General features: G+C 32.7%; 5 protein-coding genes and 1 pseudogene across 15 annotated transcripts in view; 4 read left to right on the top strand and 2 right to left on the bottom strand.

The window, feature by feature from the left end:
* Positions 1-13299, top strand: part of LOC18107040 (mitochondrial uncoupling protein 5) — a 26818-nt gene extending 13519 nt beyond the window's left edge. The window contains exons 1-2 of one of the 6 annotated variants that reach the window (XM_052448691.1): positions 5006-5228; positions 12260-13299. In XM_052448691.1, coding sequence (XP_052304651.1) covers positions 5129-5228; positions 12260-13128 — 969 coding nt within the window. In that variant the 5' untranslated portion in view covers positions 5006-5128 and the 3' untranslated portion in view covers positions 13129-13299. Of the gene's footprint in view, positions 1-847; positions 1286-5005; positions 5229-5914; positions 6378-12184 lie in introns of those variants that run through there. The other 5 variants (XM_052448692.1, XM_052448689.1, XM_052448688.1 and 2 more) reach the window with 5 other exon arrangements.
* A 1180-nt stretch (positions 13300-14479) lies between these two features.
* On the bottom strand, positions 14480-16279 carry LOC7461097 (protein PELPK1). Its single transcript, XM_002323689.3, has 4 exons — positions 15961-16279; positions 15397-15492; positions 15226-15309; positions 14480-14811 (listed from the first exon to the last, which is right to left on the bottom strand). Exons 1-4 carry the CDS (start codon positions 16277-16279, stop codon positions 14480-14482), a joined length of 831 nt encoding a protein of 276 aa, XP_002323725.3.
* A 1010-nt stretch (positions 16280-17289) lies between these two features.
* LOC7472540 (beta carbonic anhydrase 5, chloroplastic) lies at positions 17290-21190 on the bottom strand. Of its 2 annotated transcripts, XM_024589302.2 has the most exons (10): positions 20771-20852; positions 20603-20670; positions 19932-19977; positions 19646-19807; positions 19511-19559; positions 19256-19369; positions 19046-19099; positions 18628-18710; positions 18395-18500; positions 17290-17740 (listed from the first exon to the last, which is right to left on the bottom strand). In XM_024589302.2, exons 3-10 carry the CDS (start codon positions 19952-19954, stop codon positions 17537-17539), a joined length of 795 nt encoding a protein of 264 aa, XP_024445070.1. In that variant the 5' UTR covers positions 19955-19977; positions 20603-20670; positions 20771-20852; the 3' UTR covers positions 17290-17536. The 2 variants fall into 2 exon arrangements, with proteins under 2 accessions (XP_024445070.1, XP_002323724.2); XM_002323688.4 differs by lacking the exon at positions 19932-19977 and having other exon boundaries at positions 20771-21190.
* A 10203-nt stretch (positions 21191-31393) lies between these two features.
* On the top strand, positions 31394-36887 carry LOC18107038 (uncharacterized). Of its 5 annotated transcripts, none has more exons than XM_024589054.2 (2): positions 31394-33383; positions 35065-36887. In XM_024589054.2, exon 1 carries the CDS (start codon positions 31535-31537, stop codon positions 33377-33379), a length of 1845 nt encoding a protein of 614 aa, XP_024444822.1. In that variant the 5' UTR covers positions 31394-31534; the 3' UTR covers positions 33380-33383; positions 35065-36887. The 5 variants fall into 5 exon arrangements, with proteins under 5 accessions (XP_024444822.1, XP_024444823.1, XP_024444824.1 ...); XM_024589055.2 differs by having other exon boundaries at positions 35034-36887; XM_024589056.2 differs by lacking the exon at positions 35065-36887 and adding an exon at positions 34502-34777.
* Positions 36888-46323: 9436 nt separating this feature from the next.
* Positions 46324-56536, top strand: LOC18107036 (MADS-box protein JOINTLESS). The gene is made up of 9 exons (XM_006372955.3): positions 46324-46473; positions 47367-47576; positions 54916-54994; positions 55318-55379; positions 55468-55567; positions 55690-55731; positions 55874-55915; positions 55997-56133; positions 56255-56536. Exons 2-9 carry the CDS (start codon positions 47395-47397, stop codon positions 56271-56273), a joined length of 663 nt encoding a protein of 220 aa, XP_006373017.2. The 5' UTR covers positions 46324-46473; positions 47367-47394; the 3' UTR covers positions 56274-56536.
* A 3116-nt stretch (positions 56537-59652) lies between these two features.
* On the top strand, positions 59653-63654 carry LOC18107035 (guanosine nucleotide diphosphate dissociation inhibitor At5g09550-like; annotated as a pseudogene).
* Positions 63655-71666: the final 8012 nt, after the last annotated feature.

The raw sequence follows: 71666 nt of genomic DNA, 5'->3' as shown, positions 1-71666 counted from the left end.
TTGATCATCAGCTTTTGAAAGTCCCATTAGAAACTACATCATGGGTTTGAAAGGTTTTGCTGAAGGTGGTGTTGCCTCCATCATTGCCGGTGCTTCCACTCATCCTTTGGATTTAATCAAGGTCCGTATGCAACTTCAAGGTGAATCCCACATCCCAAATCTATCCTCCGTGCAATCCTATCGCCCTGCTTTTACATTGAGCTCTACGGCCAACATCTCCTTACCACCCACCTTAGAACTCCCTCCTCCACCCCGTGTAGGACCCCTTTCCATTGGTGTCCGTATCATCCAATCCGAGGGTGCTGCCGCCCTTTTCTCTGGTGTCTCCGCTACCATCCTCCGCCAAACCTTATACTCCACCACCCGTATGGGCCTTTATGATGTCCTCAAACATAAATGGACGGATCCAGATACTAATCCATGCCACTTGTACGTAAGATCGTGGCTGGACTAATCTCCGGTGCTGTCGGGGCTGCTGTTGGTAACCCTGCTGATGTAGCGATGGTCCGTATGCAGGCCGATGGACGTCTCCCAATTGAACAGCGTAGAAACTACAAGAGTGTTGTTGATGCCTTAAGTCAAATGTCAAAGCAGGAGGGTGTCGCTAGCCTGTGGCGGGGTTCGCGTCTTACAGTCAACCGTGCAATGATTGTGACGGCATCACAGCTTGCATCATATGATCAAGCCAAGGAGATGATCTTGGAGAAGGGTTTGATGAGTGATGGGATCGGCACCCATGTTGCAGCAAGTTTTCTGGCTGGTTTTGTGGCTTCCGTTGCTTCAAACCCTATTGATGTGATCAAGACTAGAGTTATGAACATGAAGGTTGAGCCCGGGGTTGAGCCACCTTATAAGGGTGCATTAGATTGTGCACTGAAGACTGTCAAGGCAGAGGGTCCTATGGCCCTGTATAAGGGCTTTATCCCTACAATTTCAAGGCAAGGACCTTTCACTGTTGTGCTATTTGTGACATTAGAGCAAGTTCGGAAATTACTCAAAGATTTCTGATCAATTATTATGAAGATGAAGATAGATTAAGATGTATCTAAACTGAAGGAAGGCAGTAGAACAAGCTCTCAAGCTTGTATATTTATTGATTTGTTTGTTCAACTCTGATTACATGTTGGAAGCAATATAATTTTTCCCCCTTCATTATTTGTTTAAGAGTGTGTGGTTGAACATAAATGGATGATCAGTGGTGAAATGTACTAAAAATTACAGTAAGCTAGTCTGATTAAGAGATGATACTTGAGGATGAAAATCCTTCTTGTTTTTCTCTTCCTAATCTTTGTATTCAGCTGTCCAGATTTCTATTCTGTGGTTTCTTATAGTTCTCCCTGCTTTGAAAACCAGTCCCCTCTTCTTAAGCCTCCTGGGTCCCGGACTTTGGCAGGCACAACAGGCCCTAGCATCCATTGGAGCAAAATCGAGCCTCAACAGCTTTCGAATTGAGGGTGCTAGGACTTGAAAACTAAGCTCCAGGTTGGGCCATAACAGTAACACATGGCACTCCAAGATGCTAGCATGAATGAAGTTCATCATATCTTAGGATGTGAAGAGAGAGATATATGATCATAATCCCATATGGGATCATAATCAGATCTTAGGCCCATTGTACAGCTTGCCAAAAATGATGTCCCAGCAAGTTCAATCATTCGTTTTCACCCTCCAATGCATACGTGATACGCCCAGATGCCATACGATCTTCATGGTTTGAGCCTCTCATCAGCCATTTTGGTGGACCAAACTCCCTTCTACAGCAAGTTCTCATTAGCATGAGCTTGAAAAACTCAACCACCATGGTTTGAACAATGATGTTGCATTATATCTTTGCTGCACGTGAATCGATATGCCATAGCGCACAATATTGGTGGGGTGATTAATTCTACAGCCAAGTAAAAGTTTGTCTATCACAATTGCAATTCATATTTACTTATTTAGTGTCTCTTTGTTTATCATAAAAACAAAAATTAAATTAAAATTTTTTTTCTGTTTGTTTCACATAAAATATTTTACAAGAAAATTAATCGGTATAAAATATTTTATAGTTAACCTTCAAACTTAGTTCATTTGCTAAAAAATATTTTTAGCTCATGAAATTGCGCAAAATAGTTTACAAATTTTTATTTCATGAAATTCCGTAAAATATTTCAAGAATAATAACCAATTTACAATATCATATAACTCTTTCAACCACCACTTTCATCTCACCATCACCACTTTCATCTCATCATCACCACTGTCTCCTCCACCATCACCACCTCGACCATCTCTTCTACCACTACCGTCATCTCACTGCTACCACAATCACCTCATCACCACTTCCTCCTCAACAACCACTACAGCTAACTCCTCCTCCACTACCGCCACTATTATCTCACCACCACCACGATCACCTTACCACCACTGTCATCGTCACTTCATCACTACCATGACCACCTCACCACCATCTTTTTTTTCAATACCATCTCACGACCATCTCTTTTATTATCATTGTCACGCCACAACCACTGTCACCGTCACTTCATCACTACCATGACCACCTCACCACCATCTTTTTTTTCATTACCATCTCACGACCATCTCTTTTATTATCATTGTCACGCCACAACCATCTCCTTCTCTACCGTCACATGATCATTTTCTCCACCACTATTGCAATGTCATAACTATTGTCACCATGTCATTACCACAATCACCTCCTCCTCCATTGTTACCGATGAAAAATATTTACATGTAAAATATTTTATATAAAAATATTTTTTAAGCTAAATATTTAAAAATATTTTACATGTAAATCATTTTATGAAAAACATTTTACATGTAAAATATACTAACGGAACCTTATTCAATGAGAACTTTCAATGTGGTCTTGAAATTAACTAATTAATTAGCGTCCTACTTTTTTTCAATTAATTTTCAAACCAAGACTTTGAGTCTCTTCCGGTTGCGATGTGGCCACGTGGTTTTAAGTTATCACTTACCACTAATCCTATTACATATTAAAAGTAAATGCAATCTTAAGTAATATATTAATTACAATAAAAAGAAACAAAATAGATACTTTATCTTCAATTAATTTTCATAAGCATATTTTTTTATATATAAATTTTACATATTAGCTTTATATATAATAACTAACAAAGTAATTATTAACATAATTATAAAAAATATAATCTTATTTGCAAAACCATAAAAAATAGATAATATTTGAAATATAATTTTTTTATTCATAGTGAATTAATTTGATTCAAGAAAAAAAATTGAAGGATAATATAAAACGAAGCGTTGGGCCTGAGAAGATTGGGTTGCACGCCTAGCAGATGCGCCTTGGTCTGCAATAAACGGATGATGCATCGTCATGGTTCAAATTTAGTCCATCTCTAATTACTAGAAAGTCAGGATTTGGGTTCTTTGATCCAAAATACCTATTTTTCAATTTATTTTCACTAAAAAACAGTTAAAAAAGATATTCTAAAAACCAATAAACTTATTTCTAATCCCAAAATACCATAAAATCAGTACAAAATAAAAAAAAAAATTAGACCAATTGCATGGATCTCCTTTTTTTCAACAAGATGTAAGTTTCAAACTATTTTTATGGAGCTCTACATTTTAAAACAAACTTATTGATATCAAGATCGATTTTTTTTATTTTCTGAATATAGACAACATAATATTTTCTTTCACCTCTTCAATGATTTTTTCTCTTCTCCCTTGATATAAGAACCAAAACATAAATAAAATAAAGTTTATAATCTAAATAAAAAATCCTTAAATAATAGGGATAAGTTAAAACTTTAGTACAATGCTAAAGTTTTCGATCATGCCTCTTGAATAGTAAATACAAAACGTCTATCTTTTTTATTTTTCTTAATTTTGTTTCTTTTATTTTTATTTTTTTCTCAACAACATATTAATTTATTTTTTATAAATTGATTGTTAATTAACATAGGGAACACTCTAAGAGACCTATGAAAATAAATAAATAAAAGAATTGTAAAATAAATTGATACAAACATATGAAATAAATAAAAAGTTTGAAAACTATCTAAGAAAACACGAAGCACTATAAGATGAACAATGTCATTCATAGTTACAAAGACAAAACTCAAAATAAAAATAGGTTATATTTTAGGTTTTTTCTTTTCTTTTAATAATGAGATCTACTTTATTGATAATCAAGTAATTTTTATCAACATGAATAATGAACATGATTTTTTTAATAATTAGAGGGGTTATCTGCTATCATTTTTTATTTTTTTTAAGATCATGGGTTTCATTTCATTTTATATTTTATTTTTTTTCTAAAAACTAAAAATTTACTTGAGTAACTAATATTATATGAATTTATAGTAAGATTGTCAATTTTATTCTTGTTAGTATTTTTTTTTATTATTAGAACAATAAATTTTTATTTTAGTGTATTTTAGCATGTTTATTCTGGAATCTAGTACACGTGCATATATATATATATATATATATATATATATATATATATATAGAGAGAGAGAGAGAGAGAGAGAGAGAGAGAGAGAGAGAGAGAGAGAGAGAGAGATTTTCCCTCTATAACATTTTTTTAATGTAGTTTTATAAATGGAAAGAACAGAGTACTGATGACACAGAACACAAGATGGAAAGAACAGAGTACTGGAGAGAACTTGAAATTGAAATTATATGGAGAAAGAAATTCTAAAGATTTAGAATAAATTTGGACAGGATCAACGGGTTATTGATCGAGACATCGAGTGTTAATTTATTGCATGTTGATCAGGTCTTTCTCAAGGAACCCGAAGAACAAGTGCCAAAAATAATAAAATACCATCGGTGACAGAGAAGTTGAATAGTATATGATTATTCAATTGTCAAGGTCAAACCAAGACTGCCATAAAGAGGCACAAGCAAAAACACTTGTGTAGTTGGATTGCCGCGTCATGCTTCCATGAAGGTTGGAAGCTTCTCTGTTCTTTCCCTGCTCCCAGTCGACACTATATATAAAAATGGATGGATGATGGCAATAAACTCATCAACACACCACTACATCTCACTTCTCTCTCTCATATATATTCACATCGTTCAATTCTTTGTTTGATCATCAGCTTTTGAAAGTCCCATTAGAAACTATATCATGGGTTTGAAAGGTTTTGCTGAAGGTGGTGTTGCCTCCATCATTGCCGGTGCTTCCACTCATCCTTTGGATTTAATCAAGGTCCGTATGCAACTTCAAGGTGAATCCCAAATCCCAAATCTATCCTCCGTGCAATCCTATCGCCCTGCTTTTACGTTGAGCTCTACGGCCAACATCTCCTTACCAGCCACCTTAGAACTCCCTCCTCCACCCCGTGTGGGACCCCTTTCCATTGGTGTCCGTATCATCCAATCCGAGGGTGCTGCCGCCCTTTTCTCTGGTGTCTCCGCTACCATCCTCCGCCAAACCTTATACTCCACCACCCGTATGGGCCTTTATGATGTCCTCAAACATAAATGGACGGATCCAGATACTAATACCATGCCACTTGTACGTAAGATCGTGGCTGGACTAATCTCCGGTGCTGTCGGGGCTGCTGTTGGTAACCCTGCTGATGTAGCGATGGTCCGTATGCAGGCTGATGGACGTCTCCCGATTGATCAGCGCAGAAATTACAAGAGTGTTGTCGATGCCTTAAGTCAAATGTCAAAGCAGGAGGGTGTCGCTAGTCTGTGGCGGGGTTCGGGTCTTACTGTCAACCGTGCGATGATTGTGACTGCATCACAGCTTGCATCATATGACCAAGCGAAGGAGATGATCTTGGAGAAGGGTTTGATGAGTGATGGGATCGGCACCCATGTCGCAGCAAGTTTTCTGGCTGGTTTTGTGGCTTCCGTTGCTTCAAACCCTATTGATGTGATAAAGACTAGAGTTATGAACATGAAGGTTGAGCCCGGGGTTGAACCACCTTATAAGGGTGCATTAGATTGTGCAATGAAGACTATCAAGGCAGAGGGTCCTATGGCCCTGTATAAGGGCTTTATCCCAACAATTTCAAGACAAGGACCTTTTACTGTTGTGCTATTTGTCACACTAGAGCAGGTTCGGAAATTACTTAAAGATTTCTGATCAATTATTATGACGATGAAGATAGATTAAGATGTATCTAAACTGAAGGAAGGCAGTAGAACAAGCTCTCAAGCTTGTATATTCATTGATTTGTTTGTTCAACTCTGATTACATGTTGGAAGCAATATAATTTTTCCCCCTTCATTATTTGTTTAATTAGAGTGTGTGGTTGAACATAATTGGATGATCAGTGGTGAAATGTACTAAAAATTACAGTAAGCTAGTCTGATTAAGAGATGATACTTGAGGATGAAAATCCTTCTTGTTTTTCTCTTCCTAATCTTTGTATTCAGCTGTCCAGATTTCTATTCTGTGTTTTCTTATAGTTCTCCCTGCTTTGAAAACCAGCCCCCTCTTCTTAAGCCTCCGGGTCCTGGACTTTGGCAGGCACAACAGGCCCTAGCATCCATTGGAGCAAAATCGAGCCTCAACAGCTTTCGAATTGAGGGTGCTAGGACTTGAAAACTAAGCTCCAGGTTGGGCCATAACAGTAACACATGGCACTCGAAGATGCTAGCATGAATGAAGTTCATCATAGCTTAGGATGTAAAGAGAGATATATGATAATCCCAAATGGGATCATAATTAGATCTTAGGCCCATTGTACAGCTTGCCAAAAATGATGTCCCAGCAAGTTCAATCATTCGTTTTCACCCTCCAATGCAGACGCGATATGCCAAGATGCCATATGATCTTCATGGTTTGAGCCTCTCATCAGCCATTTTGGTGGACCAAACTCCCTTCTACAGCAAGTTCTGATTAGCAGCATGAGCTTGAAAAACTCAACCACCATGGTTTGAACAATGATGTTGCATTATATCTTTGCTGCACGTGAATCGATATGCCAAAGCGCACAATATTGGTGGGGTGATTCTACAGCCAAGTAGAAGTTTGTCTATCACAATTGCAATTCACATTTAGTGTCTCTTTGTTTATCATTAAAAAAAATTAAATTTTTTTTATGTTTGTTTTACATAAAATAATTTACAAGAAAATTAATCAGTATAAAATATTTTATAGTTAACCTTCAAACTTAGTTTATTTACTGAAAAATATTTTCAGCTCATGAAATTCCGCAAAATAGTTTACAAATTTTTATTTCATGAAATTCCGTAAAATATTTTAAGAATAATAATCAATTTACAATATTATCTAACTATTTCAACCATTACTTTCATCTCACCATCACCACCGACTCCTCCACCATCACCACCTCGACCACCTTTTTTACCACTATCGTCATCTCACATCCACCACAATCACCTCATCACCACTTCCTCCTTAACCACCACTACAACTAGCTCCTCATTCACCACCACCATTATTATCTCGCCACCACCACGATCACCTTACCAGAATCACCGTCATCGTCACTTCATCACTATCATGACGACCACCTCACCACCACCTTCTTTTTTATTATCATCTCACGACCATCTCTTTTATTATCATTGCCACGCCACAACCATCTCCTTCTTTACTATCACACGAGATGACATGTCCGCGCGCTGCCGCGGGCTTATAAAACAAATGTATTTGATAGTGTTATAATTGTGAACCAACGCTAGATAAGTAATAGAAATTAAAGGTATGATGGAGCAAATATTTCATGACGGAAAAAAAAGTTGTGTTGGTGATCAAAAACTTAAAGACTGAACAAAATAATTTGTAGCAATCTACAGTGTTTTGTGAGGAAAAATACAGTGCTTTCGCCACATGATTTAGCTTTTCAGTTAATAAAAAGCAAAAAAAATTACAAAGCTAAATTCTCTACCAACTTAATATTAAAAAAAAAACTAACAAAGATACTTTTGGAAGGAAAAAAACCCATGAGAAAAAACGTTGCAGCAATTGACAATGTTTTGTGAGGAAAACTATAGCACTTTTTCCAATAAAATAAAATAAAAAATCATTTAGAGAAATATTGTAGCAATCCACAGTGTTTTATGAGAAAAACTACAACGTTTTCCTCATATGATTTAGCTTTATTGTAATTATAATTCTTAACCAACTCAATATTCAAAAAAAATCGACAAAGATAATTTTGGAAAAAATCATAAAAAAATCACATGGAAAAACACTGCAACAATTCACAGTGTTTTAAAGAAAAAAAATTACAAAGCTAAATTCTTAATCAGCTCAATATTAAAAAAAAAAAAAAAACAACAACAGAGACAATTTCAGGAAAAAAACTAACAAAACAAACACCAAAAAAAGGAAAAACAATCATGTTGGAAACATTGTAGCAATTCACAGTGTTTTGTGATAAAAGCTACAGTGCTTCCCCACATGATTTAGTCTTATTTGTAATGACTTGTAATTGTAATTCACAAACAACTCAATATTAAAAAAATAAAATTGAAAAAGATAATTTGAAAAAAATTATAACAAAAAAAAACTATGCGGAGAGACACTATAGCAATCCACAATGTTCTATGAGCAAAGCTACAATACTTTCCCCACATGATTAAGCTTTATTACAAAGTTAAATTTTAACCAACTCAATATTAAAAAAAAAATCGACAAAGATAATTTTGGAAAAAAATATTACAAAAAAAGAAAACACAAAAGAAACTGGAAAAAAACCATGTGAGAAAAACCTGTATCAATCCATAGTGTTTTGTGAGGAAAAACTTGTATTTACTTGTAATTGCAATTCTTAACCAGCTTAATATTAAAAAAATAAAATTGACAAAGATAATTTTAGGGAAAAACATAACAAAAACAGAAAAAAACCATGTGGGAAAAAACACTGTAGCAATCAACAGTAATTTTCGAGGAAAGTTACAGTGTTTTCCTCACATATTGTGACTGTAATTTTTAACCAGCTCAATATTAAAAAATAAAATAAAAAAAGATAATTTCGGAGAAAATTATAAAAAAAACCATGCAGAGAAACATTGTAGCAATCAACGATGTTTAAAAGAAAAAAAATTACAAAACTAAATTCTCAATCAGCTCCATATTAAAAAAAAATCGACAAATATAATTTTGAAAAATAAAGAAATAAAATAGAAAAATTATGTGGAAAAACATCGCAGCAATCCACAGTATTTTAAAGAAAAAAATTACAAAACAAAAATTTTAACCAAGTCAATATTTAAAAAGTAAAATAAAAAAAATAATTTTGGAAAAAACAAAATAAAAAATAAATGAAAAAAAATAAAAAATAGGAAAGTTGAAAAAAAAAGTAATTTTGAAAAAAAAATTGAAAAAAAAAGGAAAATAAAAAGAAAATAAAAAGAAAATAAAAGAGAAAGAGAAAAGTTAGCAAAAAAAAAAAAAACCACTGTGGATTACTGTTGTAATCCACAGTGCTTTGTGTGTAGGGAAACAGTGATTCCCCCACACCATTTAGAATATGTGGTAATGATCATTTTCTCCACCACTATTGCAATGTCATCACTATTATCACTATGTCACTACCACAATCACCTCCTTCTTTATTATTACCGGTGAAAATGTAAAAATATTTTTCAAGCTAAATATTCAAAAATATTTTACATGTAAATCATTTTATGAAAAACACGGAACCTTATTCAATGAGAACTTTCAATGTGGTTTTGTAATTAACTAATTAATTAGCATCCTACTTTTTTTCAATTAATTTTCAAACCAAAACTTTGAGTCTCTTGCGGTTGCGATGTGGCCACATGGTTTTAAGTTATCACTTACCACTAATCCTATTACATATTAAAAGTAAATGCAATCTTAAATAATATATTAATTACAATAAAAAGAAACAAAATAGATACTTTATCTTCAATTAATTTTCATAAGTATATTTTTTTATATATAAAAATTTTACATATTAGCTTTATATATAATAACTAACAAAGTAATTATTAACATAATTATAAAAGATATAATCTTATTTGAAAACCATAAAAAATAAATAATATTTTAAATATAATTTTTTTATTCATGGTGAATTAATCTGATTCCAGAAAAAAAAAATTAAAGGGTAATATAAAATGAAGTGTTAGGCCTAAGAAGATAGGGTTGCATGCCTAGCCCAAAAACAGAGCTTAGATGCGCCTTGGTTCGCAATAAACGGATGATGCATCGTCATGGTTCAAATTTAGTCCATCTCTAATTACTAGAAAGTCAGGATTTGGATTCTTTGATCTAAAATACCTATTTTTCAATTTGTTTTCACTAGAAAACAATTAAAAAATATATTCTAAAAACCCAAGTAAACTTATTTCTAACACCAAAATACCATAAAATTAGTACAAAAATATAAAATATTAGATGGATTTTAAAAAAAAAATCCTGAGCATGGATCTTCTCTTTTTCAACAAGAAGTAAGTTTCAAACCATTCTTATAGAGTTCTACTTTTTAAGACAAACTTTTTGGTATCAATATTGATTATTTTTTTTTGTCTAAATGCGTACATCATAATATTTTCTATCTCTTTTTTTTTCAAAGATTTTCTCTCTCATCCCTTGATATTAAAACCAAAACACAAATAAAATAAAGTTTACAGCCTAAATAAAAAATCCTCAAATAATAGGGATGGAATATGTAAAAAGTTAAAACTTTAGGACCATGCTAAAGTTTTCGATGCCTCTTGAATAGTAAAAACAAAAGGTCTATCTTTTTTTTTTAATTTTGTTTCTTTCTCTTTCATTTTTTTCCCAACAGCATATTAATTTCTTTTTTATAAAATTGATTGTTAATCAACAGAGGGAACACTCTAAGAGACCTATGAAAATAAATAAATAAAAGAATTATAAAATAAATTGATACAAACATATGAAATAAATAAAAAGTTTGAAAACTATATAAGAAAACACGAAGCACTATAAAATGAACAATGTCATTCATAGTCACAAAGACAAAACTCAAAATAAAAGTGGGTTATATTTTAGGTTTTTTTTTTCTTTTAATAATGAGATCTACTTTATCGATAATCAAGTAATTTTTATCACCATGAATGATGGACCTGATTTTTGTAATAATTAGGGGGGTTATCTGCTATCATTTTTATTTTTTTGGATCATGAGTTTCATTTTATTTTATTTTTTATTTAATTTTTAAAATCTAAAAATTTACTTGAGTAACTATGACTAATATAAATATTATATGAATTTGTAGTAAGATTGTCAATTTTATTCTGGTTGGTATTTTAATTTTTTTATTAGAACGATAAATTTTTATTTCAGTGTATTTTAGCATGTTTATTCTGGAATATAGTACGCGCGCATGTGTGTATATATATATATATATATATATATATATATATATATATATATAGACACACACACTTTGAAACTTCCTAGATTTTCCCTCTATAACTTTTTTTTAATGTAGTTTTATAAATGGAAAGAACAGAATACTAATGACAAAAAATGAAAAGAACAGAGTATTGGAACCATCTAGGTGGTGGTCTAATGGTAAGAGTTTGGGACCAAGAGATTTGCTTTCTTTGTGATCTCAGATTCGAGCCATGTGGTTGCTCATATGATGGTCACTGAAAGCTTACATGGTCGTTAATTTCATGGTCCATGGGATTAGTCGAGGTGCACGCAAGTTAGCCCGGACACCCACGTTAAACTAAAAAAAAAAAAAGAACAGAGTACTGGATAGAACTTGAAATTGAAATTATATGGAGAAAGAAATTCTAAAGATTTAGAATAAATTTGGACAGGATCAACGGGTTATTGATCGAGACATCGAGTGTTAATTTATTGCATGTTGATCAGGTCTTTCTCAAGGAACCCGAAGAACAAGTGCCAAAAATAATAAAATACCATTGGTGACAGAGAGTTGAATAGTATATGATTATTCAATTGTCAAGGTCAAACCAAGACTGCCATAAAGAGGCACAAGCAAAAACACTTGTGTAGTTGGATTGCCGCGTCATGCTTCCATGAAGGTTGGAAGCTTCTCTGTTCTTTCCCTGCTCCCAGTCGACACTATATATAAAAATGGATGGATGATGGCAATAAACTCATCAACACACCACTACATCTCACTTCTCTCTCTCATATATATTCACATCGTTCAATTCTTTGTTTGATCATCAGCTTTTGAAAGTCCCATTAGAAATTATATCATGGGTTTGAAAGGTTTTGCTGAAGGTGGTGTTGCCTCCATCATTGCCGGTGCTTCCACTCATCCTTTGGATTTAATCAAGGTCCGTATGCAACTTCAAGGTGAATCCCACATCCCAAATCTATCCTCCGTGCAATCCTATCGCCCTGCTTTTACGTTGAGCTCTACGGCCAACATCTCCTTACCAACCACCTTAGAACTCCCTCCTCCACCCCGTGTGGGACCCCTTTCCATTGGTGTCCGTATCATCCAATCCGAGGGTGCTGCCGCCCTTTTCTCTGGTGTCTCCGCTACCATCCTCCGCCAAACCTTATACTCCACCACCCGTATGGGCCTTTATGATGTCCTCAAACATAAATGGACGGATCCAGATACTAATACCATGCCACTTGTACGTAAGATCGTGGCTGGACTAATCTCCGGTGCTGTCGGGGCTGCTGTTGGTAACCCTGCGGATGTAGCGATGGTCCGTATGCAGGCTGATGGACGTCTCCCGATTGATCAGCGCAGAAATTACAAGAGTGTTGTCGATGCCTTAAGTCAAATGTCAAAGCAGGAGGGTGTCGCTAGTCTGTGGCGGGGTTCGGGTCTTACTGTCAACCGTGCGATGATTGTGACTGCATCACAGCTTGCATCATATGACCAAGCGAAGGAGATGATCTTGGAGAAGGGTTTGATGAGTGATGGGATCGGCACCCATGTCGCAGCAAGTTTTCTGGCTGGTTTTGTGGCTTCCGTTGCTTCAAACCCTATTGATGTGATAAAGACTAGAGTTATGAACATGAAGGTTGAGCCCGGGGTTGAACCACCTTATAAGGGTGCATTAGATTGTGCAATGAAGACTATCAAGGCAGAGGGTCCTATGGCCCTGTATAAGGGCTTTATCCCAACAATTTCAAGACAAGGACCTTTTACTGTTGTGCTATTTGTCACACTAGAGCAGGTTCGGAAATTACTTAAAGATTTCTGATTATTGTAAAGGACAGCCAAAGATTAATTGAAATTTAAGGCACTGAGAACAAGAACAAGGATGGATATTTATTGATTTTTTTTAATCAGTTGTATAATACGGAGTCTCTGTGTAAAACTATTCATCATGGTTCATATGATATGATGATAAGAAATTATGATTAAAACTCAAGCTTGATGGAGCTAGAAATTAAAGGATCTACCTGCAAGCTTGTCAATCTGTACAGTACCTTGTATAAGATTTTTTTTTTTTCCTTACTCATGTCTTGTTGATTGTTCCGAAAGATAATTTAACCTTTCCTCATTCTGATGCTAGAGTGATTGTCTCATGCTCTCCACTACCAAACACTCATGATGATTCATCATTGTTCAAATCTATGAGACTTCGAAAGGAACTTAATTAAGAACTAGTAAGCAATTGATACTTTCATTTATTAGTGAAAACTGGCAGTCATAACTGTAGAAAGATGGGAACCAACAATGCTGAAGTAGTTGAACTAAGCCAGGAACAAACAAATGACAAGGTCTAGTTTCCAGGAGGTGGGGAGAGGAAGGGGATTGAAGGCATGGTTGGCAGTGGAGGCAATGCGACCTTAGGGAGAGAAGGCATGGTTGGCAGGCTAGGGAGTGGAGGTAAAGTAGGCTTAGGCAGTGACAGTTGAGATTTTGGCGAGGTTGGCAATGTGAGCTGCGGTAGTGTTGGCATAGAAGGCAAAGTTGGTTTCGGCAAATTCGGCACAGAAGGTAGAGGTGGGAATTGCAGGAGATGACGAGCTGCTTCACCTCCTGAAACTGACAAAGCCATGAAGATAGCCAAGATAAGAAAACAGCTGAATCCTGCCATATTTTCTTTTATAAACTTTGAGGGCTTACAAGCCTATGTATGCTGGAAAATTAAGAGTTCTATGAGATTGTCGGAGACAAACCTGGCTAGAAAAGTTAATCAGGGTTTATGCAATTTTTATTTTTAGAGCTATTTTTGTGTGGCATCCTTCAATAACCAAATTGATGTTGGTCGATTTTATTAAAAAAAATAGTTTAAAAAAATGATATATATATATATGTCCACTAATAATTTTTGACCCGATTGTCGTTGGAAAATCGGATTTCAAAGGAAAAAAGTAGTGACAGAAATGGTTTGTGCTAAAGCAATATACAGTTCAGAACCAAATGAAAAGAGTATACGTATAATACATGTATTATAACTGAATATGTAGTAGAAAATAAAAGTAACAATGACCCAACACAAGTATGCAAACCCTCTGTAGTGAACAGTAAAGAAATAGAGAACGGTATAGTTAATTATCTGGCAATACTACACCAAGAAAAGATGAAGAACGTGGTATGATTATTCAAGGACTAGCTGTTGAGTGAGATGGGTTGATGTCCTTAGGAATAGTTGGCAATGTGGGCTTAGGCAGCTCAGGCAAATGGGGAAAAGTAGGCAATTCAGGCAGTTGAGGCACTTCAAACTTTGGCAATTCAGGTTTTGGTGGCAATTCAGGGAATTCAGGCTTAGGAAGCTCAGGCAATTCAGGTTTGGGAAGTTCAGGCTTTGGAAGCTCAGGCAATGGTGCCTCCAGGAGTTGGCGTGCCTCTACCAGAATTGTCTGGCTGTTCATCAATGACATACTAATCACCATAAGTGGTAAAATGGATGATGGGAAGTGACGATAAGCCATAGCTGTGGAGATAGTTAGCAATGGCTTTGAGAGAAAGCAGAGTTTTCGCTGATCACAAAGAGCAAGGAAGTGTGGTTTGCAATGGATTGCTCTGTGCAATTGATGGGCTTTTATACATGTAGAATGAGGAGAATAGGGAGGAATTTCGAAGGGTTAGTTGGCACTTGGCAGGAAAATTTTGTGTGTTGGTAATTGGTAGTTTATATTGTGCGAAGGCCAAAAAAACATAGGCACTTGAAGTCCAAAACAAGACAATAGGGACTTGAAATTCCTCCTTCACTTCGAGAGTGAAGTACATGCCATCATCTGCAACTATGCAAGTTACAGGTGGGACAACATTTGATGAATTAGTTCGGCAAGGAGCTCACGAGATGGGAGTGAGCAAGAGCTTGGGATAGAGTTACAAAGAAACGAACTGTCCTGGGTAACATCAGCATCGATCAGTGGGAGAACTGGAAGGCCATTAAGTGAGTATGGAGGATCTGGACTTGAGCAAGCGTCTGTGATTGTATTCGGAGTTGACAAAGGTGATGTGAAAGCCTTTGGGATTAGTCATTTTGCAACTTTGAGCAGAGGAGTTATGTGACCTTGAGCAGAGGCTATGGGATGCACACGGCATGTGCCTCGTTGGTTTTGGGAAGGGGTGCCATACCTCTCACTCTCTTGCAGTTCTCTTACACCTTCTGTGAGTTACAAGAATAATGAGCTACTGCTCTGCAATTATCTTTTGTGTGGTATGAAGTCCTTCTCCGATAGGAGGAATACACCTTAGAGACATTCACTTATGCTTTGTACAATTTAGAAATACACCACTCTCATTATACTCTTCATCTTAAATGATTAGCAAAATTAAGCAAATTAACCTTAAGTTGATTTTTTTCGTATTAGTTTTTGTATATCAAGATTAAATCTACTTCTCCGCTTTGATTAAAGAAAAACCATGATATTGGGACTACGACATTCAATTTGCAATTACATTAAAGCTTGATTGTAAATGTAATTGCATATTTCTGTAACAGATAGAAAAAATTACATGAAGAGATAGTAGAGAACAGTAAATCACCACAGCAGATAATAGTAGACCAAGCAAACTGGATGAAGTTTACCATAACATAAAACATTTTCTAGATGGTATGTTGATCATCAAGGACTAGTAGTTGAGTGAGATGGGTTGATGCCCCTGGGGATAGTTGGCAATGCGGGCTTAGGCAGCTCAGGAAAATGAAGAAAAGGTGGCAATTCAGGCAGTTTTGGTATTTCAAATTCTGGCAGTTCTGGCAGTTCAGGTTTTGGGAATTCAGGCAGTGGTGGCAACTTAGGCAATTCAGGCTTGGGAAGCTCAGGCAATGTTACCTCCAGGAGTTGCCGGGCTTCAACAAGAATTGTCTGGCTGTTCATCAGTGACAAACTACTGATCACAAAGAGTGGGAAAAACCGTAAGATAAATAATGGGAAGTTATGATTGGCCATGGTTGTGGACATGGCAATGGCTTTGAGAGAGGAGAGTCCTAGGCTTCTAGCAATCACAGGTTGGATTTTATTATTTTTTTTAGTTTAACGTGGGTGTCCGGGCCAGCTTGCGCACACCTCGACTAATCCCACGGGTCCTGAAGTTAACGACAATGTAAACCTCCAGTGGTCATCATATGAGCAACTCCAAGGCTTGAACCTGAGACCACAGAAAAAACAAATTTTTTAATCCCAAACTTTTATTATGGTTACCACTTAGATGGTTCAGATTGTATTTTTTATAGATGTGGGAGGTAGAGAAGGGTGAGTTGGTAGTAAAATCTGTGCGTTGGTAGTTCAACTTCTCACCTATGACGTCGGCTTACACTGGTATAAACATATCAGCTTTCAAAAATCCCCTTGAAATATGGTGAAATCTGACACATCTAGGTTTGACTAGCTCCTCTTCTTCACCAGGGGCCTCCTCAAACCAAATTCAATGCATCGTTCACGTCACACTTTTACTTCATGATTTGGACCTAGAATATTTAGATTCTCCTGCTAGGCTAGTGAAATAGGCTTCATGAAGACTTGGACTAATAGACCATGAAATAGGGCTGTACAAATAGAACTTTCTAATATAATAATAAAAAAAGATCTCATTAAAAAAATATTCAATGGTATCTAATTAAATTATTGAAAATGTCACTTAGTTTTCCTGTTTTTTTCACTTTAATTCTGTATCTTGAATCATTCAGGAATCTTTATTGAAATCTATACAGTGATTTGTACGTGTATGTGCAGTACATTGAGCATAGCAAATCATCACGTGAATTAGTTTTTCTATAATATACACTCACAAGTCTCCTTTGCCCTAATGCTTTTGAGAAACCAGCAACTTCCGCAGTAAGTTTACATCTACAGGGATGAACGAATTTAAGTCATACTAATTTACCTTCAACTCTTACTTATCCATGCAATCAGACACGAAGAAAATTATTATGCCAAATATCATCCATCAGAATCTGGGATTTGGAAGCATTTCTGCATTATGAACTACGAAGGTTAGAGTTATACAACAGCACATTACAAATTATGACATCAAATTGGATTATAATACAACCACACATATAACATAGTAGTTGTTCCCTGGAATTCGAGGAATAACATTATTTTTCTGTCTGTCTGTCTGTGTCTTCACAGTATATAAACAAAGCACTAAGAAGACTAAACAACAACAACAACAACAACATATGGATAAATCAATAGCAGCAAAATTCAGAACCAAAATGCTCGGTCTTTTACTGCAACTCTCCCACCTTTGTCCTTCAGATTGCTTTCCTTGTAATCCAGAGTCCATTTCTCAAATGCACAGTCGACGAAGTCATAATAGGCACCGTGAATAGCAAGTTCCCCATTCCTCACTTTTTCTTCCACCCATGGATAAGTGAGGAGGTTTGCCAATGAACAGTTGACTGATTCCTGTAGAAACAATGTCAGGAACAAATCATCCGGCATGACCATGGTTTTAAGTTTTGTAAGCCACCTCTTATCAAATATATTCTTGTCTACCCGCAAAACCTATTATTCATTAAGAAGAAATTTCATGTGGGCATCAAGGCCCAAAACTTTCAATATTAAACAGGAATAGAAATGGGATTGGAGAAAAAACAGTTGCCTTTGCAAAGTAGGGCTGTCCCCTTCGCAAGTTCTTAGAGGGGTACACACAGGGAAGATTGCCAGAGTTGTGATAAAGCAAAACAGTAAAAAGGATCAATCTAGACCCAATCCAGTAGCAAACATGCAGTTGTTAAACTTCTCGTTCCATTTCTCAGATACTGGCCACAAATTTCAAAAGCATCAAGTTGGTCACCATCAACTATTTAATGAAAGAAAGAACTGGATAAAAACAAATTAACAGAAAAGGGAAAATGCTTAGAGCAAGCAAAACATGTATCAAAACTACAAACTTCAAGCTCAGAACTGAAGGAAAATGCTCAAGCATAAAAGAAAAATCTTACGAAAAGGGGTTTGTTCTCAAGCCTTAGAGAGAGAGAGAGAAAAACTAGATATGCAGACAAGCACGCTGGGTAAAGCAGGAACCATAGCCTTTTAAATTCAGTAAAGCATAATCACCTTTTCACAATGTTTGCACTGCTGGTCAAAGTTCAGAAGTTTCGTGGCTGCCTTAGTTCTTACTCTTGCATTCATCCCCACAGAAACCCAACTTCCAATGAGGCTACTGAAGATAAAAAATTGTAGAAAAGCTAAAATAGAGGGATAAACATAAATCCACACCTTAACAAATATGATATTTGATGATTGCAAGAAACGACTAGATTTCAAAGCATATGTTATCTTGACTGGACCTTGTTTCTACGTCATCATGCATACTCATTAGAGCGCGAATGCCTCCGCATTGACTGTGACCAATTACTAAAATGTTTTCAACCTGCAAAAGGATTATTTATGATTTGTCAAATAAAGATAAATATGATCTAGGAGACTTCAAAAGTAACCAGTTTCCATACTGTTGCATATTCTAAAGCTGGACATAGAGCACTTCTGGCTCTAGATATAAAACTTCCCAGATGCTAATGCCCTTACTGTCCATGATTAAATGGGTAATATGAGTCATCAGCTTTACTTTATAGCCTGGTGTCCTACTTATAATTCAGTTTTGACAATATGCACATATACTTTGTATAACTCCGTTGTATAAACCCATGACTTCAAGGGAATGCGAGAAAAGAAAGAAGCCTAGAGTTGTAGGCGTGTATAACTTACTTTCAGAGAATTTACAGCAAACTCTAAGCCTGCATTTGTTTCAGATGGTCCATTCTGCATAAATAGAACCAATATCAAACAAAAAGAACAGATGCTGGTAAACATATTTAGTAAAACTATTGTTTTGTAAGTGTTCACTCCAAGGCATCAATGCTTCAAATAAAACACAGACATGATGTTAGGACATATTAGATGCAAAGTGTCATATACCTCATAGGGTGGCACCATATTTGCAACATTGCGAACGACAAAAGCTTCACCAGGCTGGAATCCTAAGATGGACGAAGGGCAAACCCTTGAGTCTGCACAAGCAATCACCATAAACTGCACTTGGATTTGTTAGTTGAAGTATAATAATATTTTTCTGACATTCAGCATCAAAATCACAGTAAAAGCCAAACAAGATGCTAAGATGCATCCAGAATATGTACAACATACTTCAAAAAAATAAGAAAACAGTATTACCTTTGGTGCTTGCCCTTTGGCAAGCTTTTCGTAGAGTTCCAAGTTTTGCCTGCTCAAATTTTACCTCACATTAGAGGACAAGATAAGTTTCCATCAAAGAAAAATCACATCAGGCCAAAGCTCTTCTCTCCTTACATGTATTTATGCTTTTTGAAGCTCAGGAACCGTTGTTTCATCTCATCAAATAAATCAGAACCATGTTCGATTCTTTCCATGCGCTCGGATTTGTCACTTTTAAGTTCCTTAGTCAGTCCAGGAGGCTCCCTGGAAGCCTGTAATCTCAAATCTGAATTTGTCCTGAAATCGTTGAAGAAAGCCAATTTAGTAGAATATGCAAATATGCAACACACTAATGAAGTAGATGGCAAAAAACTTGTATTAAATCAAAGACAGGCTTATCTTTCTTTCTTAAGCTCAATACCAAAGGTTGCTGGTTGTAGTCATTGTCTTATACTATACAATCTCTCCTATAAATAAAGTAGATGATTAAAAAGACTTAGATGTTTATAGGAAAAAAAAATCATCAGAAAATCACCAGGCAGTAATATCCCCAACATCACCGGATAAATCATCAGCAGGGGAAAAGTCCTCAGTATTTTAACCAAGGGATGGCAGAGTAAATGAAAATTGATGAAACAATATATGTTTTTAGCTCAAGAAAAACGTAGACAGATAAAAATAATAATGAGGCAAGTTATGTCCTTGCACTATACTATACATTTTTGAAGTACAGAAAGAATAATTCTTTGTATAAAACAACCACATGCATCCACCTGCAACTTTAACTGGTCATTTTGAAGATCCCTGTAAAGTCTGCTAGTGTCAGATCCCAGATATTCTATGATTAAATTATGAATACAAAGTCATATCAAGATTGATTTTGAAATCAATTCAGCTCAATAAATCAAAAACAAAATAGTTCAAGATAAACCTCTGGTTAAAATAACAGTACAACATTAAAATTAAAATTTGAGTTAATTATTGATTTAGCTACAGAAATTAAACAACAATAAGAAAATCAAATAAAACAGTAACTTTTGACAACAAGAGAAGGAAAATCAATACAAAACCAAGGCACTCACAACAACTTACTTCAAATTATTCCGCAATCTCAAATGGGTCTGCTCAACTCCTCCTAAATTAGCCTTAGAACCAAAGACCTGCAACAAGATAAGCAATAAACAGATAAACCAACAAAAAGAAGCTAAATAAATATAACATCTTTATATCCATACACAGAGAGAAAGACGAAAAGTTTACATTTTGGGTTCCCAAGGCTGAAGCTTTAGAGGGATCCAATGAAGGGTTGGAAGCATGAAATGAAGGGGAATTGGATAAGGAGTGTTTTGAAAGAGAGAAAGGTGGTGATGGGATAGCCATTGGAGAGACAAATAAAGGTAAAGTTTGTGTCTTTGGATGGATAGAAATGAGGAGAATTCATAGACGTAGGAGAGATATAATTAATTGATTAAAAAAATCCCGGAGAGAGGAGGAGGAGGAGGTGGTGGGCTGGTGGGGTTAAAGTGTTATTTAAAGAACAAGAAAGGAACACTTGTTTTTGTCTCAAAGAAAGACGGAGAAAACTATGTAAAGAGGTCAAACAACGTGGGTGTGTGTGTTCCTGAGGTTGCCAGCTAAACAACCCTGCTCTGATGGGTACATGGTTGTGTAAAGGATCAAAAGGAGAAGAGGGGAGAAAAAAGGCAAAGCAAAAGGAATGGCTTTCTTTATATTCTTAAACCTTTTCCACTTTCATTTGTTTTTTTTTTTTTTTTTTGGTGTCGATTTCACATTTTCAATGTAAATTTAGTTTTTCCATATTTACAAACAAAATAAGAAGTTAAGAACAGGTTCTCATTTAAAACAAAAAAAAAATAGTATTTTGTTATCAGTATATGGGTTTTTTTTTTCATTTTCAACGTTTTACCAGAGGGTATATCTAGGTCAAGGATCTTAGAAGAGTTGTTGATTCCAAGTTTCCAACTATATGTGAATAAGACAAAAAAAAAAAAAAAAAACACTAAAGTACTCTCAGTATATTGCAGTCAAGGGAAGTTCATGTCTTCTTTTTTTTTAACACTCAACTTTCTTTTCTTTTTTTATCTTTTCACATTTACTTTCTATTGATTTTATTTAGGATTTGATTTGGTAATTTATTTTAGCTGTGTTGATATGAGAATTTTTTAATATCAGAGAATTTTTTTGTGCTTATTGAGGCTTGATTTTGTAAAATAAAATAAAAATTTACTAATTTAAAATAATTAAATATTAAAAGACCAAAATTAAAATTAAAACAAAATGGGATTATGGTAAATAAATTGGTGTAGTCGATGCACGTGCTAACAGGTGAGAAGCATTTATCGTGTTCAAGCAGCGCATAAGAAGTTATTCAGTGGCCAAACGGCAACTTCCATAACGGCATTGAAGCTTCATGCACGCGCTCTTCTTGGTAGTTCGACACAAGTCGTTGGATGGGCAGCGATTGGGCTCCGATAGTCTTTTTTTTCTTCTCATTCCTCTTATCTCAATCCTCTAATCGGGGATCGCATTGGCCTACCAAAATTTAAATGTGTCAAGTCATGTTATTTTTTATCAAATTTGATTTTTATTCTTTTGATTGTTATTTATTTTGTTATGAATTTTTTTTATTGATTTTTTTTATTTCATCCCTTACCATTTGATTTCATTTAATTTTTATATCAAATTTAGTCCTTATTCTTTTTATTGCTATTTTTTATTATATTCTTAATTTATTTCTAATTTTATCCCTAGGCATTTAGTTTTATTTTATATTTATATCAAATTTCCCATCATTGTTTTATTGATATTTACTTTTTTATTCTTTTTTGATTGAATTGTTTTTTTTTATCCCTCAATATTTTATTGATTGAAGATTTGACTTCATAATTTTTTTAAGTTTGCCTTATAAGGGGTTAGTCTCAACTTCATAACTCGGATGATGAGTTTCAAATATTAGCTCGAGTTGACTTCTTTCTTTTTTTAAAAAAAATTGATTATTTTTTTAATTTTATCCTACAATATTAGTGATTTTTTTTCACTTTTTTTAAATGGAATTATCCAAATCTTATGTCCGAGGTCATGGGCTAATCGGGTTAACTTGAGTCTTTTTTCCTGTTGCTTTTTCTTAGATTTTTTTTTTCAGTTTCGACTTTCAAAAATGAGTTGTCTAAGATTTGAGTTTCGTTGTTTTATTCAATTTTTTTTCTATGGAGTTATTCCAATCTCATAACTCAAATCGCGTATGATGGCAGATTGACTCGGGTGAACTCGAGTTTGTTTTTATGCTCTTTTAATTTAATTTTTTTTCCAATTACATCCGTCAACATTTTATTTTAAAGAATTGAGATTTTTTATTATTATTTTCAATGGAGTTGTCACATTTTTCTTTAATTTTATTTTATTATCAAATAAAATCATAAAAACCTTTTAAAAATATTGAAAAGATATTATTTTATAATATTGGCCGTGTTTATTTTTAGAATTTATCATTGTATATTTTTTTAGTTTAGTTTAGTTTATTTATTGTCATTACCTGCTTTTTAATTATATTATTAAATTAATCACATTTATTTAACTAAGTAAAGCCTATAACTTAAATCTTAAATGTTTTTCGCTTCATTAAAGCACTAGTATAATCTTAATTTTTTTATATAAAAATAATTCGGTTTTAAATTGCAAACTATGATTTTGATCATTTACGGTAGTTTATGATTCCATGACCTCTACCTCGATTTTGATTTTTGTGTGCTTAAATGGATTTTTACTTTTTTATGCCTTGTTAACATTTATAGTACGTTAAAGATTTCAAATGCATTCAACAATTAAAATCCTATTTTTTTTTCAAGTAACATAGGTTAAAAAATTAATAAAGCAACATAATTAAAAAAAAATAACATAGTCAATAAATTACATTTTTTTAGAATAGCGCAACCATATAGTGTTCTCAACAATGCAATTCATTATCTTACTCTATTGAAAACAACATAACCTATTACAATCTTTTTTTACTTTTTTTTAGTTTCATTTAAAATTCTAAATAATATTTATTCCTTTCAAATCAAAATAATTTATTTATTGAGGTCATTTTATTCTCAATAATTATGATAATTATCAATGAAAATAATTAGTTGTAGTCAAATTAATTTTTCATAGAATTCCTTAATAGATTAGTTGTAGTCAATTTAAATTTCAATAGGATTTCTTAACTTAATAAGTTAATTAATAATTATGATAATTAACAATGAATTTGATTATATCCAGATAAATTACATTTTCTTGATTTATAAGATTAATTAATAACAGGAAAGAAAATGATGTCAACTCGTATTAATTTCTCAAACTCATGATACTAGCTAGTGACTAAAATGAAAGCATCGTATCTAAAAAATCATAATTTTAAAACTCGACTTAACCCGACAGGTTGATCCATGACCCAGCTAACTCGTGGCTTAGACCGGTCCGAGTTTCAAAAGAAATTAGAGGAGAATTAATTCAGTGTAATATGATTAAAAAAAAAAAAACAAGGGTTGACCTATGTCGCAGTTAACCTGGGACAAATCCAGTCAAAATGGGGTTAAAACCCATTAACTATTTCTTATTTTTTTTCAAAATGGTATTATTTTTACTTTTTATTAAACAAGAAAGATTTGGTTGACTTGGGTTAACTCGAGTCAACCCACTCAACCCGTGACACGGTACTTGTCCTAAATTGACTATGGAGTATGGCCTAAAAACAATAGAAAAAAACCAAGGAGACCAAATCCCAATAAATTAAATGTTGAATGATGAAATAAAAAAAATAAAGGATAAAAAAATTGCAATTAAGAAAATAAGGACCTCATTTGAAGAGAGAAAAATGAGAGGTCAAGCTAAAATTTTGAATTGAATGGCAAAATTAAAAATATTTATATCAAATTACAAATGAATCCAAAATAAAAAAAAATCAAGAGAATGAGGATCAAATTAAAAAAAATAAAGATTATAGATCTAAGGATGAAATTGAAAATAAATTGAAATTTGATAAAAGGGCTAATAATCAAAATTAGAAACCAAAACATTGAGGGCCAAATCTTAAATATCATCAAATTTTGAATTGAATGGAAAATTAAAAAGAAAATCACAAAAGTATCCAAAACATAAAAAAAAAATGAGGACCAAATATGAAAAAATTAAAAATAAGATCATGGATCTAAGGATGAGATTGAAAAGAAATTAAAATCTAATAAAGGAGCCAAGAATCTAAGTTAGAAATCAAAATATTGAAGGTCAACCTAAAATATCATAAAATAAAAATGATAAATTTGATATAAAAATTAAATGTCAAAGGATAAGATTGAAAAAAAAATCAATGAAATTTGATACAATTAAAAGAATGAGGGTCAAATGCGATAAAATTAAAAAATAACACACTTTTCTAACTTTTTGCAATGACAACGCGTTTTTAAAGGTTGAAGAGAGAGAAAAGAAGAGGAAAAGAAAAATATCTTCGAAGCTCCACTGCACATAGGGTGGTTGTACGTGCCTCACCACCGTTGTAGCATGTGGACACGCGTCGCGGTGATAAGTCCTCTCTAGGATATGGAAATCGTGGAATAGGGGAGACAAAACAAGGAATTCTTGTTATTTAATAGTAAAAGGAGGAAATTTGAGTCGCCACCTAGTATTTGGTCACTAGAAACCCTAACTGGTCTCATAGATCGGGCACGGAGAGTGGTTGCGTAGAGGGAAGGTATTAACACCCCTCATATGCCTTACCTAGGGTAAGTTGTATTGTTTAATTGTCTGATTAAAATAATTGTATGATTGTTAGGTTGTCTAAGGTTGAAGACAAATCCTCCTCAATAAGAAAATCCTTATCTTATCCGATAAAAATCTAATTGTTCTAATGTCAATAAAAAAAACTACATTTTAATATCAGGAATACGTCTTACGTATAAGTTCATAATCTCAGATACTAAAAGAAAAAATAAAATATATTTTTTAATATTTTGAAATACTGGCCTAGTTCTTATGGTTTTAATAAACTGGTTATTAAAGCTCAAAATACATGCTAATACATATATCTTTTTTGAATATTTTTTGTTGTATGAAAATATGATATGAAAATTTCTTATAAGCTTGAGAGACTTGGCCATATGCATAAAAATAATATTTTTTTGTTGTTTTTCTATATAATGTTTTTTGCAACATTTCAAAGAAAAATTGGTATTTTAATATCAGATTTGTATCTTTACAGTATAAAAATACAAGCCAATATTAAAAGTAGAAAGCTACGCGAGAAGTCACAAATTTTTGAAAGGATTTTTTTATTTTTTAAATTGTTTTTATTAATATATAATATTATATTATAATAATATAATGGGGATGGGCCTGACCCAATTATATGGGTTGAGCCCATCCTAGCTAGGCCAAAATCGGCCTAAAAGAAATTGGGCCGAGATCGGCTCGGCCCAAAGGTGTTGGGCCAAAATCAGCCCAAGACAAGGGTGGAGCCGATGTTGGCCTAAAAGGTATTTTCTCTCTCTTTTGGACTGGACCTAGCCCGACCATTTTGGTCTAGGCCAGCACTGTCCGGCCCAATAAACAGTGGAGAAGCTCTCCACTGTTCACTTGCAAAACAGTAGAGGGCGCCCGAAGGAGAAGAAGATGATGAAGGAGGAGAGGGGTTGACTTGGCAGTGGTGGTGCTGTCGTTGATAATGGCGATGTTGCGGCGGCAGGCGGTGGTTCCTCCCCTTTTCTCTTCTGTTTCTTTGTGTTTCTTCTTCTTTCTGTTTTTGTGTTTTTGTTTTTTTTCCTCTTATTTTCTTCTGTTGTTCTTATCTCTTCTCCTTTCGTATGTTTTTTTTTTGTTTTGTTTCTTCTCTTTTTCCCTTTTTATTTTCCTGTTTTTTGTCTCCCTTTTTCATGTCTGTTTCTTCCTTTTCTTTTGTTCTCTCCACCTCTTTGTTTTTTTTTTGTTTTTCCATCCCCTCCTCCTTTCTCTCTCTTTTTTTTCATTTTCTTCCTTTTCCTTCCTTTGTTTTCCCCTGTGTTTTCTTTCTTTGTTTTTCTCTTTTGTTTTGTTTTTCCTTCTCTTTCTATCTCTTGTCTTCTCATTGTTCTATCATCCCCTCTTCCTCTTCTCTTCCCCCGGTCTTTACACCCTCTAGTATTTATAAGGGGGAAAGGGAAAGAGAGTCATCCTACCCTGTCCAATCATGCCGAATGGGTAGGGTTGCTGGGCAGCCCCCTACAGGGCTTGTCCCCTCTATTTTTTAATGTGGTGGTAGGCCATGGGTGTGGGTTGTGTCGAGTTTTGAGTATTTGAGAGAGCGAGGGAGAGAGGCGCTGCAGGGGAACAATCTTCTTCTTCCCTTGTTTGTAGCGCGTCTAGGGGAAAAAGAAGATGTACAATGTCGTTCAAAACAACACTGTTTTGAGCTTGGTGTGTGTGTGTGTGTGTGTGTGTGTGTGTGTGTGTGTACATAACAATGAATGAAAACGTCTTTCATTTAAAAGAAAATGGCACCAAAAGTCTATTTCCAAATTAGTTCTCAATTTTCAATTTGTTCAATCAAGTCCTCAATTGAGATTTTGATTTTAAGAATCAATTCAATTGCATCCCTGTCAAATTCAAATGTCAGCTCTGAAGTTGGCCACCTTTTCACTTTGGTTCTTAGTTTTTAATTTGTACATTTTGACCCTCAATTGATCAACAAACTTTCAATTTCTTTAATTTAACCCTTGCTTCGGTCAATTCTAGCCCCTATATTTATGCATCTTTTCTAGTTTGGTCCTTGGTTTTGGATTTCTTCAATCAAGTTCCGAATTGCATATCAAACTTTAATATTTATGCAATTAAGCACCAGATTTGACCAAATTAACTCTTAAAAATTGTAATTCGACCCCCACACTTTAATTTTTTCCAATTAAAGCCTAAATTGACTTAAAAATTAATTTTTCTTGCAATCAAACCCTTCATAAACTCAATTAATCTTTCAATAAAATCTAATTGAGTCCTTAAACATTTGATTTTGGACTTTTCTTCCTCAAAATTGAATTTTGTTTATCAATAGGACCTTCACCAATGAAAAATATGCTGTTAAATTTCAATCTTTGTATTTTTAAACTTTCTCAACCAATCTTTGGTCATTTTCTGAGCGATTGATAAAGAAAATTTAATTTTGAGGAAGAAAAGTCCAAAAGGTTTTCTTCCGACAATGTTTTTGAATTTTTTGTATTTTTTTTGTGGGGGACTCAAAAATAGGTAACAACAACCGTGAAGAGGGAAGTAATACACATTGAACACTGTCTTGAAATGTGGTTTTCTTCCGACAATGTTTTTGAATACAAAGATTGGTTGAGAAAGTTTAAAGATGCAAAGATTGAAATTTGACAGCATATTTTTCATTGATGAAGGTCCTATTGATAAAGAAAATTCAATTTTGAGGAAGAAAAGTCCAAAAGGTTTTCTTCCGACAATGTTTTTGAATTTTTGAATTTTTTTTGTATGAGGACCCAAAAGTAGGTAACAACAATCGTGAAGGGAGAAGTAATACACATTGAACACTGTCTTGAAATGTGGTGTCGGCCACTGGAAGGCGCCGCATGCACCGCTAAAAGGGCGCAGATGCCTTCCACATATGCTGGCAACTTTTCTCTTCAATTTTTTTTTTAATTTATGCAAGTATCAAATTGCTCCTAAACCCACACTATTAAAAAAAAACATAATAAAAAGACCAAAAAAACTCTCAATCTTAGTTGTAGATCATTTTTCACAACCCGGCCCAACCTGTCAGATAGTGTCCGTTTTGGGCCTTACCGCCCTCATGGATTTGTTCTTGATGACCACGCGTAGCCCTAAAACGTGTCCGACAAGTCAACAACCAACAGTACTAATAAGGCCAACTACCAAATCCTCACCCACCGATGTGGGATATTATAATTCACCCCTCTCAATGAGCCTGACGACCTCGTCGGCATAACCGGACAGCCAGTGAGGCTGGCTCTGATACCAAATGTTACAGCCCGACCAAATATGCCAGATATTATTCGTTTTGGGCCTTACCGCCCTCATGGATTTATTCTTGGTAACCATGCATGGCCCCAAAATGCGTCTGACAAGTCAGCAACCAGTACCACTAATAAGGTCAGCTACCAAATCATCACCCGTCGATGTGGGATATTACATCATTTAACTTAAAAGGCACTTTAGTAAATACATTATGACAAGAAGAATAAAAAACTGAATACGCTTATGCCTTTATAATTAAGGAATTTCAAGTTTTAGGGTATTTTAGACATTATATTATGCAGATAAAAAGGTTAAAAGACTCATTTACCCCCATTCAATCATGTAATAGCAAATGTGTCACGTGAAAAATACAATATTACCCTTAAATGCATACTATAAGACTTAAATTATAAATGGCTAAATGGTAACTTCACTATATAAATCCACAGTTAAATGTGAGTGTGTGTACAATGAAACACCGAGTTCTTTTAGGTTTTGTTACTAGGTTGGTGCCCGCGCTACGTTGCGAGTCCTTATTATTTTTCCAATTAAAAATTTAAGCGTCACTAGGATGTTTTAAAAAATAAGAGAAATCCAATAACTCGAGTTATAGTCCCAATCAACTAAAGAAGCTGACTTTATTTGAATCACATGGAAAAAAAAAGACAATGATAGCAAACAGAAAAATATATATAAAAAAACCGATCAATGAGGACCAAAATAAAAAATAATAATACATGATCAACTTAGATTAAAATGTGAAATTAAAAACAATAAAACTCTTATAAATGAGTTAAGGAAAAAAAGAAATAATAAGAATAACGATCAAATTGAAAACATCAATACATGATTAAAAAAACTTGAACATGTAGAATTTCTCAACGTCTTTTTTTACATAAAAAAATCATTAATGTAAATCGAAAAACTTATGCACGCTTCCAACTAAATAAATCACGAACCATTGTAAATAAATGAAAAAAAACATAATTAACGATAAATAAAAACATAATTAGGAAAATCAAGAGACTAGTATAGATCAAAATATTTAATATCGCAACACGAGTCATTTACCTGGTTGTGTTTAATTAACTTATTTATGAAAATCAATTTGTAATAGAGTTTGGCACACACATAATATTTATTGAATAAAACAAAAGAATAAGAAAAATATTATGCAATGTTGAACATATTAAAAATATTATCAAAAATAAATATTTAATCTATATAAAATATACAAAACAACTATAGATGAATTATACTAACCTATGAAAAAATCAAACACACTCAAAATAATTAAAAAATAATCGATATTCAACCAAGGCTAAAAAAACCCTAAAAAATCACAAATAATGAATATTAATTAAAACATAAATTTAAGAATTATTTTAAAATACATGTATAAAAAAGCCATTAATATAAAAAAAAATTTTAAAAAAGCAAAGAGGCCAGACGTTGCTGGGCCTGGGAAGCCAGGCTTAGCACCTGACCCAATCAATAAGAAAGCAGGTATATCGCAGTAGACAACACGTCATCTAGAAATCCCAGAATCCGACCATTGGTGTGACCGAAAAAACAAGATTTGTTTTTACCTAAAAACTGATTTTAACCCCTTTTTTTTATATACCTAAAACACCTAGAAAATACTTTAGAAACCTTATTAAACCAATCTATGGCCTCTAAAAACGCAATAAAAACAACCAAAAACCCGAAATCAATTTGAAACCAAGAGTCTTCTCAAGCCAATATCTATTTTTAGGTATTTCAGGGTAAAACAAACACCCAATATTAACTCTCCTCATCATGTGGAACCTTTTGACATAGAAATCAACCGTTTTTATGGTCAAAATCTTTCCCAACGATAATTTTCTCTCTCTAAGCCAAAATTCGGTGACCCCCCCTCTTTCCTCCACCCAAAAAAGGACTAAAAAGAAAAAAATGAAATTTGATACCAAAATATATATATTTAAAAATTATAGGGACCGATTACCAATAACTTAAAAAAATAGGGGATTAAAATGAACTTTTTAAATAAATTGCATGCATGCCATCTATTTTACCCGTTTTATCACTTTAGTCCTCTATCTTTCAATTCAATCCTCACCCTTAAAAAAACAATTATGTAATTAAGCTATAATTTGAGTTAAAAAAGTCTCGGTTGTAAAAAAAAAAAAACTAATAATCAAATTAAAAAATAAAAATTCACTGCATGCGTTAGTTTTTGTTAATAATATAATATACAGGCAGGCTTTAGGCCTTTTGTAGGGAGTATATGTGAATACCCATTGGTTCTCCCCTGCTCATGGGCTACCAATGCCTGTATCTATCCTATTAGTATGTATACTCCTACTTTCAAATAGCAATGATTTGTACTGCCAAACAGAACCTTAGTTGGATTTTTCTAAAACGGAAATTGTAATAAACCCTTCTGTCCGTCACCCACCAAAGTGTCCCAACTCAGCTGTCCTTCATTTCCAGCCTCTTCTTTCCTTTTTTACCCCCCAAAGCAGCCTCCTCCCTGCCATTACCAATATCAAAACCAGTCCTTCTTTCTTCTCCCACATGACAAAACAGTCCTTCCATTTCTCAACATAAGCTCCCAATTTCAATGACCATAACACCCTCCATTAATTTCCATGACTGTCTCCGTGCCGGACCACGTATCTAATGACCAGAATACCCCTCATTAAAATCCCCATAAACAAACAAAAACACCGATCTCCCTCCTTAAATGGCCAAAACACCCTCAACATCACACGCTCCCCATCTCCAGCACAAAAACACAACACTAGGAGAACAGGTTACAGAATGACCAAAAGAACCCCTCCTCAAGTCCCTTAAAGCAGACAGTTTACGTAGTTCTTTGAAACTACCCGTCCATTTTCGTCCAGACAATATATCCACTCCCCAATTTTCTCTCCTCCCTCTCTCCCCATTGCCCTTTAAAAGAAAAGACCAATAAAATTTTTAGAGAGAGAGAGAGAATAATTTTAGAGAGATAAACAAAAAGAAATGGACGGTAGCAGCAGCGGAGGCGGAAACGGTTACAGAGTAGAAGCAGAGCGGTGGTTAACTATATCAGAGAAACTCTTAGCAGCACGTGACTTGCACGGGGCTAAGAGCTTCGCGATCCGAGCCAGAGAATCCGACCCGAGACTCTACGAATTCTCCGATCAAATCATCGCCGTTGCCGACACTCTCCTCGCCGGAGAGTTACGCGTCGAGAACAATCACCACTATGATTACTATATGATTCTCCAACTCGGTCGCTTGACCCAGGATCTCGAACTCATTACGGATCAGTATCGGAAGCTCGCCTTGTTGCTCAACCCGACGAGGAACCGGCTGCTCTTCGCTGATCAGGCGTTCAAGCTTGTGTCGGAGGCCTGGCTCGTGCTTTCGAATCCTGCTAAGAAGGCAATGTATGATCATGAGTTACAACTGAGTCAGCTCGGTCTTCTCGTGACTCAGCAACCGCCACCTCCACCATTTCAACAGCAACCGCCGTCTAATCCTGAGCCGATTCGGCCTGTTCCGCAGTTCAGTATGCCATGGATGCCTGAGTCGTCAATTAGGTTCCCCTCTCAGACCAAACCCGCCGAGTCACCTCGTTCACAGACTCAGCAGAGAAATCCCGAGCCAACTTGGCGACAGCCTCAGCAGAAACCAATCGAACCGCCTAAGCAGCCTACCCCGCTGAAGGCCGCCACTGAGCTAAATAAGCAGCCAACTCCGTCTAAGGCTCCCAATGAGCCAACTCGGCAGCCTACCCCGCTGAAGGCCGCCACTGAGCTAAATAAGCTGTCAACCCCGTCTAAGGCTCCCAGTGAGCCTCCGCCGCTGAAGTCTTCCACTGAGCCAAATAAGCAGTCAACTCTGTCTAAGATTCCCACTGAGCCAACTCGGCCAGAGGTTGTGATTGGGTTATCTCGATCAGCGCCAAAACCGAGTGCCACTGATTCGAGGCAAGCGATGAAGCACACAACCACCTTCACCGCTGCTGCTGCAACTGGGACAAAGCATGCGAATGCGAGTGAGCCAGAGTTATCGAGTTTTTGGACTGCGTGTCCTTATTGTTATATACTTTACGAGTATCCTAAAGCTTATGAGGAGTGTATTCTAAGGTGTCAAAGTTGTAGAAGGGCATTTCATGCTGTCATGGTACCAGCACCACCGGTGACTGGTAAAGATACATACTTTTGCTGCTGGGGATTTTTTCCGTTGGGGTTTTCAGGTAATAATGAGAAAGTAGGTAATGAGTTTGGTAGTAATTGGTCTCCGTTTTCTGCAATGTTTTCCACTCCTTTCCCAGCTGGTGGTGCTGTTGGTAGTGGTGGTCAAATGTATAATAAACTGAAGCAAAAGGTGATTTATAAAGATGATGTGTATATAGATATCTCTGACACAAGTGAAGATGAGTCTGATTCCGGTGATGAGTGGGGTGTAAAAAAGAGAAAGAAAGCAAAAAATGCAAAGGGGAAAGGAACTCCGAATAAACATGCGAAAAAATCACAAAATGAAAGATTGAAGAAGGGGGTAGGAGCAGGGGCTGGAACAGAAAATATTCAAAATGAGGATGGTGATGGTGGGGGTAGTGTGCCAGAGGAGGTGGTGGAAAAGGGGGAAGGGAGTTGTGGCAAAAGGAAGGCAGCAAAAGATTTGGGAAAGTTGGATTTGAATGTGATGTTTAGTAATGAGGTGGATGAGGCTGCACCTGGACCAAGTCAAAGGAATGGGCCTGGGCATGGGGAGGAGGATAATATTGAAGGGATTGGGTTTTTTGAGGGTCTTGATGAGTTTTTAAGTACCTTGCCCATACTTTCGGTTGTAGGGGATGATAAGGTGAAGGCTACTTAGCGATGTAAGGCACTTCGTTTTTGTGGTTACTTTGTTGTCGTAGCAGTTTGCTGTAATGTTGTAGTATAATCATGTAGAGTTATTGGCATTTTGTCTGCACAACTGCCTTGTAGTTGAAATCTAATCTTTATTTTGCAGGCATTTTGGCTTTTGGGCATTTTGTTTGCAGAATTGCCTAGTAGTTGAAATCTAATTTTATCTTGGTTGATTTAGTTACTCCTTAACTATCTGGAATGGTTTGTTTCTTCTGTTTGGACTTTGATGTTGGTGAGTGTTTGGTTGCAAGTAGCAGCGCAAAATTCAGTTCAGTGAATGACTGAGAGGTTTGTCATGACTGAAACTTGGTAGTCTTTTATCTATTGCATGAATTCTTTTGCATATGTGCCTGAAGTTTTGTCTTGTGGTGATTTGCTACACTTTTATTTCTTTGTTTCCATTGAGCTTTGTGAATAAGTTTGCTTGCACTTCCTTATGTTGTTTTGTTCCTCCAATTGATTGATTGCTTTTTCCAGATTTCCATGATTACCCTTACCGATAGTTGCGTGATGAACTAAAGGAAGGGAGTAGATGAGATATGGTAGTCTTTAGTGTCCACTTTTACTTGAATTTACTACCTTCTGTTTTCACGCTCTGTTTTAGTGGTAGATTTTAAATGGAAGGTAGGAACTTAAATGATAAGATATAGAGTTCAGGTTTCCATGAAATTTAAGAGAGAGAGGTTGTCACAGCTGCAACTTACTGTGCTCCTGTGTAATATAAATTTGGAAGTATGTTAGAACTTCCTAGTTGAAATAGTGCCTTTAGGGAAACTAATTTACTTATTTCACACTTTCAAGGTACATCAGTGAAGCACGTTCTAGGACTTGAATAGAAATAGCACTTTTAGGGGAGATGATCTCATGTCATGCTATCAAGTCTGGTAAGTTGATTAGCAAAAATTGACTAATAAAAAAAAATGAAAAGCCAAGTCATGTAATTTAAAGGCCAACAGTGTATCAAAGACAACAAACTCTGGAGTGCTACTTGTTGCATGTAATTGCAAGCTACAGAGTCTTTTAGCAATGGAATGCTGAACTTTTTGGAGCTGCTAATCGGACGGGGAGCTTTTTTGCCTGAATGCAGGGCCTGTAGAGATAGACTGCACTGCAGCAGCTGAGCGTTCCAGTTGCTAATTGCAGAGCCCTCACCCACTAGTGTTCATATCAGCCCCGTTAACTGAAGACCTAATATGCAGAGGATTTTCATAACTAGCAAGTTTGTTAGACATTTCAGAACTAGGAAATTTCATTATACAATGGAGTAAAGGTGGTTGATTTTTCAGGATTTCTTTCGAAGTTGCTAAATGATTTCCATGTTGAAAAGCATGTGAAGTCGCTAAACTGATTGAAGGGCGTAAAATACAGTTTTGAGTTACTCCTCAATTTTTAATCCTGGTGATGCAATAACAGATGCATGCAATCTGCAACCCTATTAACTTATCCCAGGCCAGAAACCTTGCATTACCTTTGTGTTAGGCTTCTACTCTTTCTCATGGATTTACCGAGTTGTTGACAGCTACGCTTTTGTGTACCTGGTGAAGTGTTGCATTTTGTTCTAGTCTTGCTGCATTTTTATCCTTGCTGCTTGATCAATTTTGAATTAAAATCGTGCCCAGGAGCTTGATCTTCATTCTGAAAGGCATGTAGGTTGACCAGCTCCTCAGCAGTGTATGATGCTCAAGGAAAATATTTTGTGAGATGATGGAAATGAGTTACCTATAAGTGATGTAGCCCCCTGCAGCCCTTTTTCGTGAGATGTGGCCGTGGACTCATTTGGGCTATCCAGGTATCATCTGCTGCTCTCACTCCCAGACATGAGGTTTCCCTGTGAAGACAGTGAACGTGCAATTCTTAAACGCACGCCCGAATAAGCTTTATTGTCCATTGATGACAGTTAACTTCTCCAAAATATAGTTTCTGTGCCATTAATCCACCTTTTAGTTTCCCTAAGATGCATCTTCTTCCTCTGCCGAGTATCATTCAGTCTTATCCTTCCCTTGTTGTGATTGCTCAAACATCCTTACCCTCATTTTGTTTAGTGCTACTCATCAAGCAGCTGGGTTTACGTTTTGCCACTGACAGAACTTAATATATACATGCTCTCTGTGTATGCTGCTACATCATTGCATGGTAGACCATAGCGTTCATTTTCAAGGTTTTGCATGCCTGCACATGATCTGATCAATATATTAGCAGACCATGCAGAGTAGTGACAATGGCTCCTCCCATCCCCTGACTTCTCGTGTGTGAGGAACGATGCAGCCTGTGATTGGTAAGATTCCCTCCCCACCTTGGTACAAGGTAACAGCAACAATTTTCTTATGTCCAGTTGCAAGCTTTCAAGATTGATCCCGTGTGTTTCTGTCGTCCTCGTAGTCCTGTGCATGAAGGACTGGTCTGTTTTAAAGCTTTTTATTATTTATCGGTGGCGCAAGCACACGCTGACAATCACGGTTGCCTGCATGTTTTGGCATCCAAGCATGGTTATTATCGTTTAATGGCTTGTCAACATGAAATGTCTTTCTGCGTGATTAGCAGCTAGAGACGAAGGCTGCTACTGTATATAAAAGTAGACTGGAGGAAGTCGTTAAATTAAGAAACAGGAGTTGCATTCCGTGAAGTCATTGATTTCTAGAGGTTAGTTAGCACTGTTCTCCTTGTCTGCTTCTCTTCATGCTTTTGCTCAGAGCATGCAATAAAGAAGAAGTGCGTGGAAGCATTACCAGTGTAGCATGTTTCTTAAAATTGGTTTTTTTTTTTATTTTTTTTTTAACTTTAGCATATCAAAATTAAAAGTTTAAAATTAACTTGTATGATCCTACGGGTCTACAATTTAATTAAATATTGAGATGAGTCAACCCACCCAAAAGAGTCTAAATCCTATGACTATGCATAGGTAGCATATCTTCTTCCACGTATGACTAGCATCTTCATCTTTCTCTTTACTCTTTAAAATATTTTTTATTTAAAAATATATTAAAATAAAAAAAATATTTTTAAAAAATATTTTTGATATTTTCTTATTAAAATGATTTAAAAATATCAAAAAATATTAATTTAAAATAAAAAAAGTAATTTGTTTTAAATGATTTTAAGACACAAAAATATTTTAGGAATGTGGTTGGAATATTAATGGGATGGTATTATAAAATTAAATTTTTAAAAAATAAAAAATATTATTTTAATAAATTTTTATGAAAAAAGAAAAAGAAAAAGAAAACGAAGGTCGGACAAATGGAAGGCGGCTTACCAAGGCTGAACCGTGTTTCATGTGTTGTGTGGGCAAGGTAGAATTATTGAAGGGTCCTATGTACTAGGTGGTGCGCAGGTTTGACATAAACACACAGCAATGTTTTAAATGGAGTTAGGATGGTCCCCACCCCACTTCACTTCAATTCTTTAATATTTCTTCGGTGTGTGGTCTCTTGTCAGTACGATAAATCACTTTCCAACAGGAGTAATTTCTGTGATGTGAGGTTCCTTCTTTGACCTTCAACATGTGAACTCTGTGTGTACATGATAATGTCTTCTCAAAATGTGTTTTTTTTTTAAATATTTTTTATTTAAAAATATATTAAAATAATATTATTTTAGCTTTTTATATAAATATATTAAAATTATAAAAAACAAATACTAAAAATTTAATTTAATAATTTTTAAAGTCTTAGCAGTTGTTTTTTATTATGAAATGTATTAAAATAATATTTTTTAAAAAAATTAACGTATTAAAATGATTTAAAACATTAAAAAAAAATCTGAAATTTAAAAAAATACAGATTGTTTCCCATTTCCGCTCTCGAAATCTCATTGCTACTGAAAGTTGAATTCCATAAACACACCCACCGGGTGGGAAATATTAAGCTTATCCACGCTACCGTTACAATACCTTTGTTTCTTAATCTTGTATCAACAGTGATTTGCATTGTTTCTGTGTTTTAAAAGAAAATAAATTAAATTTATTTTTTTTATTATTTTTTAAAAATTAGTTTTTTTGATGTTTCCATATTATTTTAATATGTTAATGTCAAAATTATATTTTAATATATTATTTCAATAAATTTCTTAATAAAAAATATTTTTAAAACACTAAATATCACAATATCAAATTCTAAAGAAGTCCGTGTGTATATATATATATATATATATATATATATATATATATATATATATATATATCCACTACTAGGAAATATATAATGTGATTGATTGTTTGCTGAAGTACTCTATTATATTATATGGTGGGCTATTATATATCATTGAGAAGATGTGCAAAATAATTTTGTTCTGCTCCATCAGATGTAATTCTACCAACAATGAACATCGTATTAAGAAATCGACCTGACCAATGCCTTAGCAAGATCACCATTATGTGATTTTGTGCCTTCAAGAAAGCGACTTAATTTGTACTTTAGCTTCATCATCATCAGATTATTATGTTATTATGATATTGATGAATTAATTATCATTATATCATGAAACTATGATACCATGATCTTAAAAAAAATTAATTTATTTTCATCTTGGTTTCTTGTCAATTTAGCTGATCATTGGGTGATTTTATTCAATTTGTTTTTTTTATTTCATCTTGTAAGCTATGAACAACAACCAGTACTAAGGTGAAAAGCGAAGATGAAAATACCTATATGAAGTTATTGATTTTGTGATGGAAACCAAACCTAAGGGCAACCTCATTGCATGTTATTTAAAATTAAAAATATATTAAAATAATATATTTTTATATATTTTTTTCAATATCACCATTTCAAAATCAATGAAAAATGTCTAAAAAACATCAATTTAATATTTTTTTTAAAAAAATCATTTTGAAAAATAAAAGCTACCGCAATACCTAACAATGTAAACTAGATAAATTAAGAGACAAGAGAGTGAAAAAATCATTGAGAAGGTTGGCATTTGACACCGTCATGTTGTTGTTGGGTTTCATATAATAAAATCATTAATAATTAACAAAATCTAAAATGCGTAGACTTTTAATTGTAGTAATTCATAATGAAATTTTTTATAATTTAATCCTCAAATTTTATTTATCTTCAATTGCATCCTTGTGTGCCCCTAATTTATCAAGAATTGTTAAGTGGGGACAAAATTAAAAAATAGGGGATCAAAGTTTAAAAAAGGGGAGGAAAAGGGTGGCATTATATAAAAAAAAAGGTTGTGAAAAATCACTTTGGTCCTTTTACTATTTATAATATAGCTTTTCGGTCCTTTAATATTTCAAAATTTTATTTGTGGTGCAAAAAATTATTTTTCTTACTTTTTAGTTCTTCGTTTGAGAAAGGAGAGAGAAAATTGTCGGATTCTAGTGGTGGGAAAAAAAGTCTCAGTTGAAACTAATTTAGCTCACAAAAAAGGTTGATCTTATTGTCAATGAATTTCATTTGTTGAGGGGAGTCTCACTTAGGTGTCATTTGACATTTCCATTAATTAAAATGGAAGTCCTAAGTTTGATTATTTTTTTTTGGATTGATTTTGAGTTCATGAACAAGTTTTGGGGTAATTTGAGGTTATATATGGGTTTATGACAGTGTGTATGGTGTTTTATGAGTTTGTTTGGGTTGAAAATTGGGTTTTTATGTTAAAAAAAACTAATATCGGTTTTCCAGCTACTACTATGATCGGAATACAAAAACAAATAGGTGATAGGTTGCCTGACTTTTTTTTCCAAAAAAACTTTGGGGTGGACATCCGCCTCATTTTCAAAATAAATAAATAAAGGTTCACGCGTATGAAACTTTTTCAAAATGGAACTAGCTTTCTAAACCCAACAACATTTTACCTCTGTTTGTTTTTTTTTAAGGACATGACACATCCACTTGAGTCTTTCTCAATGCTGGTGTTTAGACTTAAATTGCTTATGGTGGGCTATGTTTGTATTTTTAGTGGTGCACTATAGTAAAATATCAATTTGATATTTTTGTTGTGGTCTACAATGTTTATATTGCACTGCAAAAACAAATAGGTCTTTAATGTTTTAATGATGGTGTGTATGGTGTTTTATAAATGTGTTTGAGTTAAAAATAGATTGAAAAATAAATTTATATAAAAAAAAAACACTAACATCAGCTTTTTCAGCCACCATTATGATCGGAACATAGGGAAAAGTAATTGGAATATAGAAAAAAATAGGTGACAGGTAGCCTGACATTTTTTTTCAAAAATCTTTAGGGTGGACATCCGCCTCATTTTCAAAAAAAAAAAAGCCCACGTGCATGGGCCCTTTTCAAAATGAGACTGGCTTTCCAAATCTAATAATGTTTGACCTCTTTCTTTTTTTTTTAATTTTATTTTTTAATTGATACCTCTTTTTTATAAATATTTTTTATAAATAAGTTTTTAATTTATACTTATATTAATATCCCTTGTCTCCTTTTTAATGTTTAAAATAGATTGTTCTAATTCATTCATATTTTTTCTTTCTTGTTTTATATAAATAAACTTTATTTTTAAAAATAAAAATTATTTCTTCCAATAAAGAAAAGGTGACTTTTAAAAAGAAAAAAAGACGTGTGCATTAAAGGAAAAAACTAGGGTTAAATATCATATCAATTAATCTTTTATTTTTATAGGAATGATTATCTTTTTATTTTAGAGTTTGATTGGTATTAATAGCTTTTTCATAGTTTATCAGTTCGTGCATTTTAAGATTTATTTCATTTAGTGTAATTTATTATATCTTTATGTTTCTTAATTAAGAGAGTCATGATATAGTGAAATATAATCGCAACCTTGCCTCTTTTTCCTATTGCGTTAAAAATTAAGTTGAGTACTCATACATAGTGTTGCATTATCAATTTGTTTTATATATTTATTGACACATACGATCTTCGTTTTATTTTATTATATGTATTCACTGGCTTTTTAATTCATAATCATATTTTTTTTCTTGATATAAAAAAACATGTTAATAACACTCATACATTTATCTTTTTATGTTAAGAAAAAAAATTATCTAATCCACGACGAAGCGAGTGGAATAAACAAGTAACATTTTATTTGTATTAGCATCAAGGATATTTTGGAACAAGCTTTCACAAATCTTCTCTCTTTTTTTTCAATTAAATTTAAAGAAATATATCTTTTGTGACAATTAATTCTATTAGAGGACATGATAATCGAAGCTTTTAAACACAAAAGTTAACAGGTTTAGCATAAACTAGCTTACTTTTGTACAAGAAAAATAAATTAGCATTTTCATTGAATCTATGCCGCTATGCACATAATCATTTTAAGAAGATAAATAAAATCCTATAGCAATAACAGTAATAAAAATGAACATAGCTGATTCGAACATCCACGTTAAACTAAAAAAATAAAAAAACAAGCGTAACACATTCAACTGAGTTTAGACTCCACGGAGCCCAGAAAAAAAAAATCCCAGGAGAAATGATATCACTGCCTACTCACATATGAAAGCCTATCAGCTCCATTGCATTGCGTTTCTTTCCCTTGAGCCTATGTGCCCATTTGCAACCCCCCAAACCACATAACCCTCCTTCAACTATGCAATGTCTGAGTGAATACACTCCACGTTATAGATTTACCTAGCTTTTACCTAGCTTGACAGATCGACCCGGTGACCCGTTGATACAAGATATAGCTAAGGTAAGGTAAGTAGAAAAACCTATTTTTTCATTAAAAAATAATGTCATTTCGTGTGTTTTTTTAAAAAATTATATTGATCAAGATCATCTCACTATCCTAAGCTTTTTCAATTAAAAAAACACAAAAAAAATAAATTGGTTTAACTTGTTAAATCCATAATTTAGATCATATAATTTGGACAACCTTATAAAAAAAGAGATCGAAACAAATTATGAAACATAATTTCCAATCAACTTAATATTAAAGGATGAAAATAAAAAAAATTCAATTAGAAAGAAAGATAAAGAAAAACCCGAGTCAATTCAGGTTGACCCATCAAACCCGCAACCCGAGTTATAATATTGAAATAATTAACCTTGTGAAGTTCAATCCCTAATAAATTCAATATTAAATGATAAAATAACAAAAAAAACCTAATAAACAATTCTTTGTAAAGAGGGAAACAATAAATTCACCCATCTTTTAATTTTAATTTGTTAGAAACCATTTTTATTTTGATCAATAAATTCACTCACCTTCTACTGTTATCTGATTTAAAGACTAGCCAAGATAGAATTCACAGTTACAGCATGCCCTCAAGCAAAAAATTAGAAGTCAAGCCTTCGAGTGATGCTAACTAGCTAGTTTGTCTATAATTAAGAACATAATCTAACTATTTATCTAGGTGGTGGTCCAGTGGTAAAAACTTGGGATCAAAATGTTTGCTTTTTATGTGGTCTCAGGTTCGAGCTCTGTGATTGCTCATATGATGGTCACTGGAGGCTTATATGGTCGTTAACTTCAGGGTCTGTGGGATTAGTCGAGGTGCGCGCAAGCTGGCCCGGACACCCACATTAAACTAAAAAAAAAAAGAAAAAAGAAAAAGAACATAATGTAACGCTAATATTAATTCTTAGTTACTAAATGCTTTATCTTAATTCAACCTCATTAATTATGTGCGGCAAAGACTAGTTTAGTCACTAATGCGATCATTAATATAATTTGTCTTTCTGTCTTTCATTTCTGATGTGAGTTTTGGTATATACTATATACTAGATGTGGGTCTATGCTACGCGGCCACGAGACTGATAGTTTTTTTTTTTTTTTTCCTTGAAAAAATTGATGTTTAAGTAACGACAAGCTTATTTAAAAGAAAAAAATTTCAAGATTCGGTTATAGATTTGTGTAAAATAAATTGGTTTTACTTTAATTAAAAAATTAGACAACAATAATAAATGAATAATTTAAAAAACAATTCAAAAAAATATATATAAAGCTCAATTCTTAATTAGTTAAATATAAAAAGATAAAATTAGGTAGAAAAAAAAAATGTTAACCCGCATAAATTTTTCAAACCTGTGATCTGGGTTATTAGACTGAAAATGCTATATATTGAAAAACCATAAAATTTAATCTCTAATCAATCAAATATTAAAGGATAAAATCAGAAAAAAAAATTATTTACCAAAGAATCCAAAACTAAAAATAATAATTAAAAGAATAATAAAATAAAAATTAAATTAGAGGATAATTATATATTTTTAATAAGATTGTGAAATTGAAAAGAAAAATTAATTTAATAAAATAATTAAAAATTTAAGAATTAAAATAAAAAAAAATATATATATATATATATATATAAAATTGAGATTTAAGGATAAAAATGAAAATAAATATTAAAAAAAATACAACTTAAAAAAATAATATTTTACAAATAATAAAATTGAAAACAATTACCTTATTTCTCGTCCCCGATACTAGAGCTCCTCAGTTTTGGAAAACTCGATCACAATTATTATTATTTTTTTTCCAGTTTTTTCTGGGTTGAAAGGTTTCTCATTTTAGGGTTTCTATCTATTCTTCTGGCCCATCCCTTTTTGTATCTGTGATCATAATTAAGATGGGATTTGACTTTTTCTCCCAATTCTGCTGAAATTTGTTGGAAAGTTTGGGACTTTGAGACTCAATTGGTATTTTGGTGAATTGGGATTTCAGTTTTTACCAAAACTAAATTTCTAAATTTGGGACTTCGAAATTCAGCACTTATGAATTTCTTTGGTTTCAATGGAACTGTTGTTGGTGTTTCTAGAATCAAAGCCCTTCTTCAAAGAGTCTGGTGGATGGCCTGAAAGGACAACTGCACCAAACTCCATGCTAGTTTTCAATGCTCAACTCTTCATTTTCCAGCCAATAGCACCGTTCAACAGCATCACAACTCAAATTCTTGAACCCTGCAATATCCATCTCCAGTTTTTGCAATCTGTTATGTGTTTCTTGAGCTTCTTCTTCTTTGTCAGATTTTCTCGAGGGATGTTAAATTTCTATAGCATTTGCTTGTTGATCTTGTATCTTATATGGGATTTCTAGATGGTTTTCATTTATTGAGTTCTGGGGATAGGTGAATAGAACGAGAAGAAAATAGCCATGGATGGCTCACGAAGGCACACTTCACACCGCCCTTGTCTAACCAAAACTAGCAAGAATCTAGTGGATGGCTCGTGTCTTCTAGCAATTATAACCTCTAAGGTGTCTAGGTTATAACCCAATTTTCATGTCTAGTTTGATGAGGAGAAGATAAGGTTTGAATGGGTAGATGGTTTGGGAGGCCATATTCAATTTAATGGCATTTATGTTGATGAAAATTATAAAATTAGGGTTGATTTTGTAAGCGTTTGATGAAATAGTAAGTTTTAGTTCTTTTTCAATTTTTAGTAAAGTTATGATATTGGTTTGATGATATTATCGTTATTTTTATCTTCTAGAAGCTCCTTAATTATTAAATGAAAATTAATAAAAATGTGTAAATAATTAAATAATTTTTTATGATAACATTAGTAAAGTTTAGAATATAAATAATAAATTTTCAAATTATAGTTTTCTCTCCTCTTTATAATGGTGATGGAAGCAATTTTGAGTGTGTATAGAAGAAAAATGAAAGAAAAAAGAATTATGTGCAAGTAAAAATAAATAAATGAATGAATGGAAAAAAAAACTATGTAATTGTATTTAGTCCCAACTAGTTTGCGAAGCCACGGTATGAATAGCTATATTATTATTAAACTCAATATAATAAAATGTAGTAGGTTAAAGTCTTTTTACCTTACTAATTTTCTAACTTGAATTTAAAATTAAACTGGATAGGAGTTATCTCGACGTGACCTAATTAATTTGATAAGTCTAAAAACAATATGAATAAATGGTAAATATTAAAAAAATAATTCAAAATAATTTTTTTTATATATTAAAAAAACGATATATTGGATTAATCCGCGCTTTACTACTTAACCCGTCAAATCCACGATCTAAGTAATGGACTGAATTGATTAATAAATTTATTTTTTTAAATTATTTTTTATTTAATTATACTTTAAAAAATAAATACTTGTACAAATTAAAATAATTTGTGATATTTACTTGAGACAATGACTTCATTGAAAACGAAGCGAAATCATTTCTGAAAAAAACTTTAAATCAAGTAAATATTAAATAAAATAATAAAAAAAAAAAGAGGAAGAAGAAAAAGAAAAAGAACATATCTACTTCACTATACGAAATGCTTGAATCAAAGTCCTTATATTATGGAAAGTACAATAAATAACTTGTAGAACGTGTCGCCCACCCATTGATGTCTTTGAGCATTTGGACCCACCATATCTCCTTCAAGCCAGGGGAGAGTAGACTTTTCTTTCTTTTTTTTTTTTCTCTTTTTTTTTTTCCTAAAAAGAAAAATAGGAATTGGACCACACCGCACCGCTCACTCACAACATTCATTTCCCCAAGATTCCAGTACAGAAGAAAAGGAGGAATTAAATACATGGAGCCGAAGAGAGTTAATGACTATTATATTACGACAAATTGCTTTAAATTCTTTTAAATACAAGTGAAGCTACATGGGATTCATTCAAGGCACCATAAGATAGACATCCTCGCATTCAATTTATAGGGTGTGATAGTAATTATTTTTTAAAATTTATTTTTAATATTAATATATAAAAAAACACTAAAAAAATAATATAAATAAAAAAACCTCAAATTTTAATAAAAACACGATATAATAACTTGTTATTAACTAAATCTTCATTCAAGCATATAGTTAAGATGTTTTAATTTTATATATGTGTGTGTATATATATAATTTCATAAATAATTAATTAGGGTATTATCATAAATTGGAATTCGAATATTCTTTTAAGCACTCCCTTCCCTTTTTGGGAGGGTGAGGGAGCATATATTTTTTTATAAAAAGGAGGAGAATGAATCTCATCAGTTGAAAAGTTTTCCAAACACCTCCTCCAAGACAAACTATAGCTAGATACTAGCTAGTGGACCAATTTTTTTTCCAAGTAAAAAAATATATATGTTAGTGTCGCTAATGTGTTTTTAAGTAGAAAAAATTAATTCTAAAAGCTAAATTTAATATATATATTTAATAGAAAAATTAAGGATCATATATTTAATAGAAAAAAATGATAAAAACTATGCATATTTAATCGAGAGGATAAACTTACTAATAAAAATGTTTGAGGGTTAAAAAAAAAAGACTCAACAATTAACAACAGTTTATATTACTGAATTTTGTCACCAAGTCTTATAATTACATATCATTGAAAATATATTTTCTTAACAATCCCTTAAATTTGAATTAAGATACTAATCTAGGTTGCCAACCTTCTTAATTACCATCTAGCTAGAATATATTTTCTTAATAATCCCTTACCTTCTTAATTACCATCTAGAATATTTTCTTAATAATCCCTTACCTTCTTAATTACCATATACGAAAATAATTTCAAGTTTTTTTTAAAAAAATTCCGTATCACTTGGTTTTTTATTCACTTTCAGTATGTATTCCTAGAATGGTATGCATATTATTTAAGGTATTTTCCTTATATATGTGTGTATCTATGAAGAGCTTTGTTCTTCCTACCTAAAAGATGAACTGACGCGCTCCACTGCTGTAAGCTATCTAGTCGCTGTTACCTTGTACAAACCTATCTGGAGAGAGAGGCTGAAGAGACGCAATTAGTACGAGGGAACAGAGGCGGTGGTGTTAGTGTTAAATCTAACCAGCAAAGCAGCATGCTATATCTGTACGGAAAGCAAATCTCACCATAAAAATAAATAAATAAAAAAAGTCCCGTTTAAATATTTTCACTTTATGAGTGCTTTACTCAAATGGAAATAGCTAAAAAAAAAAGAAGAAGAAAGATATAGTTTTATATGTCCTTGCATTCTCCTTTGAGCCTTTTTTCTGCTTAACCAACTGGAGAGAATTGAACAGTGTGACTTCTTGCTTGGCCATAAAAGGAATCTTTCTTTTTCCTGCAACCAAGCTTAAGAAGATCTCTCTGTTAACCTCCTTTTCCTTTCCTATCTCGAAACATCACTGGTGGGCTTGACTTTGGTTTTCTGTGAGGTGTCAACAGCACCAGAAGAAAGACAACATAGAAATAGGTAAGAAGAACTGAAACCAAAGATTTCTTACCAATCCTTGCAAGCTCACTCATTTCTTACAAACTTCAGTGTCAGCTTGAGTTCTTGGCATTACCAGCTAGGGTTGTTTTAGATTGTTCAAGATTCTTGGCTTAATCTGGCAAAACTTTTCTCTTCCTGTTCTTTTTCCTTGTTTTATCACTGAGTGAGCTTCTCTACATTTCTATTTACAGAAATGCTCGGTGCTGTACTAATTATTTTTTCTTCAGTTTCTTTTTTAAAATTTTCCTTTCGCTTTTATTAAAGCGAGTTGATTTTCTTTTGTTAATTTTCCATGTACATGTAAATCCTCTTAGTAAATTTGGTTGTGTTGTGATTGTACTTTTTTCCCTTTTCTTTTGTGGTTGATGGTGGCTTGATAATTTCCTGTAATTAAAGATCCGTTCTTGATTTCTTGCTATCATGATCCAGTAGTATTATCCATTAATGTCACTCAAACGATTCAATTGATGTACGTTTTAAGGTAAAGGTAGTGGCTAGATTTTCTTTTTTTCTTTTTTTTTTCTTTTTTTTTCTTTTTTTCAACATTCTATCTTCTTCTTCTTCTTCTTCTTGTTTGTAAAAAAATCTGTTTATATTTTATTTTAAAAAATATAATACGTTTGCGTGGATATAAGTAAACAAAATTTTGATTTGCTTGTAAATATACTTGTTGAGGTTGTTTGATGCATGCCTTTTCTCATTTTATGTCAAGGGTATTTGATTTTTCTCTCTGTAAACATTGATAAGGCCCTCCATTAATGATATATACCATTAGGTCTATGGTTTTGGTGCTCAGCCTCTCGATCTCTTTCTCTTAGAAATTTTATTTTTATCAGCATGTGGTTAATTATCTTGGTTGATTTTGCATGAAGGGTGAGCTGAATTTGTTTCTTGGGGAAGATGACTCGCAAGAAAATCCCGATCAAGAAGATAGACAACACAACTGCAAGGCAAGTCAGTTTCTCAAAGAGGAGAAGAGGGCTCTTCAAGAAAGCTTGCGAGCTCTCAATTCTATGTGATGCTGAGATTGCTCTCATGGTGTTTTCTGCAACTGGAAAGTTTTTTGAGTACTCAAACTCAAGGTTCTGCTCCCTTTCTCTTTCTTATTATTTTCTACTTTATGATATACCATATATATTATGTCATCTGTGAGCTCATTGATCAACCTAGGATACATTAACCACGGTTTCTTTTGAACCCAAGTACCCAACAAAGTTGAAAAAAGAAGAGAATGGCTGAAATAGATGTGCAATAGAATCTTTTGGTTTCTGTGAGCAAAATAATATTTTTCGAGGAGAGGAACATAGGGAGAAGTTGGTACTGATATGAAGGTTTTGATGTTATTGCTGCCACTTATTGCTAGTTCAAACCCTTTTTCAAGGACATGACACATCCACTTGTGTCTTTCTTAATGCTGGTGTTGAAACTTGAATTGCTTGTGGTCTAGGCTATGTTTCTGGAGCGTACCGCATGGTGCCTTATAGTAAAGTATCAATTTGATGTTTTTGTTGCGGTCCATAACGTCCGGTACCACCGCAAAAACAAACAGGCTTGTACGCCTATAACTTCTATTTTGAACCAAAAAGACTTGCACTTCTGCCATTAGAGATCAAAGCCACTACTTTTATTAAGTTGGATTTGCTATCCTTTATGCCCCCAGAAACACTACCTAGTCTAAGGATGTGCTCATAAAATATAGGGATAGACAACTACACAATGCAAGGCCTTCATACCCTAGAAAACTCAAGGGCAAAATTTGAAACCTCAATACCCCTAGCTAATAGTACAACCTGAATCTATTCTTTGTACAGACCATTGATTGCAATTGCTCCGAAATGATGTGTGAGCTCTTAAGTTGAAGTGACTTGTATCATAGTGTTCATGTATAGAAACTCTCTTCACCATCTTCGCTTAATTTGTACTATACTGCTATAGTTGCCTAACATGCACTAGCTCATGACAAATAGTTTTTCTGTCTATCAATAGAGTCATGAAACCATTTCCTTGTTTTTGTGGCTTGGAGGTAGGAGGTATCTTGTGCTAAGGTAACATATACAAACTGTATTAATTACATGTAAGGTTTGCAGGGAACAAAATCAAAATCGAAATAGCCAGTCTTCTGTCAATTAGTAAATAGTAACCTAACTGGTATTGAATTGATCAGGAGTGGTCACTTGCTTACATTAACCCTAGACACTGCCTTTTCTTCTCCTTCTCCCAGCATTTAGTTACAAGAACAAATGATCATCTGTTGACTGGTTTGGGAGAGCCTAGCTTTAGTCCTACTTACTCTCAGGAAATCTATATGATCATAAGGTCAACTGCAGCCAGCATTTATTAAGGAAACAAATTAAGAAGAAGAAGAAGAAGAAGAAGAAGAAGCATATATAGGTTTCTTCTTTTCTTGCAATGTTTAAATTCAACTGTACTGGTGCTAGAGTTCTATCTTCTTCACAAAAAAATATTGAGTTTCAACCTCTTGTTTATAACAAAGAAAAAAAAAAACCCCTTGAATTGGTAGCACAAATGCACCCATGTTCCTCCTGCCTCAAGAAGTCTCAGGGTCGAGTTTTTGTAATAAAAGAAGAAACTTTAACCTAAAAGGGAAGTTATCTAGCACTGGGAAATAATAACAAGACTGCTCACCACTCTATAATCCATCCAATTAAATTAAGTCCCTTTTGCTAATTGATAATCATGTATTAAAATTAATGTGTCTTCTTTTTCAATTTTTACATATCGTTTTCATGTCTTCAAATCACAGAGCAACATCAACTATGACCGTCATAAACCCTAGAAGAGTAATATATAGAGTCGACAATGAATCATTCATCACATAGGCTCTTAACAACACTGAGAGGGAAGGTAAAACCAGTATACAACCATAGCCCTGATGAAGAAAAAACCACGTTCTTTCAGAGCATCTTGTTTCTTAATATGTTCTGCGTACAGTATTTTTACGTCCCTGCAGAATAAAAATGTGTTTTGCTCAAAATTTGCTTTTACTATAAAGACATTCATATAGATGCTTGACACTTTCATATAGATGTGGTAATAAATTACCAGCTGGACGAGATTAATTTCCTGCTGGTTCACTTACATTCAATCTCCTGCTCCCATCATGTGGTGATATTACAGATGAATATGGTTTTAAGATCTACACAGACTTTACGTGTTTATAGAAAATTAATCTTCAAGTGTAAGGATTTTGATTGAAATATCATTTGAGGAGGAAAATCTTAGGCTTCACTGTTACTAATTTTGATTGAAACTATTTGTTATATCAGAAAGATCCCAAGGGAGAAAAGTTTATTTTTAGAAAAAAAATTTTCATAAAAAAATTAAAATAACATGTTTATTGCATATACATTTTTCATAATAGAAAATAAGGACTTTATTTGGATTAAATTGAAAATATTAGAAGGAATGATCATAAAACATTAGCCAAACAAAACAAGTTCTTTAATTATTTTTATAATAGAGAATTTAAAAAATAATTATTTTGATGTTTTCTATTTTTCTGAAAAAAGTAGAGAATTATAAAACACATTTCTAAAAAAAAAAAAAAAATTCATTCCCAGTTGTTGCATTTTCTTTGGTATTCTATTCCTTAAAATTTCTTTTTTTAGAAACTAAATTTTTTTTCACAAATAAACACAATCTATGTGTTTGTGGTGAGGTTATATATGAAACATGTATAGTATTCAAAATAAAGTATTTTACCAAAGTGTTCCAATTCATTCACAAAAAATAAAACTCTAAAAACATTTATAACATAAAATCATTTTTGTGTTTCTAGTAAAAAGATTGTATCTGATTAAAGAAAAAAGTTGGTTTAACTAAGATCTTTTTTTTTTTTTAATAGTTGAGGATTTAATATTAATGGCAAACTAGCCCAATATTGATAAGATTGAATGATAAGATTAAAAAATTAATCAATTACAAAAAGAACACTATTGAATGGTCATAGGATTAAAAAATAAATCAATTATAAAAAGAACATAAAAAAATGACTCGTGTCAATCTCTAAAACTCATGACCCAAGTCATCAGACCAAAATATCTTTAGAGGAAAAAAAACTTGATTTAACTAGAGTTAACCTGCTAAATCCATCACTTTATTTATGAGACAGATAATCCCATAAAAAACAAATCAAAACAAATTATGAAAATAAGTCAATTGGATTAACCAACCAAACCCATGATTTGAGTCATGAGATGAAAATAACCCAATTAAAAACAAATCCAATATTAAAGGACCTGTGACTCGAGTCATGAGATCAAGATAATCTCTTGAGAAAAGAATTAAAAAATGACTTAATTTAACCAAGGTTAAATATAACAAAACTTGCAACCTTGATCGTGAGATCAAGATTTCTTCATAGAAATCAAATCAAAACAAATTATGAAGCTCAATTCTTAATTGATCAAGTGTTGAATGATGAAATTAGAAAAAAATCAATTAAAAAAAACACAAAAAACAACTCGAGTCAACTTGGGTTAACTTGTTAAGCATTATTCTTGTTCATGAGTGAGAGAATAATATAAATTATATCTTGAGACCTCATTTAATAGCTTAAACTATTGGGTTGGGATGATTCTTTGACAATGAGGTCAAAATAACATAATAGAAAATAAATAAAATAAATCACGAAGGCTAATTCTCAATTAATCCAATATTAAAATATGAAATTGAAAAAAAAGTTAATTAAAAAAACCCCTGAGTAAACCAGGTTAATTTACCAAAAAAAGTTACATGTCATGAAAGTGTGATATCTCAGTAAAAAAAAAATCAAATATTAAATGATAAATTTAAAAAAAAAACATTGAATGAAAAAAAGAAAAAGAAAAAACAAAGCACTATTCCAATGAATATGCTTTGTGAGGAGGGGTATAGTAAAGCCTCATCCTCTTTTATTTTATAGTTAATGAGAAAATTTAAACTTCTAAATCTTATAAGAGATTATTATCAATTTTTTTTTTTAAAAAATGAGATTAAGTGGAGTTTTTTTTTTAATTTATGTTTTAAAAATTAAGAAAATGTAAGAATTTGTAGCCTTCTCTTTGTTTTCCTTTTCATTTCTCCCCTCAAAAGGTAAGGTTTGTATGATCTATATTGTATGAGATATTAAACGGAGTCAACAAAAAAATTAACCTTTTTTGAGAAAACTACAAAATACTTGCGTCCTATTAACTTGTTGACAATGTGCATCTTAACTTTTTCAATGTCATCCTTGTTGCCAGATGTTGGTATATGAAAGGGTCTTGTATATATTCAACACTCCAATATATTATTATTTAATGAAATTGTGCGTACATTGAAAAAGGGAGTAAACTAGTTGAAAAGATGGATACTTTTTAATTAAATAAAAATTGAAAATCAATATAGAAAAATGTTTAAATCACTAAATAAGAATTTGACTTGAAAGGTTGATATTTGCACCAGTAATTATATTTGCAGTCACGATAGATCACTGTATATAAGATAATATTTGAATGTATCATGTTTTGAAAGGGTTTAACTTTCATTATTTTTTCTCATATATGTGATATCTAACTCTAAATTTTCTTATTATTAGAAAGTTTTTAGGGTTCATAATATGCTCACAGACCAAAATAACAAGAAGAAAGATTAGAGGTTTGTGTGACTAAAAAAATACTTTATTTTCTAAAAAAATAAGTTCAAAACTATCCTATATAGGAAATTATGATTTGAAATTTTGCTCTCACCTAATAAAGTAATTTTTTGATTTAAAACTATTCTATATAAGAATATTTTCTTGGTTAAAGAGGGACAACAAGCATATGTAATGAAAGTTTGTATCTTTAAGGATGGATTCAAGGAGTAGATATTTAAGGGTTGAACCATAATGTTTTTATCTTTTAGTGGCAAGTGTGTATAAAACTCATGAATTTTTATAAAAAAAATCCATAAAAGTTGAAGGATTTCCTTGAACTTTGAGGTGTTGTAATCCTACCACACCCTTTCTCTACTCCCACACACTCACATTGTCAATTAAGGATATAAAAATTGTGATTTCTTATGAATCTTCCAGTTTAGTATAAAAAATTTCGGGTTTCTAAGGAGAAAGTGGATTCAATCTTGGTAGGCACCAGTTGGCACAAGAACACCAATATTCTAACCATCAAATAAGAAGAATGATAAAGATTTTGTAGATTTTGTTGCTGTTAGAATGTTGTAATAAAGTAGGGTTATCTTTTTTCTTTGTTCAACAGGAGATTCGTTGAGTCTTAGGTTATATGGTAAGAGTAATCATCTCCAATTACATATTAATAACTAAATAAATGAGAATTATCAACACTTGAACATGTTTCACGAAGCTACCTGCATAAGTTCCGAAATCATAAAAAGTAAAAAAAAATAATCGAGTAGGATTTTGATTGAATATTTAAGTGTTAAAATGTAATGTTTATAACTGGCATTGTTGATTGGGCTGGTTCAGTAGAGTGGGATTTGGATAAGCGCCTGTACACTGTCCTAGGTTGGGTGTGCCATCAAAGGAGAGCCTCAAGGGTAATCTCACGACCAGATGAGCGAAATACCCGGTTTTATAGTAAAAAGATCTGCTAGCTATGGAGCTTCTTCCATACAGCCATCGGAATATCTGCCTCGACATCGCATTCCCTTATTCCCGCGAGGGTGGATTTGGATCTCTTTCTTTGGAAAATTTTTATCTTTTAGAGGCAAAAGCTGATGAATTTTTATAATACTCCTATAAAAGTTAAAGGATTGTTCTTTGAACTTTGAGATGTCATTATCCTACCAACCTCCATCTCCACTCCTACGCTCATGTTGTCATTTGGGATACAAAGATATGTAATTTCTCATGAATATTCTAGTTTAATATAAAAGAGGTTTAGCTAGTTTTTAAGAAGAAAGTGGATACAAGAACACTAGTTTGTAATAAAATAGAATTTTCTTCTTGTTTTTTTTTGGTTCATCGAGAGGTCTATGGAGTCTTAGGCTATATAATGAAAGTATTCATCTCCAATTACATAATAATAACCACATAAATTAGAATTACTTGCACTTAAAAAGATGCTTCACGAAGCTACCAGATATACAATCACTTAAGTATAGGATTATCTTCTTGGATATTCGGATATACTATGAAATAATTTGCTTTGCGATGAAAAGGCTGATTTCTCGCATAATACAATATTTTTTGGAGTTTTCTAGCTTTTGTTCTTGAGATTCTTTTGTGATTAGATCCTCTTGTTATTCTACTGTTCCAAATTGTTTAAGATTTAAGTAGCTTAAGATCATAATATATCCTTCCTGTATGAGAAGTGTTTCTATAGTTTTGTTGATACAATACCTTCTTTGATCTTCCTGATGTTACTTTATACAGATCTAGATTTTAATATTATACATTTCTTCATTTAAACAGGTCTAGATTAGTTTAACATGATTTGAGCTTTTGATAGGGTAATAAATCTTTGTAACGATAAGGATAGTTCTCTAGTGACCAATATGATATTAGGGTTCGTTATTGTTAAATCAAGTTATCACCCTAAGCTTCTTTATATATATATAGGGTTTGTTATTGGTGTTCTATTTGACATTAGGGTTTATTGAATATTTGGTACCTGGGAAACAATTGTGATTGGAGGCTGCTCGTAAAGGTTTTAGCCAATATCAGTGATGTATTCTCTATCAAACAAAAGGTTTTATCAATTCATCATATAATTTGGTTGTTTTAAGATTTATAAATTAGGGTGTTTTGGTGTGTGTATGTCGAGAGATCATGGATTCTACTTCCTTCTCCTGACATTTTATGGCTAGTTCTTGCTGCTTCTTGGTTTCTGCTGTTTCTGTCTCCTTTTTGCTGTTGTTAGGTCATCCTTTCTCAGATTCTTCTGCTTTCTGGCTCCTGCAATCTTCATCTGTGTCTTTGCATAGCTGCTGTTTGGTCTTGTGTTCAGTTACCTCTCCTGTTTTTTTATCAAAACTTCAATGGCGAATCTGAGCACTTTGTGTCCCTATTAATTTCTGCTGGTGCAATTCTGGTTTTATTGTGGCTTTCATGCAATGACTGTTGCTGTTGAAAATCTGTCCAATCTTCTTCATTTTCTGTTTGGATCTTGTTTGCTCGTCAGGTTTTGCCAAGTTTCTGGGTAGGCCCATCTTTTTTAGGTTTGGTGGTTTGTTGTTGTAATAGTAGCAGCATTTTTTTCTAGAGGTTTACTGTTGCCATAGAAGTAGCAAATTTTCTACCCTTCCTCTCAGGTTGATTGTTTCTTTACATCTTGGTGAGTCCTTTTGGGAAGAATCATAGCTGCTAGCAATTACAAGTGATCCTGGAAACATCCCACCATTGCCACTGTTTTTAGCTAGTTTTTGCCTATTCCTGGACATGAAAATTCAAGAAATGATTTGCTCTACCTTTTGTTCTTGAAGCATTGGGCAAGTGATAGAAAGGCGTAATCTGCATCCCAAAAACCTTGACAAATTTAGTCAACCATCGGTTGAGCTTCAGGTAATTAGTTTTTATACTGTAGCTTATCAAGTTATATTGAATTTGAAACCCACATCAAGATTATATATATATATATATATATATATATATATATATATATATATATATATATATATATATATATATTCCTTTTCGCTCTTGCTGATTAATATTGGATTGGTGAGTAAATTATCTGATAAGTGCGTGGCTACCTTTTCATAACATTGTTTTTCCTCTTCTTTCACTCAAAAACTTTGAATTAGGTTCAAGCATCTAACTTTATAAATTCCTTAAGATACCATGGTCATGTATTAATAAAGGCAATATTCGTTTCGTCCTTTTAGCTTGATAGTGCTGTGCATGCCATGTTGAACAAGGAAATAGCAGAGAAAACCCGTGAACTGAGGTAAAATCTCAGGATCAATAACTTGTTGCCGCAATAGATCACATTCCAATTTGCAATGCTGATACATATGATGATCCACTGATGACAGGCGAACAAGGGGAGAAGACCTGCAGGGACTGAACATGGAAGAATTAGAAAAATTAGAAAAATTAATTGAAGGAAGCTTGTGTCGTGTCATGGAAACAAAGGTAATTCATGCAGCACTCTTGTCTTGTCTTAATTCTTGTAGATAGTTCTGTCCTGTATATATACGCGGAAGACTTTGTTCAGTACCTCACACACATGTTTCAACTACTTCAATGTGTTTCAGGGAGAAAAAATTCTAAAGGAGGTCGATGCTCTCAAGTCCAAGGTCACTTCACTACTTTTAACAATGAGAAAAAATAAAATATTCATGCAAAGTTTGTGAAAATTACTGTACATGAAGCCCCATATGATTATCATGATCAGTACTCTCTGTGATGCAATTTTCCTTATTTTTGGTTAATTTGCAGGAGCAGCAATTAATAGAAGAGAACCAGCGATTGACGCAGAGAGTGAGACTATGAGACCTATTATTAATTTTGAGCTCCTCCTTGTTACTCCCTCTCACTTTGAGTTCATATTTTATTCGGCAGTTAATGAATTTATCAAAGGGACAAGGGCATTTGCTCGAACAAGGCCAGTCATCAGATTCTATGGTGACCAATATCAGCAGCAACTCAGCTTATCCTCGTCAGGACTACGACAACTCTTGTTCTTTTCTTACACTGGGGTAGGCTCGCTTGTTACACTCATTTTTCTTGCATGGTAGAGTGTAAATCAATGTCAAATAGTCTCTTGGTATTCAGGAAATTAACCAGTAGTCTGAATGCAACTCCGAAATTGTCTTGCAGGTTACCTTTTCCTGATTGAATCCGAAAGATGGAGGATTTTCCAACAAAATTTAATGGATTTGCAGTCGTTATATTTTTCAAATAAAACCTTCATCTTGGCTTGTACGTGGTTAATATTTGCTTGTTGATTCAAGAAATTCACAGGTTTTAAGATACAGATCATGTGTGGTTGTGTATATATGCATTTATGAATCAAGGGTTCCCATATTTCCTTAAGGTAAAGGAAATGAGGTGGAGCTGTTGAAACATGTAGTAATATATACGAATTTAGCTTGAGTTGAAGCTGCCATGCCATGTCTTGCTTAATTTTATTTCAATTTCAGTGGGGGAGAGGACAGGAATATGCATCCACAAGACTTTTTATCAGTGAGATTCTTTGCATTTATGCCCTATTTTGAAAGCAAGCAGAAGATAATCTTTAACTGCTAAAGGTGATGATGAGGAGAATAAAGAACATTAGTGTTATACTGAGAATGCATTCCTTGAGACCGGTTCCTGGAATAGTCACATCATACTCTTCATCCATGGTAACAAAATCCAACTTAGAAACAAACCCTTTTGAAGATTTGATAGATACGAGGAAGGAATGAAGAGATTATTATTATTTTTTTTACAAATTAAGGAGAAATATTGGAGATAATGAAAAAAGAAAGGTCAAGTTTTTTATAAATATATTTGTTTGTTTGATTTAGAGCAAGTCTGTAGTGGGAATCAACAATAATAACGCATAAAGAAACATTAAACGGGTGATTATTAAAAACCAAGTTTATATTTGTCAATAGTAACTACACAAATCTCTATATCAACTCTATAATGTGTACTCTATAAATTAAAGGCTGCACTTTTAATGTGTACTCATATTTAAAAGCATATGATTTGTAAATTCAACTCTATAATGGGTTTGTTTATGCTTTTATTGAAAAATATTTTCTATTTTTTTTAATCTTTTTTTGATTGCAAGGACTTTGAGCAAAACCTTAGGGGTATTAATTTGTTCAAGATGAATTTATTTATTTTATATTTTTATATTTTGAAATTAAACCTTTTCCACTAACAAAGAAAAGGAAGCCACTCTTCAATTTTATGAGATTTTGAAAATGAAGCCACTTTTCCATTAATAAAGATTTATGTTGTGTTTGTTTCTCGGAAACTGGTTTTTGAAAAACCACTTTTCAAACTTTCATGTGTTTGTTTGTCATTAGGAAAGTTGATCAACGGAAAATACTTTCTAGTCAAAGAAAAATTTGGCTCGGTTTCCAGGAAAGTGTTTTCCTTTTATTTTAGGCGGAAAACACTTTTTGGAAGTTGTGAAAAATTTAGATATGTCATATTATTTATTGATTATATCAAATTTGGTCCTCAAACTTTTGATTGTTATATATATATATATTTTGTTTTGATTATTTGTTTTTCAATTTCATCCCTTAGAATTTAATTTTTATAATTATTATTTGCTTTTCCCTTATCATTTTTTAATTGAAATTTTTTATCCATCAAATTTGGTCCTCATTCTTATGATTGTTACTTATTTTATTTGAAATAATTTATGAAATGTTAATTATTATTATTTTAATTTCTTCATCTTTTAATTTTTTTATTTTTTAGATTTGATCTCTATTATTTTGATTATTATTTATTTTATTTAAGATAATTTATGAAATTATTTTTTTTTCAATTTCATTCTCATTCAACTTTTTAATTTGTAAGATTTGTTTGTCATTATTTTAATAAACTTGAAGAAAATAAAACATTAATAAGTTATTTTTCAGTTCATTTTTCATGATATAACCAAAGACTGGAAAGTGTTTTCCATTACACTACCAAACATCGGAAAATAATTCACTTTCCCGGAATTTACTTTTCAAAAGAAAACTATTTTCCAGCAAACAAACGGGGCCTTAATATTAAAAAGTTCAAATGTTAATTTTGTAAATTTTTTCAAGGTTTTATTGATAAAAAATATTTTAATAATTTTTTTAATATATTTTTCTCTACAAGAGTGTTTTGTAATTACCCCTAAGTTCATCCAGATAAAAATAAAGAAATTTATTCTGTGAACCTGCTAAAAAAATAAAGAAATTTATCCAGATCGAAAAAAAAAAAAAAAAAGCTTTTCATTAGTCAACCTGCTAAAAACTAGTCTTCTCCTATCAAAAGCCGTGCAATAAAAAAACTCACAATCCCGTTACGTACAAATCATGCGCTTCAAAATTATTTATTTTTAATTTTTATTCTTTTTCATTTATTTCTCTCTATTTTTTTCCCCCACTTAGAAACCTTCCATCACTGGTTATGTTGCTGGTGGAGAAAGTTTCAACTCCAAATCTACGTTTTGATCTCCTCCATCACTGCTCAAAAAGTCGGTTTATTGTTCATAATAAATTCATAAGCATATAATTTCACAAAATGTTGATTGTAGCATTAAGAACCTTTATCACAATTCAAATCACTACAAAATTCAATCCATAAAAAAATAAAGAATTATTTATTGTCCCAAAAAAAATTCTTTTCCACAACAATTCAACTTGTCTTTTAGCGAAAAATTTAATTAAAAACTTGAGTTTTCATTTCTTTATGCAATGATCTTGATTTAGGTTTTCAAAGTAAAATTTATTTGGGTAAAACAAAATTTCATAGAGATAAGCTAGTATACAAAACATAAAATTTAAAATTTTATTGTGCTCAGGTTGTAATTAGTGGTATTCTAGTAGTAGTTATTCAATGAAACATTCTTTGAAGAAAAAGACTAGCACATGTGGGAGATAAAATAAAATTTATGATCCATAAAAAATAATAAAAATATCTCCATATATTATTTCTCTCTCCTACTTGTATTTATTAATTTTCATAGAGCGGATCTATTGAATAATTAATATAATCAAGATATTCTTATCACTTTTAGTGAGCTATGAATTTTTTTATCTCCCCCCTTGTGTTTGTGTTTTTCTTCAAAATGAATTTCATTGAGTTACTAATATGATGTCATGCTTGAGCACCGTAAAATCTCTTGAAATAAAATATTAAAAGAGAAAACACTAAAAAAATATTGTTTTTCCTGCAAACTAGAGAGATTAACATCCCACGTTAAATTAGGTTAAAAGAAAATATAATGTCTAGAAATGCATGTTGGCACATGGTAACGTACATTTCCTAACGATTCCCTGGTTTTTGGTAATCACCCGTTTAATGTTTCTTTGTGCGTTATTGTTGTTGATTCCCACTAAAGACTTGCTCTAAATCAAACAAACAAAAATATTTATAGAAAACTTGACCTTTCTCTTTTCATTATCTCCAATATTTCTCCTTATTATGTAAAAAAATAATAATAATCTCTTCATTCCTTCCTTGTATCTATCAAATCTTCAAAAGGGTTTGTTTCTAAGTTGGATTTTGTTACCATGGATGAAGAGTATGATGTGATTGTTCTAGGAACCGGTCTCAAGGAATGCATTCTCAATGGTCTTTTTTGTTTTTTGTTGATGGACTCAAAGTAATTCTCTTTTTTTTTTATTTAAAAAAAAAGGTCTTTGTTATTATAAACGCATAACACTAATGTTTTAAGGTTATGGCTAGTAACATTTGGATGCTAAGTAATTTTTTATCTTTGTGATAAAATCAATATCTTGCATTTGAAGTAATGTGTAGTTACTATTGACAAATATGAATTTGGGATTGAATTCTGTTTTCAATAGGCTGAAGAACAAGAAATACTCTACTATTTATAGCTTCAGAATTTATGAACTATGAGGATGAAAAAAAAAATAAAATGTGTTTTGATATTTTTTAAATTGATCTCATCTTTTGAATTTATTAAGTTTTTTTATTTATTTGTGATGCCACATAATCAGGAAATATCTATTTTTTGTGTGATTTTTTTTGGTCTTTTTCTTTGTTTTTGTTCTTGCATTTCATGTTTATAATTTAGATTTGATGGAAATGTATCAATAGTTAAATGTGTGGGTGTTCTATTTATAATTTATAAAATTATTCTCTAATATTTGAAGGTATAAAGGGTTGTCAATTGTTCTCATTGTACTCTCCATCGATGAACGTTGAAACACATTAGATTTTGGGAGTCTTGGGGTTTGAAAAAAGCATGTGTTTTTCCTTAAGTTATCTATATAATTTAGTTTGAATTAATATTTTGATTTTTCTTTAATAATCCAATTGAATCTTCGTTTGAAACAGGTACTGCATATGGACCGTAATGACTATTATGAAGGAGAATCAACATTTCTTAATCTTAATCAGATATTCTCTTATGTTCATGTTATAAAATACTTTTGATTTTCTTGTCTACTATCTTTTCAAAAATTTTATTTGGTTTTTTCCCTAACCCTCTTCATTATTGTAGTTATGGAAGTGTTTCAGAGGGAGCAACCAGCCTCCGGAGAGCCTAGGTGCAAGTAAGGAGTACAATATTGACATGATACCTAAGGTAGCTTGTATGGAATTTTATGATCTCGTTGTTAATTGATAACATGCAGTAAGTGTTTACATTGTTTTTTTTTTTTTTCAATTTGTTATTCTAGTTTATTATCGCCAATGATGGTTTGGTTCGTATTCTGATACACACATATGTTACCAAGTGTCTCAATTTTAAGTCTGTTGATGGTACTTTTGTGTACAATAAAGGGAAGGTAGAGCACATTTGCGTAATATAAAATCTAGAACAAAAAATATTATTGTTTAGTGAAAAAATAAAAGAATTAATTTTGATTTTCAGATCCATAAAGTTCCAGCAACTGATATAGAAGCACTAAAATTGCCATTGATGGGATTGTTTGAGAAATGTCGTGCTCGAAAGTTTTTCATTTATGTCCAAGATTACGAGGACAATGATCCCAAGTCTTATGAGGGTCTGGACTTGACCAAAGTTACAGCAAGAGAGGTTATCGCGTATATGTTTGATTAACATTTCTCTTTAATTTATAGAAATTTCAGTCTAGTTTAAGATCACATCATCTATTGATTAAACACTTGAATGAATTCATTCACCTTAATGTATATTTTGTGTTCTTGAGAGCTAGCTGATCAAATTTTAACTATTAGATTAATGCTTGTTAATCATGTTTCATGTAGAAAATATGGTCTAAAAAATGATATGATTAACTTTATCGGCCATGCACTAGCTCTTCATCTTGATGATAATTACTTGGATTAGCCAGCTTTGGATTTTGTGAAGAGAGTGAAGGTGCACTTGCAATTTATTGAAATCTTGTTCTCTTATTGTCTTTGATGGTTAAAAAAAAAAGTAATTTTAAAGTTATTCTGTTGTATTTTTCGTAAAGCTTTATGCAAAGTCATTGGCACGTTTCCAAAGAGGATCACCTTATATCTATCCACTCTATGGACTAGTAGAATTACCTCAGGTTTGTTTAAGTCCATGGTGTTTTTACAGAGTTAAGGGGTGAATATAAGTTGCTCTAATATGTCTTGGTATTTTGTCAGTCATTTGCACGCTTAAGTGCAATATATGGTGGCACTTACATACTCAACAAGCCAGAATATAAGGTAAAATTGCGATAACAACTTGTATCCATAACTTCTTCTTTAGCATATGAATCTGTGATTCTTGATATGTTGCTTGCTCTCTGTTGTCAAACTACTTGATTCTCATAAGTCTTGTTATATATTAACAGATAGAGTTCGACAAAAATAGAAAAGTCATTGGCGTGATTTCTGAAGGAGAAACTACTAGATGCAAGAAAGTTGTTTGTAACTCATCCTATTTGCCAAACAAGGTAGCATTAAACAATTTCGAGATCAGTCTCTTGCTTCACTGTATTCGTTTGCTAAAATGGGCATTAACTATGTTAATCACCTTTTATCTGTCATTGTTGTAATGCCATATGTCAAGAAAATTGGAATGGTTGCTCATGCTATTTATATAATGAGCCATCGTATTCCTGACACTAGTGATTCTCACTCTGCGCAAGTTATTCTGCCACAGAAGTAACTTTGATGCAAATCAGACATTTACGTTTACTTTTATTTGTGCAGATAAAACCCTAAAGGCTCTCATATAAGCCTTCAAATGCATATTACAATGCCCTTTGATCAACTGCATGTTTTTAAATGCATTATTAAGATGGATAGAAAAGAAATGGTTAAAATTTGTGGTCTTGATATATTCAATTCTGGATATATTTGAAGATTTGTTTGTAAACTTTCACATTGCTTCTCCAGGTACCTCTTCTGTTGTTCATATGCTCACAATATTGCTCCAAAAAGAAAATACATTACTTTTGTTTCAACTGAAACTGAGATAGATAACCCTGAGACAGAACTGAAGCTAGGAATTGACTTGCTTAGTCTAGTAAATAAGATTTTCTATGATATTTAAGACAAATATGTGCCTGCAAACAATGAGGAAGATGACAATTGCTTCATTTATACTGTAAGTTATAAGTCTACATGCCATTTATACATGTATTCTCTTACCCTTGTGATAAAATTGACTGGAGTTTTCATCTACATAGCAATTATAGATTCTTATAGAGTAGCTCAAAAGGGAAACCTTTTTCAAGTCTCCCTGTAACTCTACTAACAAGCTTGTGGTCTAGCTTTCTAAATTCCACCTTTTCCCTAAATAATTCAACAGTATTGATTAAGATCTTAATATGATCTTTGCAGAGCTATGACACAACGACTCACTTTGAGACCACAGTACAAGATGTGATTGCCATGTACAGTAAGATAACTGGAAAGGTAAGTGTCTTAGAATTCTTGAGTTGAATTATAGAGAACAATATTTTTTTTTAATTTTGGTCGAGATATGTATTTGACAATATTAAGAGTCTTTGTGCTTAAATAATTACAATTTTCCTTGATGAACAATTACCAAGATCAATGCTTAGCATTAAGATTGAGGAACAATTAGCAAGGTAAATACATGGCATGAAGATTAAAATGGTTTAGAAAGAGAGAGAGAATTGTATTGACATACTATTTTCATAGCTGAAAAATATAGACAATCTAGAACTAGGCTGGTCCTTTAGTATAGATCACTTTAGCTCCTTTTGGTATTGTGTTTCAAATGAGATTGGGTAAAATTTGAAATTTGTTTCTTAAAATTTTTAAATGTTTTTGGATTTTTTTGATGTGCTGATATCAAAAATTATTTTTAAAAAATAATAAATATTATTTTGAAGCATTTCCGAGTGAAAAATACTTTGAAAAGCAACCGCTGCCACACTTTCAAACACCCTCTTGGTCTTGACCAACCTATGCAAAAACTATAATTAAAGATATTAAGATACAAAGTAATAATTTAGGTTATTTTCAGATGTATAAACCTTGCTTCTATGCAGCAATCAACTTACAATCTGGTTTTTGTTTTGATACAAACTTTTGATCTCTCTGTGGACTTGAGTGTTGTAAGTGCTACTGCTGAATAAACATATTTTTTTTACTTTGCTCAAACAATGTTAATGAATTAGAATCTAAATCATCAAATATGAGTTCCTATCAAAGTAAAATATTGTTCTGATTTATGTCCGAATTTTCTTAATCTATGCTTATGTATCTTTAATTCTCTAAGCAGAATTGCACCGATACTTCATTTTGAACTTTGAAGGCTTTAACCCCCCCTTTTTTTTCTGTAACTTTATTTATATATAGCATATATGGCATGGTTTGCGTATAAATTGAGCGCATGATCTAGAATTTGTTGGAGAGATTTACATACAAAGTCTATAATTTTTTGTCAAACTTTCTTTGCTCATGGATATTCCATTGTTAATATCTTAAATTATGATATCAATCCAAACATTTAAATTGGTAAATGAAATATCAAAATCTAAACTCATGATCACTTGGTTAACAAGGTTCAAAAGTTTAAATAATTATATACGATCCCAAAATATGATTTATATTATTCTCGAACACAATAAGCCTAGCCTAACAGGTCGATTCGATGATATGTCGATTCGGAGCTTGGCCTTGAAAGGCTTTCCTTTTAAACTTTTTTGAACATTACTATAGTCAAACTCGAGTAACCTAGCAAGCCAATCTACAACTAGATTTACTAGGTCATGTCAATTCTAAATAATTTTTTTAAATTGTTTTTATCCAAAAAACATTATTTCATAATTAAATTAAATTAACCCGGTAAGTCATGAGTTAATACAGGACTCAAACCTTTAGTCAGTTTCGGTAATCATATGATATACATGTATTTATATACCTTAATGCAAATAACATAACCCAAAAGTGAATAAGGGAAAAAGATTTTCAAAAGTCTATGAGGTCACCATTTCATTTTTATATGCAAAAGAGGTAGGCCTTTTCATTCCTATTTATCTAATGTTGTATTCTCTATTAATACATATTTTTTAAAATAAATTTTCTAGATTTTATAAATAACTTGTTATGGATTGAGTTGAATGTTTATGGAGCTACCAAGAGATGATATATGGTACATTATCGCTATGCATTATGTGCAAAATAAATTAGATATTGTTGGTTCAAAGATTCCCCTGAAAATTACAAAGAGACACATTGTGATGTTTTCACTGAGTTGAACAAACCATGCAACCTCTTACAATTCATTATGGATTAAAATAATTTTTTGGTTATCAAAATTGATGACTAATTGCTTCTAATTCATTAAGAAAGAAAGGACAACTCTGAAAGGTGATGAATTAAAGTGACAACGACATAGAAATTAGATGGCACTTTCAAAGCTGACATGAAAAGTTAAGTTTGGTCCTTATATTTTTCAATTAAACGCTTTCAATCCCTTTAGTTTTCATAAATTTACTTTTGTTCTCAAAGTCTATTTTTCTTACTTTTAAGTCTTGTGTTTAGAGAGATGAGAGGAGTTGTCAGATTTTTATTGAGGCAAGAGAAAACTATCAGCTGATATTGATTTTAGCTACTAAAATAGTCGATTTTGGTGTCAACGAGTTTCTTTTGATGAAAAGAGTTTTAATGGAGTCTTATTTGGCTTTCATCTTACATGAAATGGTAGATCTAGGCTCGAAAAGTTGATTTTTTATTTTTAAACACATTTTTTACTAATTTAAGCCACAAATGGGTCTATTTAGGTGACAAATGCTTTTTGGGTAAAAAACAAAGTTAAAAAATGGTTTAGGCTAAAACATGGAACTCAACTTTCTGGGCACTAGAAGTGGCCAGAAACCGAACTAGAGACAACGCTTTGTCTAGTAATTTATAAAGATCTATGTCGTGGTCTCATGATCTATGTTGCGGTCTCATGATCTAGTAATAAAAAAAAAATAGGTAGGCATACAAGCTTGCCCATACAAGCACATTTGACTCCTAGGTTTTTTTTTTTAAAGGCTTTCCTTTAATTGTTTCATGAAAACTTCTTTTTAAATAAAATTGAAGAATTTTCTTTTAAATTATACACCAATAAATTTTATTTTTTAGTTTTTGATGGGATAAATCTTTTTATAGCTTAAGTTTTTTTAAAAAAAGTAATCTTTTTTTTAGATTATTTTATGTGAAGTTATTTCGGTCTCATGATCTATGTCGCGGGTTTGGGGGTTAACCCAAGTTGTTGTTTTCGTTGCTTTTTTTTTAAAAAATAGTTTTTTTGTTGATGATGAATTGGTTAAGAACTAGCTTTTGTATTTTTTATTTGTTTTTTATAAAGTAATGTCATTCTCATGACTCGGGTCGTGGATTTGACATATGTACCTAGATTTACTCAAATCGCTTTTTTATGTTTTTTTTTAAATCATTTTAAAAAAAAATTTATTCTTCAATATTTGGTTGATTGGAATTGGGCTTTCTATTTTTTTTATTTGATTTTTATAGGTTTATCACGATCCATGACATAGGTCGGAAGTATTTTCAAGCTAACAAAGATTGATATTAGTCGATCAAATATGTTATCCTTTTAATATTTTTCTTAAAAAAATATTTCAAGCAATATCTGACCATTTCAATATTTTAAAAGTGTGTTGTCCAACATGCATCAGATTTTAGGTTCATGGTTGATTATTTTATACAAGAAAACACATTACTAATGTCTTTATATTTTTTTTACGGTTGGAAAGAATAATCCAACCCGTGGTGTAGTGCAAGCCAAGGACATAGTTGATTACTAAAGGAAATGAGAGAGAAAACATTTTTTTTCCTTACTCTTAAATATTAACAAAAACTTAAAGGATGTGGAAAAAGTACCATAGATAAGGTGTGATTTATTGTGGATTGGAACAACAAAATAATGTTTTTTTCCCTTTGAAAGAAAATTCAATGGCCCTGCCCTCGGGGTTGTTATTGTTTTTTTACTTGTCCATTAGACATTATGAAATTGATTGGAATCATTAGGTCTTTTTAATTCTTTTTGGAAAATATAATTATTTAGTTTCCATTGAAAGCAAAAAAATTACTTTAATTGTGTTAATGGGCTTTTTCAAAATTTCACTTTTCAAAAAACAATAAAATAACTGTATTACCCTTTGAATCAAAATTTTCTTACCTTGTCTGCAAAGGCTTATTTATACTTTCATTTTGGTTTCATTTTTTTATTAGTATCATGTGGTTTAAGAGACAATTTGGTATTTTAATAAATGTAAAGAAAAAAAGTGGCTGGTACGTGCATTAAATGTGCAAACGAGTAAGTCACTCTGCCATGTTGAAGTGATGAGTGTGGTGGCTTACGGCGATCAAAAAAGGCTTCCTTGGTGTTTTTTGATTCATCACGGTAGGGTTAAACTTTCTAGAAGGTGTGTGTGGCGTAATTCCCTCCAATTTGATGTCAGTTGGTTTTTTTTTCCTTTCTCTCCCCTCCTTGATTTTTATGCCTAACCTTTCAAAATTTCACAGCAGCCATTCAATTTGTGTTTTCTTCAAATTTGGTTTTTATTCTTTCGATTGATTTTTTTTATTTGAATTATTGTATAGAATTGAAATATGTATTCAATTGCATCCTCATTTGTTGTTTTAATTTGTTTGTTTTGATCCCCATTATTTTGATTTATATTTATTTTATTTGAGATTAGTTTTAAAATTGATTTTTTTTTATAATTTCATTCTCCGTCATTTTTTATTGCTATTTTTTTGTTTGGTAAATTTTCTAAATTGATGTTTTTGTTTTATTTCATCCTTAGGACTGAATTGGGTTTCTTGTTTGAGTTCGAGTCCTGGATTTAATGGATTGTGAATTTTAAAGGTTAACCTAGGTTTAGAAAATTTACCCGAGTTTATTTTTATTTTATTTCTTTTTTCATGGTATTTCACACAAAAGATAAGGAAAACTAAAAAGCTTCTCAAGCCAGAGTAAGAATTCGATCAATTACTATCAATGCTAGGAGGCAGATCTGCGGATCTTACTCTGGAGACTGAAATACCCACATTAATAGCAGACTTGATTCCAGCATTGAATAGATCGGCGTTAATGTTTTTATTTCTAATATTTTGTTTAGTTTCATCCTTTAATATTTTATTGAATTGAAGATTAAGCTCTATTATTTTTTATTTATTTTCTATAGGATTTTTTACTAATTTTAAAAATGAATCAGATTATCTCGGGTATTTTTATTTGTCATTTCTTTGTTAAATTTAGTTTTTTTTAATAGAAATTTTGTTTATAATTAGATTATATTAATTGTTTAGATATAAACACGATATGGTTAGTTCGGGTCGATCCGGTGTGTTGCCTTCTTAATATTTTTTTTTAAATAAAGATATTGTTCAATATATCATCATCTTAAAATTTTAAAAGTGTTTCATGCAATATACATTAATGTTTTTACTTTCTAATATCTGTGCATTTTTTAAAGGTTAAAAGTGTTGCATTTTTTTTTAAAGGTTAAAAATCTAATCTTCTACCTATTTGACAAACCAAAGCCATAGGAAATAATTTTATTTCTTTATTTTTGACTTCTGTGGCATGCATTTAAATTTTGTACACTTACTTTTATTACACCTAACAAGCACACCCAATTCACTTCTGTGAACCAGTGCAATAAAAATAAGAGAATTTTGTATTTGTAGTATTTTTATGTAGATAATTAATATGGTAATGTCATGTGTGTATTAAAAAGAAGAAAAAACTTGTTTACTGATGAAATCAACTTTTAAAAATAAAACATGATTTGCATGATTTGCATTAAAAGTGTAGTTTATTAATTATTTTAAATCAATAGAACTTTATAATGTCTCTTAAAATGTTTAGATTGTGTAATTTTTATAGTTTATTTTAATATAAAACAATAATTAATAAATAAATAAGTAGCTTTTTATTTAGATAATATTTAATTTGAGTATGGGGTTAAAACTATCGTACTAGTCATTTTAAATGTATTTTTTTACTGTGATAATAATATTTTTTTTTATGAATAGGGTAATTATAATTGTTATTATAATCATAATAATAGCACTAACTTTAACAATATAAAAATATTTTCAATATTACTTAGGTATAAATAAATTTAATTATCACAGTATTTTAGATTCTATTAATATAAAAGCATAAAGAACAATATGTTAATATTATTTACAAGGTTAATTGGCCTTTTTTTCTTCTTCTGAATTCTAGGTCATTTAAGACTTAATTCATGTACTTTCAATTTTAGATTTCACCTTTCTTGTATTTTAATTTATTTGAAAATGGATCTTCTAGTTAAGTGTCAAAAAATCATTTCAACCCAATAGCTTAAACTGTTAGGTAAGGGTCCCACGATAAGATTTATATTATTCTTTAACACATCCCCTTAAGTTAAAGTCTTTTAAACTTGAAACTTGCACATACCCATGTTATCTTGTGCTTAATTTTTATCAAATAAATAGGGATAATGAGATTTGAACTCGTGACCGCTTGGTCATTAAAGCTCTGATACCATGTCAAAGAATCATATCAACCCAATAGCTTAAGTTGTTAGTTAAGGTCTCACAATATGATTTATATTATTCTCTAACATATATTTGGCATTGTTTCAAAATGATTTTCGCATTAAAAATATTAAATTAATATTTTTTAGATATTTTTTAATAATTTTAATGTGGTGATTTAAAAATTATTTTTTAAATATATTTTTAATTTATTTATAACCCAATCCCTTTCATTTCATTTCATTCCCCCAATTTATCCCTTTTTCTGTTTTTATAAATATAAAAAAGAATAATACGGAGTGATTGATGAGAAAAGAATGTATTTCTTTTAGCTCTGGCCGGACGATGTCTTCTCCCTCCTCGTTTCCTCAAGATGCATAAAGGTGAGATAAATTTTGTTTCATGCCTGCTCACAGAAGCAAGATCAAGTTCCTCCTCCTCAAGATCCAACAACTACTGGCATAGATGAGATAAGAAGAATTCGATATCCGGCCACCACTTCCTCATAAACCCCGGATCTGTCCGCCTTGTTCTTCTAGCTCCTCCTCCACTTCCAACCTGAAACCATTGACCATAGCCTCTTCCTCTCTCAGCCACGACCAAAAATATCACCAGCAGTTCAACCATTCTTCCCTCCACCGCGACCCGACCTAGCAAAAAACCAGTCCCGACAGCGGCCTCTTGGTCTTCCCACTGGCTACCTGAAACAGAGAAGTAGAAAACAAAAACATACAAATCAGTAGGGAGAGGAGCAGATCAAAAAACGAGAAGGAAAGGAAACCAAAACTTGTTGCTGCGTCTTTTCTTTTTCAGGTCTCCATCGATGACACAGCTGGCACAGGAAAGGAAGAAAGGAGGAGATCTATCCGATCCCCTTATTTTTCACATTATCGGCGACGACCAGAAATTCCAGCACTGTTCCGAGTCCATTTTGAAGCTGCTGTAGTCATATCTGTCTATCATCCCCTCCCCTGCAACGATGCTCCCAACCAAAACACTCCCCCTTTTGTCTATCATCCCCTCCTCTGCAACCCAGGTCTTAGTAACCTCCTTCAAACCTCCCTCTTACAATCCAACCCCACAAACACCTGCAAACGTCCCTCTTAAACATACACAACACCCCCCTCTTCACCCTGCCACCCTGAAATTTTTGCAACCTATGTGTTACACAAACAACAGCCAAAACAACAAACACTTACCTAACACAACTCCCACTCCCTCTGTTTCTACTAAGTTTTATTTTGAACGTTTCCCGTCTTGGCTTGATTACCAAGATCTCAAAAAAGCTTTTTCAAAGATTAGTCTTGTCACCAACCTCTTTGTTTCCAGGAAAAAAACAAAAATAGGGAGACGGTTTGGTTTTGTAACTTTCTTCTCCCATTTAGAAGCTACAGACCTTTGTGATATATTGAACCTTATATGGTTTGACTCTTTCAAAATTCGTGCAAACCTAGCACGATTTCAAACACCTTCAGATTCCAGGGAAAAGACAGCCCTCACCACAAAGCCAGAAACCAAAATCTCGCCCAAACTAGCCCTTAGAGACAACAGGACCTTTGTTGAAGCTCTTTTAGTCCAACAACCATCAAAGAAGACTGTGGTGTATGAGTCTACACAGGATGACAAGGAATGGCTATTGAGAAGTTTAGTCGGTTCTATAGCCATAGAAGTGGACTATGCACAATTGGAGCATATGGTTTTGAAAACTGTTAAGAAGGCAATTGGATTTCGCTTCCTTGGAGCAAGCCAAACAGTTATCACCTTTACAGACAAAGAGACCATGGAGAAAGAATTAATAAACAGTTGCTCTGCCTTGGCAAACTACTTCTCTAGTATCAAACCATGGAAGAGGGAAGTAAAAGCAGTAAACAGATTTGCTTGGGTGTCTATTCTGGGACTTCCTCTGATTGCATGGAACCGCAGATGTATTGAATTCATGGTAGAAGGTGTAGGCAAGATGATTGGTTACGACATTACAAGTGTGAGTCAAGGTTCACTTATGGGAGTCAAGGTGCTTCTGAGCACAACCTCTTTCACGACTTTAAACAAGCAGCTTTCAATGATTCTAGACGGAGAGGAATTTGATATATCAGTCATGGAAATGAAGCCCGGTTTTAGCCCCCTGCTTACCATAATTAAATACTCAATGGATACATCAGGCACTGAAGAATCAGATGAAGAGACATGCAGTAAAATTACACCTCCAGAAGAGTTTTCGTCGGCCAGTATAAATGAACCAGAAGCTGACTGGACCTCACCAGAGCAACAAGACAAGGACATGCAAAATGACCCCTCTCTCATTCTCTGCACAAGGTACACTGAATTACCCAGCAACCTAGACCAATCTGACACAACATACAAAACCTTCTGCCTTTTTCCTGAAACTAAGGAAACACACAAGCTACAGACAAAAAACCAACAACTACACACCGCCTCTTACCAATCCCAATCGTCCTCTATAGAGCCATGCTATGACACCATTAGGGAAAAAATACAAGTGGCAGAAACCAGCTACAGCAGCCCAGATGACTCAGCAGTATCCTTTTCAAGAGTGGGCCTCGATAAAAAACAAACACACACTAAAGCCTCCTCAGCCCAGGTTATA

This window comes from Populus trichocarpa, chromosome 17 (genome assembly GCF_000002775.5).
Source record: "Populus trichocarpa isolate Nisqually-1 chromosome 17, P.trichocarpa_v4.1, whole genome shotgun sequence".
Lineage (NCBI taxonomy): Eukaryota > Viridiplantae > Streptophyta > Magnoliopsida > Malpighiales > Salicaceae > Populus > Populus trichocarpa.
The sequence above is the reverse complement of the archived record's forward strand: the minus strand, read 5'-3'. Positions and strand labels throughout refer to the sequence as shown.

Excerpts from the sequence above, each read along its gene's own strand:
- LOC18107036 (XM_006372955.3), top strand. The coding sequence starts at position 47,395 with ATGACTCGCAAGAAAATCCCGATCAAGAAGATAGACAACACAACTGCA. Across the intron at positions 54,995-55,317 it reads AACCATCGGTTGAGCTTCAG|CTTGATAGTGCTGTGCATGC; the intron begins GTAATTAGTTTT and ends TCGTCCTTTTAG. Across the intron at positions 55,568-55,689 it reads GTCGTGTCATGGAAACAAAG|GGAGAAAAAATTCTAAAGGA; the intron begins GTAATTCATGCA and ends AATGTGTTTCAG.
- LOC7472540 (XM_002323688.4), bottom strand. The coding sequence starts at position 20,890 with ATGGCTATCCCATCACCACCTTTCTCTCTTTCAAAACACTCCTTATCC. Across the intron at positions 20,671-20,770 it reads CAGCCTTGGGAACCCAAAAT|GTCTTTGGTTCTAAGGCTAA; the intron begins GTAAACTTTTCG and ends ATCTTGTTGCAG. Across the intron at positions 19,808-20,602 it reads AGATTGCGGAATAATTTGAA|GACAAATTCAGATTTGAGAT; the intron begins GTAAGTTGTTGT and ends CAACGATTTCAG.
- LOC18107038 (XM_024589054.2), top strand. The coding sequence starts at position 31,535 with ATGGACGGTAGCAGCAGCGGAGGCGGAAACGGTTACAGAGTAGAAGCA.
- LOC7461097 (XM_002323689.3), bottom strand. The coding sequence starts at position 16,279 with ATGGCCAATCATAACTTCCCATTATTTATCTTACGGTTTTTCCCACTC. Across the intron at positions 15,493-15,960 it reads CCCATCTCACTCAACTACTA|AAGGTGTAAGAGAACTGCAA; the intron begins GTCCTTGATGAT and ends TGTAACTCACAG. Across the intron at positions 14,812-15,225 it reads TGCTGATGTTACCCAGGACA|CTATGGCTTATCGTCACTTC; the intron begins GTTCGTTTCTTT and ends CTATCTCCACAG.